This window comes from Euprymna scolopes, chromosome 6, assembly GCF_053919585.1.
Source record: "Euprymna scolopes isolate OS-2025 chromosome 6, ASM5391958v1, whole genome shotgun sequence".
NCBI lineage: Eukaryota > Metazoa > Mollusca > Cephalopoda > Sepiida > Sepiolidae > Euprymna > Euprymna scolopes.
The window spans coordinates 69,845,314-69,917,402 of NC_136487.1; the positions used below are offsets into that span (position 1 = coordinate 69,845,314).

At 34.5% G+C, this 72,089-nt stretch overlaps 1 protein-coding gene and 1 pseudogene across 1 annotated transcript; one reads left to right on the forward strand and one right to left on the reverse strand.

The window, feature by feature from the left end:
• The first annotated feature begins 5,169 nt into the window (after positions 1-5,169).
• LOC145278188 (uncharacterized) lies at positions 5,170-41,458 on the forward strand. Its single transcript, XM_080130473.1, has 4 exons — positions 5,170-5,262; positions 20,950-21,073; positions 33,699-33,811; positions 41,306-41,458. The coding sequence occupies exons 1-4, from the start codon at positions 5,170-5,172 to the stop codon at positions 41,456-41,458; spliced, it is 483 nt and encodes a 160-aa protein (XP_079986599.1).
• LOC145278370 (5S ribosomal RNA) lies at positions 6,564-6,678 on the reverse strand (annotated as a pseudogene).
• Positions 41,459-72,089: the final 30,631 nt, after the last annotated feature.

Below are 72,089 nucleotides of genomic sequence, written 5' to 3' on the forward strand. Positions count from 1 at the left end.
AATTTAATTATTTTTTATGTCCCTGCTTAAAATTTTTTTTTTTTTAATTATTGTTCGAGATTATATGAAAATTATGTTACGCCGAAAGTTTCACATTCTTGCGAGCAAGGAAATTATTAAAATCTTGCATATAAAAATTATGCAAAATCTGTAATTTTAAAAAGAAAAAGTAAAAATATTTTTGCTATTATAATTTTCTGTGTGTGTGTGTGTGTGTGTGTGTGTGTGTGTGTGTGTGTGTGTGTGTGTGTGTGTGTGTGTGTGTGTGTGTGTGTGTGTGTGTGTGTGTGTGTGTGTGTGTGTGTGTGAAAATACTAAATAAACAATGCTTAATTCAATGGTAATATCGGTAGTTATATCGAATTCATTAATACGGATTTTAGGCGCTTTTTCGTAATGTTCCTGTAAAAATTATTTTATTGTTACAAATTACGATGCTTTATTTAGATTTTAAAAAAAAGGAAAAATTAAATTCTTGCGTTTTTTATATTTACTACTGAAAACCATAACTTTAGTAAAGGTATTTTTGTTTAAACAAAATAATACATTTGCACTAAGATTTAAATAAAAATAATTACATTACGCAATCATTATTTGATAAATACTGAAAATTTCATTTAAATTGGTTAATTTTCTGATTTTTGGTAAATTTTTAAGTAAAGAGAGGGGTCAAAATGTTTATACATTTTGAGCATCGGCTTTCATTTTGCACGTACCTAATCAACACTGAAATTTTTCTAAAGACTTAGTTACGATTAAGACCCATAAAAACATACAGTAAAAAAAAAACTATATAGTGTGTGTGTGTGTGTGTGTGTGTGTGTGTGTGTGTGTGTGTGTGTGTGTGTGTGTGTGTGTGTGTGTGTGATATTAAAGTATCTCATGCGTGTTTCTTTCAATTCTGAAGCGCGTTTATTTTTTATTCTTGCAAGCGATACCTATCAAGGGAGGTAATAAATTGGCTTAAAATAGAGTTATGTCCCTCTAATCTTTGAACCTCCGTTTTCCACTGTAGCTGTGTTTTTAAGTCTATCTTGCAAGCTCGAACGAAATCGTTGGGAAGAAAAACGAAAGATCAAATTTAGCATTCAATATTTATCATTGTTGTGTGGCGTGCAATGCACAAACAAAAACACAAAGACAACATATGTGTGTACTAGAATAGTTCCCTAAACGCGATGTTAACAAATATAGCTACATTTGAACTAGTGTATATACGTGCAAGAATGGCCGATCGTCAAACTGACCCACCTTTCCATGTAAAAATTCACAAATTTCAGTAAATTAACCAATTGTAATGAAATTTTCAGGATTTATTAATTAACGATCACGGAATATAATGAACCCATTAATAATTTTAAAATCCTAGTGAAGATGTATTATTTTATTTAAAGAAAAACACCTTTACTATAAACAAGCGCATGAATTTATTTTTGTTTTCATGAAAAGCCAGCGTAGGGAGTTAATGATTTTTTTTAAAATAACATTTCGTGTATATAACTCGAAGAAAAATTAATTTCTCAGGCGAACAATATTATCATTGAATCAAGTATTGTTTATTCCATATTTTCACCCAAAAAAAAATAATATAATTGAAAAAAAAAAAAAAAGTATATTTCTTGTGAATTTAATTTTAACAGTTTTCGGGAAATGTTTATATGTAATGTTTTCCTTGTATGCATGAATGTGTAAAAATTAGGATAAGAATTTTTTTTATGATTGTGAAAATTTGTAAAAAAAAAATGAAAAAACGGAGGAAAAATAATAATTTAAAAAGGGAATGATTTCTACTAACGATTAATTTGGGAAAATACTGTTATGTAACTTGCATCGGTAGGAGTTACCCTCCTTTGTTCAATGTTTAAAATGTAAACTCTTGGATATGAACGGGAATAAACGAGACTCGGTCGGTCGGCCATTTTGGGTCTCAAGGATGATTTGTCTTGTCCTGTTGTTAAGGATAGAAACGTAACAAAACATGGTGTCAGAACAAGGGATTTACTAACGAATGTGAGCAAAATACGGGGAAGGACTTATACTAAATACCGAGCATAAGAGCCGTCAAAAAAAATTTTTTGAAGTGAAATTCCATAAGAACCTCTCGTATGAAAAGCCACATGAGCCGTGAGCCGACCAGAACCCTTTCCGTTCGACCAACCCGAGTTGTGGGGAAAATGGATACGACGGTTCAACCGTTACCTTGATGAAAAACCAAGTCCTTGTCAGGTGGACACTGGACACCTTAATATATTGTATGGGTGATAAAGCCAAAGACATTTTTGCCACATTCAAACTTGCACCCGAGGAAGCCCAAAACTTCAATATAGTGGTAGCAAAGTTCAATGACCATTTTAAAGGCGACACGAACATAATTTACGAACAGGCCAAATTCAACCGAAGGTGTCAAGATGAACGTGAATCTATTGATTCATTCATCACAAATATCCACACACTTAGCTAAAAACTGCAATTTTTGAGACCTGCACAAGGAATTCATTTGTGACAGAATTGTAGTTCGGTGCACATATCCTAAGCTATCACTAAGTTTGCAAATGATTGCAGACCTCACCTTGAACAGAGCCATCAGACGCGCATGACAGAGTGAGACAATAAAATGACAACAGCATCTCCTGCGGTCTCCAGAGCATATCATTGGTGAAGATCCAGCTGACAGTAATATTGCAGTCCACTACGTTAGTGACAACAGAATTTGCAGACAAGGTCAGGGTAAACACATGACAAGACCCAGACAAGAATTTCATTATGAGAATCGACAAAAAAATGAGCGCACGCAGCAGCATGGACCAGAGGCTGAATGCCACTGCTGTGGTAACAAACCCCAACATCAGAGACGTGTGTGCCCCACCATTTCAGTCACCTGCCACAATTGTGGTAGGATTGGCCACTATGCTCAGTGTTGCCGCATGAGAAGGCTAAATGAAATTAAACCTAGCTCGGATGACTGTGAAACTGATCAGAGTGTGTACCTTGGCATCCTGACTATATCAAAGATCAACATGAGTAAACCTTGGCAAACCGATATCGTCATCAATGGAGTGCCACTGAAATTCAAGCTGGACTCTGGGGCAGACGTGATTGCGATTCCAGAACACATCTTAATATACACATAACACATAGTCAACACAGAGAATGAACGATATTAAGGAGAGACTTACCAGATCTCTTGGATACCCACAAAATTCTTCATCGTCCAAGACATATTCCACTCAAAGTGACTGGAATGGTCACTGCAACTGTCTCACAAGAAGAGCTTCCAACAGAACAGCGGATATTTATTATCCCCAATCTCGGGGAGCCGCTGTTAAGAAGGCCAGCCATCGAAGCACTCAAGTTCATAACTGTCCACCCAAACTTGCATACCATCAGCAGCCAAAAACGACCATTCGACCCAAAAAAAGAAATGCCAGACCTATTCACAGGCCTAGGTACATTTTGGGAGGAATATACCATATTGTTACATCCAGATGCGAGTCCATACCCAGTACCCACACCACAACGTGTACCACTACCTTTGATGAAGAAAACACAGGCAGAGCTCTAGAAAATGGATTGGTTGGTTGGTTGGTTAGTTATTTTTGTTTTACGGCATATCAACCCTTTCCGGGTTATTTAATGCCGAATCCAAAGATTTTGAAGAAAAATTTTTTAATAAAATATATTTGTTGTTTTCAAGTCGGTTTCTATTTGACCCATAGTTGGGACCCTAACAGGTACTACCACTCCGGATCAGAGTCGACCTGGGAGCAATAGCAATTAAAGGGTGGCTCCACACTCCCCAAAACCCACAAGCTGGGGCCTCACCACTGGATATAGTTTAAGGTCATATCCAGGACCCTAGAAAATGGAAAAGCTGGGGGTCATAAGTAAGATTGACACACGCACCGACTGGTGTTTCCCTATGGTGGTAGTACCAAAAGCAAATGTGTAGATTTCACAAATCTCAATAAGTACATGAACTCAATAAGTACGTGAACTCCACATGCTCCTCACGGTTGACCACCTTTTGGCCCAGTTAGGGGAAATAAAAATTATGAGCAAATTGGACGCCAACAGCGGATATTGTCAGATTTCACTTTCATCAGAATCCTGTTCGCTGATGACTTTCATAACTCCATTTGGACGATACCAATTCAACTGCCTCCTGTTTGGTATTTCATCAGCGAGTGAGATCTACCAGATGCATATATCACAAGTACTAGGCACCAAAATCGGAGCCATATGCATGAAAGATGACATGTTAGTATATGGAAAAAATCAACAAGAAAATGATGTCCGGCTGAAAAGCACACTACAAAAAATTCAGGCTGCTGGCATTACACTCAATTCTGAAAAATGTGAAATGTCCAAGTCATCAGTAAAATGTTTTGGACATATACTCAGTGCTGACGGCCTGCGACCAAATCTGGAAAGGCTTACTGGTGTCTTCAAATTCCAAACACCAACGAACATGACGGAAACCCTCCAATTCCTAAGGATGGTGAATCAATTAGGAAAATTCATTCCAAACCTAGCAGACACGACTGAACCATTAAGGGATTTATTGAGTCAGAAATATGCATTTGTTTGAGATAATGCATAACAGGATGCATTTAGCTCCATCAAGAAAGCATTAAGTTCAGCTCCTGATGCCTGTACAATCCATCAAATGAGACTGAGGTTTCCAGCGACACTTTTTCTAACGAGCTGAGAGCAGTATTATTATGACAGGATGACACAAAATTTCACCCCATTGCCTACGTTTCACGAGCCATGTCAGAAACTGAAACTCTTATGCCCAAATAGAAAAGGAGGCCCTAGCAATAACCTGGGCTTGTGAACACTTTTCAGACTATCTTGATGGACTACACTTCACAATGGGGACAGATCACAAACACTTTTCAGACTATCTTGATGGACTACACTTCACAATGGGGACAGATCACAAACCACTGGTGCCACTACTAGGTAACAAGGACCTCAGTGAATTTCCAGCAAGGATACAAAGGTTTCAAATCCATCTAATGAGGTATGAATACACAATTTGCTATGTTCTTGGTAAGGAACTATATACATGCTATACATGATGCTCTGTCAAGAGCGGTATCCGGCAATGGACCCACCAAACAAGGTAAGGACCTAGAAGAGTTAGCAACAGCGTTCGTCCACACCATGATGGAATCTTTACCTGCCACAGAAAAACGTCTGAAAGAGTTGGAGGAAGCGACTAAAGCTGATGAAATCAGCAACTACATATTACAATATGTAAGAAACGGCTGACCATCAAAGGATCATGTTCCAGCATTAAACCCTATTGGGCCTACCACAGCAGAATCACATGGGAGAATGGACTATCAATGTATGGCACATGGATCATGATCCCATCACTGCTGAGACCAACCATCATCGCCAAAATCCACTCCAGTCATCAGGGAATTATCAGGTGCAGACAAAGGGCTTGCCAACCCACATGGTGGCCAGGACTGTCTGATCAAATCAAAAAGACTGTAGAAAACAAGATGCGTCGAGCTAAGACACCAACCACCTGAATCTCTCATGACAATTGAGCTACCAACAAAACCACATTCTAGCCTCTGATATGTTTGAGTTGAAAGGCAGCAGCTGTCATAGTTGTTGACTACTTCTCTCGATTTGTAGAGATCGCCATGCTTACATCAATGACTTCTAGTGCAATAATAAAACGCTTCAAAGCTATTTTTGCTAGACATGGAGTACCTGTCATCATAAGAACAGACCCAGAAAACCAATACACTTCAAAAGACTTTGCCAAGTTTGCAAACGACTGGGGATTTCAGCATGTTACAAACAGCCCTCGCTACTCCCAAAGCAATGGAGCTGCAGAGGCCTGTCTAAAAACAATGAAAAGAATGCTAAAAAAAGCAAAAGACCCATATCTTTCTTTTCTTACACACAGACAGAGGGTTAAGCCCCAGTGAACTGTTAATGGGCTGACGCCTGAGGACAAATGTCTCAACTCACCCGGATCTATTAAACCCCAGATGGTCCGATCTTGAGAGTTTTAGACAGAGGGAAAAGAGCCAGAAGGCCCAACAATGACTCATACACTGCCTATTACATAAAGCTAAAGAGCTATAACCACTTGAAAATGGCACACCAGTATGGGTCAGAAACTCCAACCTTGCAAACCTAGAAGGCATCGTTCCTATATTCTACAGAAAGAAAGGGCAATAATCTGATGCAATCGACGACACATCATACCCAAACCACCAGAAATAGTCAAGACAGTCATCCACCAAGGGAAGAAACCATCAGAACAGCATGCCCCACCCTCACTTCTCAAGAGTACACAACAATCAGGTCTGACCACCTATCAAGCTAGACCTATAATATATATATATATATAAAAGCAGGCTCCTTCAGTCTTGGACAGACTATGGATACCCACGAAGAGTTGGTTGCACGTGACATTTTTGTGGCAAAAGGTGTGTAATCTCCAACCACACCTCTCCTGAGACGACATTGTTAAATACCAGTGGCAAGTGAAGTACAGGACGACTGGAAACAATGCCGAGATAAGCGGAGAGCACATACAGCACCTAGAATTCCCAAATGGTCACCCATCTGGTACTAACCAGGCTCAACGTTGCTTAATTTCAGTGATCTGACGAGAACCGGTGTCAACGTGATTATGCCGTGTATATATATGTATACTACTTCAATTACTTGCCGACGATATATATATATATATATATATATATATATATATATATATATATATATATATATAATTTTTTTAAATAGATATTATATCAAAAAAAAAAAAAATAGAGAGATCATATAGCTTGAATCCTGAAGGACATCAAACATTATTAAATGGAAAAAAAAAAGGGAGCTGTAATGTAACTTGCATCGGTGGGAGTTACCCCCTTTTGTTCAATGTTTAAAATGTAAACTCTCGGACATAAACGGGAATAAACGAGACTCGGTCGGTCGGCCATTTTGGGTCTCAAGGATGATTTGTCTTGTCCTGTTGTTAAGGATAGAAACGTAACAAAACAATACAGATGGGGAGCATTGTAATAAAAAAAAAACAGAATTTACACCCGCTGTATTCTATTTAATTACTAGCAGACCATCCAGCATTGCTCGGTCGTAAAATATGCTTAAATATATTTTAATTTATGAAGATTTCATATTTTTTATTACAAAGCAAACACTGTATCAATTATTGCATTGTATCCAATATATAGAAGTGATTTTAAAAGTTTTAAAAAATATGTGATTTGGGTGCCATCCGCTAGAATCGAAACCAAAACATTCAGTGCTTCAACCTGAGTCGTTACTGTTTGAGCTATTGCCAGACGAACAAGAAATACCTAAGACTTTTTTAACCGATTTTAACATATATATATATATATATATATATATATATATATATGGGCATGTGTAGAAGAGTGCTTTAAGTCGACATGCCTGCCAAGTTACAATATTTTTCAATTTTGACCGCTTAGCAGCTATTTTTACCAGCTAAAACACCATAAAAGAACGGTCCACATCGACAATTAGACTCGCCTCACATCGCTTTATGGTTTTGCCTCTTTGGTGAAGATGCATTTTGAAAAAATAGAGAAAGACAGACAGACATAGTAAGTTTTATGAATTCGATTAATAAATAATTGTTTTATCTGATCGAGTTAAACAAAATTCCCACCGTGCCGTCGTCTCCAGTATTTGTTTGTCTTTTTCGTATAAATAAAGTGAAACTATTCGAACGCAAATGCCTGCCTGGCCTTTGGGTGAAGATCACAACAAAAACGCTGGTGAATTCATTTATTAAGTAGGTTTAACTCCACAGAGTGAATGCGGTATTGTGGTAAATGGTGCCAGTCAAGAATATTTTCACAAGTTGTATAGACAATAGAAAGACCCTGCACCCATCCCCCTCCTCCAATTCCTTGTAGGGTTTCATGCCTAAGTTTCTTATTTGTGATTTTTTTCTTTTTATTATTTTTCAGCATTAAATTGTAAATTTTTACCGGCAATAAACTATATATATACAGGATGACAGTGTAGTATCTGTTCTGATGCTTCACTTAAATTAAGTCCTCGATCAATGTAGGGGAGATCCTTCATACTGAGATAATTGCTATTTTTTTTTTTTTTTTTGAATACTGCCAGAGTGCACCCTTTTTGCGGGGAGTTGGTTTTCCTCCACATTAAAAACGCTTTGTGTCTAATTTGCTTTCATGGGAGGTTTAAAAATAATGCCATTTCTGCAATGACTACGTTAAATTTGAACGCTTTAGACTTCTGGTCGCGTCATGGAGTAGCTGTAAGATGTCAGATTTTCTTTCACTTTCTTTTCTGCTTTCGTGTCACGGATTCGAGCCTGCCTGCCTGCTACCACTTGTTTTTTTTGGGGGGGGGGGCTTAACACACACCTCCAAATACCCGAGCAACGCTGGGCAATGGCGGGCTAGTTGCTAAATAAGTGTCATTAATAGTTTTAAATATTACTGAATTGGGATATTTTTAACAAAACTGCTGGCTATTGTTAAAATGCACCTGAATTTTAAACTAATATCGAGTTAAATATGAATCTTTTTAGATGAAAATAAATTCTTAATTGTGAGCATTTAAAAATGTTCTAATTGAATACACACTTCCTTTTTAATACAACAAAATAATTAACTTTTTTATAATCTTAAAAATGCAGTAATTAACTTTTTTTATAATCTTAAAAATACAGTAATTAATTTTTTTATAATCTTAAAAATACAGTAATTAACTTTTTTATAATCTTAAAAATACAGTAATTAACTTTTTTATTGATTGAGATTGTCGGACTGACTTCCTCATCTTGGTTGTTATTGTCACAACGTTTCGGCCGTTTTGCCCTCCGGCCTTCGTCAGGTGAACGGTTTGTTAGGAGTCTCGAACCCAACCCTTTATTATTATTACGGGGATACCATGTTCGGACTCCAGCTAGGCTTTGGGACATAGTTGCTGATTCTCTGTTTTTCAATGTTACTTTTTCACTGCCTTCGTTCAGGATTGAACTCAGCACCTTTGGGTAACTGTAAACTTTGATACAACGTCTAGGACCACTCGGCCATATGTCACTAGAACAATTCTTAGTTGGTTTTTGTTAATGTTAAACCTATGTTGTTATTCAAGGTTTTCTCTCTCTATCAGAGGTGTCCAAATTGCATCTAGCTCTATACTTGGTTTGCTCAGTAGGTTGTTATGTCCGAGCATGTGAGCTGTTTCTTTAAGTTTTCTCACTTTCCAGTGGGTCTCTCTGTTTATTAGTTTTACTTCATCCCATAGGGGGCGATGATCCCCCCTCTCCATCCAGACATGGTTGGCTATACCCGATTTTTCCGTCTCCCCTTTAGTTACCGCTTTTCGGTGTTCTTCCACCCTTACTTTAAGGGGGCGGCATGTTTCACCCTTGTAAACCTTTCTGCAACTGCATGGGATGGAGTATATGCAGTTTTTGGTCATGTTCTCATCCATGCGGGGCTTCACTCGTACCAGGTGTCGTCTGAGTGTTTACTCGCTTTTGAATACCGTCCTGATGTTGTAGGGGGCACATATTCTCTGAATCTTTTCGGAGATGCCTCGTACATATGGTAGGCAGACCGTTGGAGGTTTCTGGGTTTCATTCTCCTCTCTTATACTATTAACACGTCTGGTGGATAGTATGCTATCGGGGTAGTTGTTACGACGGAGGGTATTCTTCAACCTGACCATTTCTTGGTGGTATGTAATGGTGTCACTACTTATTGTCTCTGCTCGATGTTGTAAGCAGCATGCGATTCCATGTTTGATACTGTATGGGTGATGGGAGTTGAAGTTTAGGTATTGTCCGGTGAAGGTAGGCTTGCGATATACGGATGTCTTAAACCCATGCTCTGTGCGTGATATGAGTATATCAAGGAAGGCCAGTTGGTTATCTTTTTCTTTCTTCATTGTGAACTGTATCGATGGTCTTATTGAGTTCACATGGTCTAGGAGAGCCTGGATGTCTTCTTGATGGGGCCAGAGTATGAAGGTGTCATCAACGTATCTTAGCCACATGGTGGGCTTTAAGGGAGCTGAACCTAAGGCCATGTCTTCGAAGTATTCCATGTATATGTTCGCCATCACTGGTGATAATGGCGAGCCCATAGCTAGTCCCTCCTCTTGTCAATATAGGTCAGTACCCATTCTGAAGTAGGTTGTTTTTATGCAGAATGTCAGCATTTTCATTACGTTTGGCAATGGTACACATGTGCGCTCTTCTATGGAGAGGTCCGCAGCTAGTTTGTCTTGAATTATTGCTAGTGCCTCACTAGTTGGGACTTTAGTGAACAGGCTAACCACATCTAGGCTTACCATTTGGTTTGTACTGATGGGTGCTCCCTTGATCAGTTCCGTGAAGTGGGCAGAATTCTTTACATGTGTTGCTGACTTGCCTGCTAATGGGTTTATTATATCCACAAGGTACCTGCTCAGTGGGTGGCATGCTGAGCCTCGGCAGCTCACTATGGGTCTGAGTGGAATACCATCTTTGTGTATCTTGGGGAGACCGTACATATGTGGTAGCTTACTGTAATGCTGGACCAGCTGTCTATATCTCATCGGAGCGATGTGTTCCTTGTTTTTCGTAAGGATTTGTAACAGCTTTCTTTCGGTTTTCAAAGTTGGGTCCTTCTTTATTTTACCGTAGCTACCATCTGCGATTAGGCCTGCCATTTTTTCAGAGTATTCCGACATGTCCATCACCACAGTAGCATTGCCTTTGTCTGCTGGCAGAATTATTATACTGCTGTCACTCCGTAGGGTTCTTATAGCTAGCCTATCTTCCCGAGAGATGTTTGATTTAGGAGGCTTGGCTTTCTCGAGTACTTGTCTCACTTTCCATCTTATTTCATCACCTTGGGTTGATGGGATTCTCAAGGCTATATCTTCCATGTGTGTTATGATATCTAAGAATGGAACGCGTTTGGTTGTTGTTGCGAAGTTGAGACCTTTATTTAGTACTGCTTCCTCTGAGTGACTCAGTTGGCGACTGCTGAGGTTGATGACCGCTTTCACAGATGAGCGGTGTTTTGATGTTACATTCCTCTGGTGTTTGAGCTTTGTGAGCTTCTTGATTTGGCGTCCTTTGACCTTCTCATATTCTTGTCTGTACGATTTATCCAGATCTGATTGGATTCTCACCCTGTCTTCCTCTTGGGTCACTTTGACAAGGAACGATGTTAAGGTGTTGGAGATTTCGTTCCTTAGTTTTTGTTTATTCCAGCGGGTGTGTTGGATCCTTTCTCGAACGAGGGCATGCCCTGCCCTTTCCGCGATTCTACGTGCCTTCCTGGAATCCACTGCTGTTTGTAATGTCAACCCTGCTGTACCCTGTAATGTCAACCCTGCTAAGTAGCGACACCATTACATACCACCAAGAAATGGTCAGGTTGAAGAATACCCTCCGTCATAACAACTACCCCGATAGCATACTATCCACCAGACGTGTTAATAGTATAAGAGAGGAGAATGAAACCCAGAAACCTCCAACGGTTGCCTACCATACGTACGAGGCATCTCCGAAAAGATTCAGAGAATATGTGCCCCCTACAACATCAGGACGGTATTCAAAAGCGAGTCAACACTCAGACGACACCTGGTACGAGTGAAGCCCCGCATGGATGAGAACATGACCAAAAACTGCATATACTCCATCCCATGCAGTTGCAGAAAGGTTTACAAGGGTGAAACATGCCGCCCCCTTAAAGTAAGGGTGGAAGAACACCGAAAAGCGGTAACTAAAGGGGAGACGGAAAAATCGGGTATAGCCAACCATGTCTGGATGGAGAGGGGGGATCATCGCCCCCTATGGGATGAAGTAAAACTAATAAACAGAGAGACCCACTGGAAAGTGAGAAAACTTAAAGAAACAGCTCACATGCTCGGACATAACAACCTACTGAGCAAACCAAGTATAGAGCTGAATGCAATTTGGACACCTCTGATAGAGAGAGAAAACCTTGAATAACAACATAGGTTTAACATTAACAAAAACCAACTAAGAATTGTCCTAGTGACATATGGCCGAGTGGTCCTAGACGTTGTATCAAAGTTTACAGTTTGCTGAGTTCAATCCTGAACGAAGGCAGTGAAAAAGTAACATTGAAAAAAAGAGAGTCAGCAACTATGTCCCAAAGCCTAGCTGGAGTCCGAACACGGTACCCCCGTAATAATAATAAAGGGTTGGGTTCGAGACTCCTAACAAACCGTTCACCTGACGAAGGCCGGAGGGCAAAACGGCCGAAACGTTGTGACAATAACAACCAAGATGAGGAAGTCAGTCCGACAATCTCAATCAATGAAAACAACTCATCTCAAAAATACAGACAATTACTAACTTTTTTATAATCTTAAAAATGCAGTAATTAACTTTTTTATAATCTTAAAAATACAGTAATCAACATTTTTATAATCTTAAAAATACAATAATGAACTTTTTTATAATCTTAAAAATACAGTAATTAACTTTTTATAATCTTAAAAATACAGTAATTAACTTTTTTATAATCTTAAAAATACAATAATTAACTTTTTTATAATCTTAAAAATACAGTAATCTACTTTTTTTATAGTCATAAAAAATACAGTAATCAACTTTTTTATAATCTTAAAAATACAGTAATCAACTTTTTTATAGTCATAAAAAAATACAATAATCAACCTTTTTATAATCTTAAAAATACAGCAATCAACTTTTTTATAATCTTAAAAATACAGTAATCAACTTTTTTATAATCATAAAAATACAGTAATCAACTTTTTTATAATCTTAAAAATACAGTAATCAACGTTTTTATAATAATAAAAAATACAATAATCAACTTTTTTATAATCTTAAAAATACAGTAATCAACTTTTTTATAATCTTAAAAATACAGTAATTAACTTTTTTATAATCTTAAAAATACAATAATTAACTTTTTTATAATCTTAAAAATACAGTAATTAACTTTTTTATAATCTTAAAAATACAATAATCAACTTTTTTATAATCTTAAAAATACAGTAATCTACTTTTTTTATAGTCATAAAAAATACAGTAATCAACTTTTTTATAATCTTAAAAATACAGTAATCAACTTTTTTATAGTCATAAAAAAATACAATAATCAACCTTTTTATAATCTTAAAAATACAGCAATCAACTTTTTTATAATCTTAAAAATACAGTAATCAACTTTTTTATAATCATAAAAATACAGTAATCAACTTTTTTATAATCTTAAAAATACAGTAATCAACTTTTTTATAATAATAAAAAATACAATAATCAACTTTTTTATAATCTTAAAAATACAGTAATCAACTTTTTTATAATCTTAAAAATACAGTAATCAAGGTATCATAAAAACAATTGTCAATTTCTCTATAAATTCCAAAATAACATTGAGTTCTTGACATTTTAAGTCTCCCATGGAAATTCTGTATGTTAATAATCATTTGTCGTGATTGACCGAAGGCAGGTTTCTGTTATTAAACTCTGGTTTTTATGAGATAATTATGCAAATTTAAGTCTATGTCTGACTTGTCCACCAAGTTACAGTCATGAATATCCAACAGTCTTTTTTTATTGTCGTTTAATTTATGCTGAGTAATTTTCGTGATAATCACATCAGTAAGAGGTGTGATATCGAATGAGCTTCACACTCACCGGACCCTACCTCCTCGTGGTATCCAGGTGTGCTTATTATTGAATGTGATAAAACAATGTTGCATCTGGTCAGTACTAAAATAAGTGACTATTAGTAACTTCCAGGTGCTGTCTGTGCTCTCCGCTTATCTCTGCATTGTTTCCAGTCATCCTGAACTTCTTGCCACTGGACTCAAGCAATGCTGATTCAGGAGAGGTGTGGCTGGAGATTGCGCAACCTTTGCCTCACAATTACACATGCTGCAACCATTACAGGGGTATCCATTGTCTTTCGAGACTGAACGGAGGCGATGATGATAAAACAAAGACTGTGGGATATTGGCGATTAAAACATAGAGGATAGGTCCGACATAGGCTAAAGTTTATTTGATTTTTTATGGAAGTCGCTCAAGACAAGGGAGTTGTAAAGATCTAAAAAAAACATTTCAAGGTTAAAAAAAATAACCAACAATAAATGTTATATGGATAGATCTCAACCTAGAAAACAGCACATTTTCCCCCTTTATCAGAAACATCACTAATGGAATACGAGGAGTACATGACAAAATAAAGGAAGTGAGAGTTATGAGGCTGACGAAAGTAAACCCAAATTCAACTTTCTACTCTGCATCAGTGCCAAATATGATTAGATTGTAAAAACGAATGATGAATTTCAGTAAAGATTTCTTGATTAGCTGAGGTATTTTTTTTTTTTTTTTTTTAGTTTGTTTGTTTATCTGGGTGGGGGTTACACTCTATTTAAAAATAATTTAAAAAAAAAAACGAATTGTATGATCTTGCTGCAGAGCTTCTGTACATGATTTAGAACAGAACTTTCGCCTGAGAGTGTCGTTATGTAAAAAAATGTATGGATTTTTTTTATTCTTTTTCCCAAATCCCAGCAATCATACTACTTACTGATTCATTCCATCATTAAATCTCATTGCAAATTGACCTCCATTTTTTTTTTACCACTGAAAAATTTGCAAAAAAGTTGAAATGTAACATGTTTCTATTAACTTTTATTACTTACATGTCAAATTATCAGATTATGTAGAAAAGATAGTGACATAATCATTACTGATTTACAAGTCACTTTAATTAAATTAACATATTTGGATGTTTCGCTGTAGTTCTATTTCTTGTAATAATCTTAAGTAGTTCTCCATGTTTGTCTACAAAAAAAAAGGTTGTTTTAATTTACGGTTTGATCCGAACTAATATTCCACTGATTATTCTTTTGAAGGATAACTTCGTTTTAATTGTTTGCTTATGTGATGAGAAGGTGTTTGCTGATGTGAGAGTTGATGCGCGGCTACCGAGAGAGAATGAGGCCAGTGAACATGACAGCGTGACGTCATTGCCAAATCGACATGTAGGTAAAGGGTACCCAAAGTTTCCTGTGTTCAACCACGCGTTCACGCTAATAGGCATATAAAATATGGCTGTGGTAATTTTATGAAGGTAGTCCAAAACGTGCATGTATTTTCTTCTTCTAAAGAGAAAACAATTCTCCATTTGGATAATTATTATAATTTGAACATTTATTTCTATCGAAGAAAGTCGAATATTTCATTTTATTTATTTTTTTTTAAACTGCAAAACAAACAATTGTTATATAAAAATATTTTTCATCCGCTCTTTTAATGATAAATCAAAACTTTTAATTGAGTATTTCCAAATATTTTAAAGTTAGAAGCATTTTTCACGCCAGTTTTTTTTTTGTTTGTTTTTTTTTTTTGTTTGTTTTTTTTTTATGAATTCAATATTTTAGCACCGAAATATATTTAAGTTTTTTTTTTGTTTTGTTTTTTGTTTTTTTGCTTGTTGACCATCGTATTTATTTTTTATACTGCAAAACAAGCAATTTTCATATGATAATATTTTCCAGTCCGTTCTTTTAATAATAAATAAATCTTTTCATTAAGTATTTCTAAATATTTTAAAGTTAGAATCATTTTCACGACAGTTTTTTTTTTTAATTAAAACGATCGATTAATTCAATATTGTAGCAACGGGCGTAATTTATTGCTTTGAAATATATTTAAAACTTAAAGTTTTTGTTTGTTTTATAACATTTTATCTGTAAATAATTTGCATCACTGAAATGAGAAATGAAATAGGAAATTCTCTATTCTCTCCCAAGATATATGAACAACACAAATTTATCTTAAAAATTCATTAACTAATCAGCTTTAATTAAAGTTTTGATATGAACTAAAAATAAAGAGTGCATTAAATTTATTTAACATATTTTCTTATGTTTTATCTTATAAATAAATGTTGCTTGCGCCATGCTGAAATATTGTTTAGAAGGCCATTTTTAACAGGGAGGGGGCTTTCTAACTATTCTGCACTTTCACCTAACAATTTAATGAAAAAAAAGGGGAGGTTGTTCTACTATACAGATAGATTCCAAAAAAGCAAATATATAACAAATAAATGCTATCAACGGCAAGATAAATAACTTTTCTATCTAACTGGAGAAGATTTTAGTGTTTTTATTTAATATAAAAAGTTTATTCGGTTCGAAAAGCATAGTGCTTATCGATATATTTGTAAAAGACAAATGGCGGCGAACCCGTTGTTTAATACGGTAAGTTTGGGAAAATAAGTGCAAACTAAAAAACTATACAAAATACTGTTAGAAACTCACTCGATATATGTTACCGTGACATAGGCTGACATATATTAAGTGCGTTTCTAACATTATTTTGTATAGATTTTTAGTTTGAACTTATTGTTCCAAAATTAACGTATTCAGCAGCGAGCTCGCCACCATTTGTCTTTTTCAGATATATCGATAAACACTGTATAATTTTCGAACTGAATAAACATTTTACATTAAATAAAAACACGAAAAACTTTTTCAGTTAGGTAGAAAAGTAACGTATCTTGCCTTTGATAACATTTATTTGTTATATATTTATTTTTGACAACTTTTTCGAATCTGTGTATAGTAAAACAAACCCCCCAAAAAGATACCATAAAAATTTAATTTATCTTGGAAACACTATTTAAAAAAAAAACTGGTGTAGATGACATCGACTGGTGCCACACCAACTAGTTTTGAAGGGTCAGGGAGGATGGAAAGACCGAGATGGAAGAGTACTAACCAGATCTTCACTGAGGAGGCATTTTGTCACCCAAACCCCAGGAAACACTAATGGCCGATGCCAACGAGAAATCAATGACAACAGCTGTTGCGATAATATGCAATCATCTGCACAAGTGGTCAAGAGGTGGAGAATACTCGAAATCTGGGGAGACTTGTTGTCACTCGGTCTCCAGGTAACACCACAGGTTACTGCCAGTGTGCAATCACTGATGACGGCCTGTGAGACAACTCCTAACAATAATAATAATAATAATAATAATAATAATGCCCCTTCCCAAATTCACCACCCTGATTTAATATCGTAGATGTTTATTATATTTTCTTAGTTTTTAACCAATGTTCACATTATGATATGATTGTCCTTTAGTAGTTATGTGAACTTCATTTTCGTATTCATGTATTCTGCACTGATATGAAAATGAAGATTATAGCAGAGTATAGGATTCTTAACCATGTAGCTGAAGAAAATATGCTACACATTTTGATGAAAATAGAAGAACAGAAAACCAAAACTTTAAATATAATTTCTGTATTTAAAGTAATAGTTATTTAAATATTTCAACATATAATCTTGTGGTGAAAATCCAGCTTCCCAAGAAGGGGCACTCTGGATTGAAACAAAAATTAACTTAGTCATGACAGATTTCTTCTCGACCGACCGAGGACAAAAAAAGTGAAGTGTAGCATCAGAACAGATACTACACTGTGATCTTGTCCAGAAGGTCAAGAAATGTTTGTGTTTAATATGTTTCTTTAATTGTTTATTCCCTAAATTCATAATTCAGTTTTATCAGTATTAGATTGTACCTATTTACTATGCCTCCCCACGGGACAGAGTTAGACACCAGGGTCGTTTTTTAACGTGGAGAAAAGGTACAAAAATAAAAATTGTCTCAATCGTGAAGGATTTCTCCTCCAACGAAAGAGAACAAGAAATAGAAGTGCAACAGAAGAACAGATGGTATTTATTTGCTCCCCCACCGAGCAAATTAGGCACAAGGCCAATTTTTAATGTGAGGAGTGAAGGGAGGGGGAAGGGAAAGGGGGGACCAGCTCCCGAGAGGTGGGAAATGGGAGCTGGTTAAAGGTCAGGCATGTGGGGTTGCCCCCACATCTGGTCTTTGCTAGTCATAGCTAGTCCTAGCTTGCAGCATCTGCCGGAACAGATGGTATTTATTTGCTCCCCCACCGAGCAAATTAGGCACAAGGCCGATTTTTAATGTGAGGAGTGAAGGGAGGGGGAAGGGGAAAAGGGGACCAGCTCCCGAGAGGTGGGAAATGGGAGCTGGTTATAGGTCAGACATGTGGGGTTGCCCCCACATCTGGTCTTTGCTAGTCATAGCTAGTCATAGCTTGAAGTATCTGCCGGAACAGATGGTATTTATTTGCTCCCCCACCGAGCAAATTAGGCACAAGGCCAATTTTTAATGTGAGGAGTGAAGGGAGGGGGAAGGGAAAAAGGGGACCAGCTCCCGAGAGGTGGGAAATGGGAGCTGGTTAAAGGTCAGGCATGTGGGGTTGCCCCCACATCTGGTCTTTGCTAGTCATAGCTAGTCATAGCTTGCAGTATCTGCCGGAACAGATGGTATTTATTTGCTCCCCCACTGAGCAAATTAGGCACAAGGCCGTTTTTAATGTGAGGTAAAAACCAGCTCCCCTAAAAGTAGGCAAAAAGGGGGCACTCTGGTTACCAAAAATAATAATTGCCCCAGTATAGAGGGCTTCCCCTCCATTGACCGGCACAAACCATCCCAAGTGCAGCATCTGCCGGAACAGATACTACACTTTGATCTTGGACCGAAGGCCAATTCGACATTATTATCAACAGAATTAGATTGTATATTACTAAATAATATTTATATTTTATATTGAATAAAGTTCAGTTTAATTATTAATCGAATTGGGTCCCTCTTTTCCTTTTTTAACATGTTTTAAATCTGTTTTTTTTATGCCCTCATATAGTATCGACAGTAATAGTTTGAAAAATCTTACCTACATTGCTGCCTGCCAGCATTTTTCAGTTAACAGGTCTTCCATATCTCGATTCTTTCAATCACCGTGGAATTTCCACCGATATTGCAACTTTATATAATTATAAGAGCAGTTGGACTCATGAAAAGAAATTAAAAACTATCTGGCAAATATACCCGGTGAACCAAGTGCAAGAGAGATTCAAGCAATTGCACTAAAAAGGACGGGCAGGTTCTTTCAAAGATATCACAGTTGGAATATATAAGTTAGCAGGTAAATGTTTGGCATCCGGTAGGATGCATTATCCACAGCTTGAACAAACTGATAAGATACTTGAAAAAAAGTCATCTTTTTTTTAGACTGTATGATTTTATTGTTTGTTTTTTTGTTTTGTTTTTGTTTTTTGTTTTTTGTTTGTTTGTTTGTTTTTTGTTTTTGTTTTTTGAGGATTACAACCTGCAGAAATGAGACGCACTCTTATGTTTTTAGTAGTAATTAAGCACGAAAAGAAAAACAAAATCTTTTTTTTTTATAACAACAACGAAAAGAATTTATTCAATTAGCTGCGACATTTTGACATAAGCAGAGGAAAGTTGGACAATGTTCAAATGAAGAACGGAAACATAAAAAGTTCTTCGAACTATCAGTTGTCTGTCAGCAATTATATTCGTATGAAGACAGATGACACTGAACGTCCAGTGGAGAGGGACAGGAGAGAGAGAGAGAGAGAGAGAGAGAGAGAGAGAGAGAGAGAGAGAGAGAGAGAGAGAGAAAGGGGGCGTCTTTCCTCGTAACTTATCCAGATAGCGCGCACGCGCGCGCGCGCGCTCGCGCGTGTGTGTGTGTGTGTGTGTGTGTGTGTGTGTGTGTGTGTGTGTGTGTGTGTGTGTGTGTGTGTGTGTGTGTGCTTTGTAGGGTTCAGTCACTTGACAAAAAACAAAACAAACAAACAAACAAAAAAATAGAAAAGAAGTAATGGCGACTCGTATTTGCTTTTATACTTAACTCGCTTGGATGCCCGGCGTTGCCCGGGTGTTTGGAGGTGTGTGTTGAGCAAAAGCAAAAAAAAAAAAAAAAAAAAATGGTAGTAGGCAGGCAGGCAGGCAGGCAGGTTCGAACCTGTATCGCAAAAGAAGAAAAGAACGTGAAACAAAACGTGACATCTTTCCTATTGCGCCCATCGCCAAACCAGAAGTGACGTAGGTTTGAATTAAGGTTAGACAATCGAAAAGAGGGGATGACTTTCGAAAATATCAGCGAAAAAGTGACACCTCCCTGTAGAAAAGTGCCCAGTTGAGGGTGAAGGAATTAATGTTTTTGGCCAATTTTTCGATATTTGTCGTCCGAAGAGTCGAGCTTCAAAACGATACCGATCTCGTGAAAATCCGTCGCTTCTGGTGAAAGTTTTTGCGAGACATACATACATACATATTAGAATATGGCGTGTTGCGAAGACGGATACGTACGATAGACTGTCGAAGGTCATTAGAAAAACCGTGGAATGATCAAAAAATTATTGAAACTGATTTTCAAACTAGATATTCGTATGAAAATAGAGCTGAAGTAGATTTTATCCATTTTAATATATATATATATATATATATATATATATATATATATATATATATATATATAGAGAGAGAGAGAGAGAGAGAGAGAGAGAGAGAGAGGGGGGGGGCAATTAAGTAAGCACCTTCTTACGTCCTTTGGGTGGATATTGAACCTTGGCCTCTGTGCTTATAGTGTCCCTATTTTAAACATTCATCCACGCACCTAACCATTATTTGGAGGGACCTACATTCAAAAAGTTGTGTGCGTATGTATGTGTGTGTGTGTGTGTGTGTGTGTTGTATTTTTATTTATTTAATTTTATTTTTTATTTTGATTTGTCCTTGTTTAACCTCGAAAATATAAATAAACACCGAATAACACTTTTTTTTTAAAATAACACGAGTTTAAAGTACTCAAATTCATTCATTCAAAGTAAATCAATCACGACTTTTGAACCGACATTTTTGTTGACCGGAATTCACTTTATATCGCATAAGATTTCATGTCATTGGTAAGTTCGATTTGTAACACGAAGAAAAATGTAGAAGCTGTTTTTTGTGTGTTTCGTTTGTTTGAGTGATTTATTTTGTTTTTTTTATTGTATGCTAAATTTAAAAAAACAAAATATTTGCAGTTTCATCGACAGGTGGTTATCATGTCTGGGGAAAATGTACTCAAATTCCTTGTATCCGAGGAAGTATTTGAAAGTCACGGAACAGAAGCACAACTCAAAGAAATAACAGAAACTGGACAAACAGGTTAGTTGAAGTTCTCTCTTTCAAAAAGACCTGGTACTTCTATATATGAAGATCCATATCGACCTGAATGTTTTCCGACTGCGATTTATAAAACAGAAAAATCAGTACCGACATTAAATCAAATAACATTTTTTTTATTATTTGTATTGGCTTTAGATTAGGGTCAATCTCCCCCTCAGTCCTCGAGTTAAGAATGGCTTTTATATGTTTCGTCAAATTAATTGCAATTAAGTGTAACAACTATATTTCTGTCCATTTTTTTAAGAAGCTTTCTCTTTTTCTATTTTGTTTATTTTTGAGAGTCTAAAAAATAAAATTATCCCCTTACCTAACCAACACTCAATCCTAATCAAAAGATTGCATCTCATTTTGTATTTGTTGCGATTTGGGATTGATTCTTTTAATGTTGGTACGTATTTTTAGGCCGATATGGGCCCCCCACCTCCCGATACAAGCACCAATTACACTTTAACACTAATTATGTGATTTAAACACAAGAAATAAATATTCTAAACTGGCATTAGAATATTCATAACTAATTATTTATATATTCGTTTTTACCGAAATCTAATATATAAAATGCTATCCGTCTGTCTGTCTGTCTCCATATTCTTCAAACTCTATTTCTTCCGATAGTCGCAGAGCGGCAGCGGCACTAAGGGCCTCAAATGATTGGATGTTTTATGGACCGTTTTTTTTTATCGGTCTTTAGCCGATTAAAAGTTTTTAAGGGGTTAAAATTGAAAAAAAACAAACATTATACATGTTGTACATTCATCTTAGTTTATTTTTAATCAGTTCATATGCGTGTCACGTTGGTACAGTGGTAACGTCACAAGCTTTGAATGCTACAGTTTTGCTTTCAGTTTAGATTCTAGCTAATAATACTGAAGTAGGGTTTTTCTTTTTACTCTCGAAATCACGACACTAAAAATATATATTCCTATAAATTTTTCTGGGTTTTTCTGTGTGAATTGATATTCATATTAAGAACTCTTTTTTCTATTTATTTAAAAAGAAAATACAACTTTGTTATATATGGGTCGTGGAATTGCATTCATCTGCAATAGATCTAGCTAATTTGCATATTCTTTTAAACATTCATTTTTTATTAGTTTTTTTCGGTTTTCTTATGGGATGATCAGCTTTAGTTAACTATTACACGTAATTATATTCATGCAGATATTCTACATGATTTATACTTGCGTAATATTTGCGTAAAAGTTTATAGTAAACACAAAACTCTTTATATATATATATATATATATATATATATATATATATATATATATATATATATATATATATATATATATATTTGTTAAAAACTTTTCCTTACTAAACTCCTCTGTCAAGTTTTGGTCTATAGACATGAAACTTAATATATAGGATATTTGAATCAATGCAAAACTTTATATTTGTGTTTTAGCCGGGGAAAATCGGTGCAAAAGTGTGAAAACTAAAGAAATGAAGTTTGACTAGTGAAGGTCGAACGACGACATTACGAATATGCATGCGTAACGTAATAGCTATTGGTTTATGTTTTAATTTTTAGCCTTGCAGCAAACACATCTTCATAACTCAGGCATTAACGTTAAAGGAAAAAGTAAATCGTAAGCTAAACGCTTTGGTTTCGATTCTCAGTGGTGGCGCACGAGTCATTATTTTTAACTTTTTAAATCATTACTATATATTCAGTCCAATATAATATAATAATAAATACGAAATCTGCATTAATGAAAATATCATATTTAAGCGTATTTTACGACCGGGCAATGCCGGGCGACCTGCTAGTATATACGAAATATGAACAAATGAAAATATCATATTAAAGTGTATTTTACGACTGGGCAAAACTGGGCGCCCCCACCCCTGAATGTGTTATATTTCCTTTTTAATACAAAAAAAAATGTTTCATATACTAGAAAAGGAAGGTATTAGTCTCTTGGTGAAAAAACCCCACAAGAGGGTAGTACAACAGGTGCACTGAACTAGGGTCCATAAACGTCTAGAGGACCCATGAATATCAAAGTTCAAAACTGCAATGGGCAATTATACATGATTTTTTTTTTTTTTTTTTTTTTTTTTTTACTTTCAAGTTGGAAGGTAATTCCGATTGCACTAGCACAACCATGAACACTATACATTGTGAAATACTAGACACACTTATTAGATTCCTTATGTAAATCATTAGCCTAAGTGACATCCGCCATTTCGCCATGAAGTAAAGAAGTACGTTCCATGTTATCCAACATACAGAAACTCCAGAAAAATCTACAAAATAATAATCCGTGATCTTTAATTAATCTACATGCTCACGATCTGTCCAAATCGCCTCCTTTCAGAATTCCAAAAAAATTCTTCATTACTCAGAGCATATAATAGAGTGCAGCTGAATCATCTTGATATAACACTTTGTTTTTCCTCTCAAAAGCCCAGCATCCATCCATCTTCGCTGTCGTTAAATACGCAAACCATAATCTCGTGTTCGAGCCACATTACAACACTTATTTTGACTTGACCATTTATTTACAAAATTGTATCTAGTTTCTAATTTATATCCACTTGAAGAAAGTTAATTTAAATATTATACATATGTTCATTACATGAAAAAATGCGAGCATGAAAAGTAATATGGTTAAGATTAAACTTAGAAAAGTAAAATAACTAGTTGTTAAAACTGGAAAAGAAAAAGAACAAGATATTCTAATAAAAATATAATAAATTTATAACTTAAAATATTGCAGCATTAAGATTTTTTTAATTCAAGTTAGCATTATATATAAATTCTCAATGTTGCAATATTTTAAGTTATAAATGCATTATATTTTTTGCTAGAATATCTTTTCTTTTTCTTTTCCAGTTTTGACAACTAGTCCTTTTACTTTTCTAAGCTTAATCTTAACATATTACTTTTCATGCTTGCATTTTTCTATGTAATCCATGATTTTTCCAGGCTTTGCTCTGAAATAATATTTTCTTTTTGTGTTCAATATTATCCGCATTGTAAACAATCTATAAAACATATTACCAACTTCTTAAATTGACTAAATAAAGAGTAAAATAAAAGGCGTAATTAAGTAAATAAACAGAAAGAAGGGACAAAAACGAGAGAAACAAAATAAACAGGCGACGTCGTAAACGAAATATTATTAGCCCTGCCACAGCAAAGAGAATAACTTTTGTTAACTCTCTCTATATATAACCCAAATAAGATGGCATGTGAGCGACATTCTTGCTGTGATTTATGAAGGTGTCGACAACGAAAAAGTTGCTATAGTAACCAACAGCCAATCAGAAGAAATCGTCTCTTACGTTCCTTACTAATTCTGAGGACTTTTGAACACCAGTATTTTTATTATAACTTTTGTTTTAATTAACAAAAATGGAAAAATTTTATTGAAAAATATAGCTGAGAAGGTTATCTATGAACTGTAAAAATTGTTTGAAATTTGGTCTCAAAATGAGTGAGCGTTGTAACTTTAAAGCAGTTTTAAATGGGTAAAACTAACAACCATATATTCAAACACTACCGTGTTTGAATGGTATAGAATGTATTCCAGCGTTAACTGGCTCCAACACAAGGTCCACAAGGGGGAGGGCAGCTGGTGCACGGCACCAGGATTCATAAAATTGTAGGAGGCCCATGAATATTAAACTTCAAAATTGAAATAGGCAATTATGCATGATTTCTTTGTTGTTGCTTTGAAGTTGAAGGATAATTCCGATTGCACTTTCACAACCATAAACACTACATGTTATCAGATACTAGGCACATGAATTAGATCTATTAGGTAAACAATCAGCCTTTGAAGTATTTACAATTAATAATATTAAGCAGAATAGTAAAAATGCAGGAATTTGATGAAGTATTGTCCTTCTATTATTGGTATTAAGGTTATAGATTTATTTAATCTGTTTTGCCAGTGAGAATTGCTATACTGAATTAATCATGAAAAACAAATAATAAATCTAATCTATAAATGTCTGTCTGTCTGTCTCCATATTTTCAAACTTTATCTCCACCGAAACTAAAAATTGCAGAGCGGTGCTAGGGGCCTCAAATGATTGGATTGTTAAAATTGTTTTTAAGGGGTCAAAACTGAAACCATCGCAATACATTTTGTACATTCATTTTAGTTTATTTTTAATTTTTAATCAGTTTATTTGCCTGTCACGTTGGTACAGTGGTAACGTCACCTGCTTTGAATGCTACAGTTTCTGTTTCGATTCTAGCTGATGGCACTAAATACATTTTTTTAATCATGACTCCATAATAATATATACGAAATCTGAACAAATTAAAATATCATATTTAAGCATATTTTACGCCCGGGCAAAGCCGGGTGCCCACTCACCCTGCTAGTAAAACATATGAATGTTCTTCTTATACTATTGAAAAACTGTTGAAGTTATTAATCATTTATTATTACAACAGAAAAATGCGAGCATGAAAAGTAATATGACTAGTTGTAAAAACTGGGAAAGAAAAGGACAAGATATTCTAGTAAAAAATATAATAAATTTATAACTTAAAATATTGCAGCATTAAGAATTGATTATATAATGTTATAAATTGATTTTTTTTAATTCTTAATGCTGCAATATTTTAAGATATAAATTTATTATATTTTTTGCTAGAATGTCCTGTCCTTTACTTTTCCAGTTTTAATAACTAGTCCTTTACTATTCCATGTTTAAGCTTAACCATATTACTTTTTATGCTCACATTTTTCTATTGTAATCCATGATTTTTCCAGGCTTCCAATAAATTCACTTGTTCTTTGTTTAATTTAAGTCTTATTTTTGACCCCATAAATACATATATAATAACAATGTACGGCACTCGTCTGCTTTCAATAAAATCACCCCAATTATCGCCCTTTTCATGCTTTCATTCTATGTTTCAATTGTTACTTCTCGTTTCCAATTAGTAGCAACAGTAGTTGCTGAAGCGACGTAGTTGCTATGGATACGAGTCATAAAAAGCATCGCTAGCAGTATCAGAATTTTTGTAGGAATTTTTGACACCCCTAACACGAAACTGCGAATACAATATAAAAATCTCGTAATTTCTCTGTTAAAAGTGGGTTATTTATTTTCTTTATGGATTATACTTCCAAAATAAACTATTACAGTTGTTTTAAAAGTAATAAAAATATTTTTTCTTTTTTAAAAACAGTAATGAATTTTCCGAACTCAATATTTTTCAATTTTTAAACTCAATATTTTAAAATTTTTAAATTTTAAAAATCTATCAAAATTTTTCTATTGATTCTATTTTTACGATATTTTCAGGGTCAATGTGAAATTTTATGTTCTTTCCAATAAACTGAATATAATATTTTAGACAAACGTTTTTTTTTTAATTCACGCCCCCCCCCAAGTGTCACCCATTTTCAACTTTCTCTTAAAAAGTAAATAATTAATTTATGTCGTGGAGTTTTATATATCACAAATTGAAGAGAAAAGGTCAATAAATAATATATTCAAATTTAAAACAAAACAAAAAATCGCTTTTTTAGAAATTTACCTGTAAAGTCCGAAGTTTAAAACCTTATTTTATAAGAACACATTGTTTCTTTTTGTCTTTTTTTTTTTTTTAATGAAACCTTGGTCCTTGCTCCTTTAATTGAAAAAAAAATTAGGGCTTGAATTACATTTTTCGAGGAGTTATAAGCTTAGAAAGATAGGGGGTCGAATAATTCACGCCTCTCATTTTGAAATGTTTATTAAAAAGTAAATAATTAATTTATGTCGTGGAGTTTTATATATCACAAATTGAAGAGAAAAGGTCAATAAATAATATATTCAAATTTAAAACAAAAAAACAAATCGCTTTTTTAGAAATTTATCTGTAAAGTCCGAAGTTTAAAACCTTTTTAAAAAAAAACACACACACATTGTTTTGTTTTGTTTTGTTTTTTTTTAATAAAACCTTGGTCCTTGCTCCTTTAATTGAAAAAAAAAATTAGGGCTTGAATTACATTTTTCGAGGAGTTATAAGCTTGGAAAGATGGGGTGGAATTATTCACTATTTTCACGAAATTTCTGACACTGCTAAAGCATCGCTCATCTCCTTACATATTTTTCTAATTTTGAACACCAGAAAATTCCTCATAACTTTTGTTTTACTGAACGAAAATTGAAAAAATAATTTTTCACAATATAGCTGAGAAGGTGATCTATAAACTGTAATAATTGTTTAAAATTTGGTCGAAAAATGAGTAAGCGGTGAAGCTTTAAAGCAGTGCTTAATGACTAAAACTGCCACTGAACCAAACATTCAAACACTAGCGTGTTTGAATTATTTATAATGTTAATAACTTTTAAATCATCTTTGAGTCTTTTATTTAAGTTTATAAAAACCACAGACCTTTTAAAAAGAATCTTTATTATTCAGAACATACAATAGAGTGCAACTTAATTATCTAGATATGATAAGTCTTGGAAAGGCGAGGGGGTGGAAAAGATTCTGCACCAGTATTTTTTTGACTCTCAAGAGTCTTGCTCGGTGCATGGAGGTTGGTTTATTCTCTCCAACAGTTTTTTCTAACTTCTGGTTATTTTTTTTCTTTTATGATTTTACTTGTCAAAGTGAGCGATGTTAGGTTACTTATTTGGATGGGTATACATATTGGCTTGAATGGCAAAACCCCAAAATTACAACAAAAAGAAGCAGAAATGCATTCTTCATTAGGTTAGTGATAGTTCGAGATCTCCAAGGGAAAGGAGAGAGATATAGGAAGATGTTCAGGAGGGCACAAGAAAAAGTACAAGAAGTTCTCCCTTCCGTTATAGGGAGATGTAGTGATATGCAAGTTATAATTTACATACGAGCAAATAGCTCATATTTATAAACTGGTACCAACTAGAACAGGCTGGTTGTTGAAGACTTGCTTGGCGTTATACACGACATATCAGTTAGGGTTAGGTTTAGGGTTAAAGGTAAAATAAATAGTTCTTCAAAACAAAAGCAGAAAGAAATAAAGTTGATTTACTTGTTGATTTTAAGATAATTATAAGATCCTGTTATGGAATACACCACAAATCAGTTTAAGACTTAAAAGCTGAAAAAAAAAGTAAAAAGGCAGATGGCACTTGAGTATACGATTGCCAAACAAAAATGAATTTAATCGTTGTGACAGCAGCTGTTCGAGCTTTTGAAGAATTAATCGCATTCTGTTTAAAAAAAAAAATAAACAGCTTCATGGCAAAAACACCAAAATTGCAACAAATTCAAACGGAAACGCACTTTTCGTTAGATTAGGCTAGACATTAGGCTAAATGTTAAAAAAAAGCCCCTCAAAACATAAATAAATAACAAAAAAGAAAAAAATAAAGTTGACTCGCTTATTAATTTAAAGAAAATTATTCGTACTTCAGCAGAATACGGATTATGGTGAAAAAATAACGTTATTATTTAGAAAACTATTCTTACAATGAAGAGGGGCTTATTTTTTTAACTATTTTATACTTTCATCTAACAAATTGATAAACAATTTATACTGTAAAACTTAACTTGAAAATCATGTATTAAAAAAACTTATGGTCCATATTCTGTATGAGAACCATATTGTTAAACCCATTCTTGACACGCAGGGGGGGGGGTGATGTAATTGACCTGAACATTAAATAAGGGGGAAAAAATGAAAAAAAAATGTCCTTTAATGTCAGTACTAAATGACTGTTTTGTAACAGCCTGGCCATTTCTGGTCTATTCTGTAAATCACAGTTGGAAACAGTCGGACCAATATGAACCCAACCCTATAAAATACCAATTTTAGTCATGTGTGAGGATCTTTAGACTTCATTTGAGCATTGCAATTAATATTCTTAATTACATTGCAAATGTTATCACAAGAGCTCTTGGACACTATTTGACACAGTTATATTCAATAGTTCCAAGACCTTACTGAAGTCTTCACAGATTTACAACACTTTCCGCTTCTTTCAATCACTGCTGCAAATCGGTTCACATTCTTACAACAGCCGTTTACCATCGTATGTGTCAATGGCTTTTACTGACTTACTCGGTTTGTCTCGAGTATTGATGGAGAATTTCGAATTAGTCCTGGAAATAACTGAATCAATTTACGAGTTGAAAGTCGCGGAAAAACATGTCAAAAGACTAGCGACACCAAGCATGTAAGGGGGTAATTTAGGGTATGGGTAAGTTTAGGGTTAGGGTAAAAAAAAAAAAATTAGCCCCTCAAAAAAAAGTTCAAATAACTTTAAAGAGATAGAAAAAAACAAAGTGGTTTTCAAATCGTAAACTGCTTCAGCAATTTCTGTCACTCTCTGTTGAAATCTGCAACTGACTTGGTAAGTACTGAAATCGTCTGAAATTTTTTTCATGGAACCAAAGCTTAATTGTATCCTTTTTTTTTTTATGTATTTTTGTTCTCAGTGTGCTTTTGAAAAGAAATGTTGTTGTTCGATTTTGTTCACCAGTTGATTTTCGGGTTTGTCTTTTGATCATTTGAAAAATATTTATTTTTTATTTTTTATTTTGATTTTCGCGAAACTTTGAACAAATCATTTTGACAATAACTGCCAAAAATCATCCAGTTGAATTCAATTAGAAAAGAATCATTTTTATCCTGCGTTAGGCTAAAATACACAAAATGGCACCATTTTTAATTTTTAAAAGTATCTATTAAAAAAGGGTCTAAAGTACATGAGAGTATTAATCCAAATAATACAAATTTTCAACCTTCGTCTAAAAAATACTAAACATAGCACTCGCTAGTGTGTGTGTGTGTGTGTGTGTGTGTGTGTGTGTGTGTGTGTGTGTGTGTGTGTGTGTGTGTGTGTGTGTGTGTGTGTGTGTGTGTGTTTGTTTTTGTTTTTTTTTTTACTAAAATTCAACACAAATTGTAATCAAAGGTTGTTTACACGATTTAAGTAACATTAACCTTAGGAAAACAGTGGTTTACTGCCTCCCATAGATTTCTAAAAATGCACACCTCTTTTCTCAACTTGGCAAACATTCCAATTTTCTGTAATTATTTTTGCAAACTGTACTAAAATGTGCGATCCATGGTTGTTTACAGCGTTCCTATATTGGTGACCTTCAATGAAATTTGGTTGACCTCCTCTCAAGATGGTGGAAATTCGTACCAATGAATAAACATTGTTTTGTAAATAGATTTAAAATTTTCATTGAAAATTCACAAACGATAAAAATCAATGCAATTTTTTCCCTGAATAAAATTTTAGCAAAATCGATTTATTTTATATTTCTAAAGAAAATCAGTCAAAATTCGTGATCGACATTAGTTTGTTTATATAATTGATGACTGTTGGTCTTCTTCAAAACAATGCTTATCTCAAGATAGCGAGTCATGGTGTGTATCTCTATCTCTACTTATAATTCTTTGTCTTTCTGTGTGTGTGTGTGTGTGTGTGTGTGTGTGTGTGTGTGTGTGTGTGTGTGTGTGTGTGTGTGTGTGTGTGTGTGTGTGTGTGTGTGCGTGCGTGTGCGCATGTGTGTGTATGTGTGTGTGTGTTCGTGTACATTCCCTACGGACTCCAGAATGGCTGGGCCGATTTCTTTGAAATTTCACACAACTGCACTTCATGTCTCTGGGAGTGTTCTTCAATAGATTTTGTATCGAAATGCCTCCGATAAGTATTGAAAATCGATGATAAAAAAGTTCGATTTAAGAAGGAACAATCTGATTTGGAGCAAAGTTTACACCCTTATACAACCTAACATTACAATTGCATTTTAGAAGTTTTACCACTGCACACACAGGACCCGGTATATAAAATCAACAGCAGGTTTTTTTGATAAAACAGGGGCGTGTTCGAAATTAATGTTTCTGTTTAGAGCACAATTGAACCGTGATACCTGACTATTGCATTATAAATTTCAGTTCAATTCTTTATATTTAAAAATAATTTTATAAAATCAACAGTAGGTTCTCTACAGTACAATGTAGGCTACAATGTATTGTGGGCTAAGTTATTGCAGGAAAGCTTCTAAAGCTTCCTCCCAGTGTTCTGCTGTAGGTCCTTGACTAAAGCAGGCAATCAATCGATTTGATTGAAAAATGAGTTTCATAGATTTCGATGAAAATAAAAGTCTTGGAGGTGTGGAACATCTATTGATCTCCATTCAATCCCTGGAAACGTTGAGTTTCTCCGCTAGTTAGAGTTAATAAGGAGATATACAGTGGGTACAATAAGTATCCGATACAAAGCAAAAAGTTCATTAATTTTTATTACACGAAAACAAAAGCGATAACAAAGTGCTATTCTAATGTATTTTTGTATGATAAATACAAATCTCGTATCAAAAATCATATAATTACGCATTCACAAGATAATTACATAAATGTCATTTCTAGGCTTCAAAAAGTATCCAACACACACAAAAAAATAGTATTAGTTTTTACTTTACTCGCCATAACAGCTTCCAAACGTTTGGAATACTTCCTTACAAGATTCTTACAGATGTTAACTGGAATTTTATCCTACTCTTCGTGGCAAATTCGTTTAAGTTAGTTAGATTCCTCGGATCTCTCTTTTGTACAGTCAAGTACAACTTTTGGCACAGATTTTGAATTAAGTTGAGGTCAGGTGATTGACTTGGCCATCCTAATACCTCTATTTCCTTCTCCCGAAATCTTATTGCACCCACTGTATAAGCTTTCATAAGCTTTCATCTATAATTAACAAAGAAAATGTTGGTATGTATAGGGATGACGATCTCGTAATATTTCAGCAGAAGTTTACATGAAAAAACAAAAGAAATGAAACATTACAAGCGAGTGGGGAGGAGGCTTTGCCTCGCCGTAAAATATGCTTAAGCATAATATTTTAATTTGTCCAGATTTCGTATATATTATTATAAAGTCGTGATTTCAAAACTAAAAATGTATTTGGGTGCCATCAGCTAGAATCGAAACTGAAACTGTAGCATTCAAAACTGGTAACGTTACCACTCTACCAACGTGACACGCATACGAACTGATTAAAAGTTAAAAAATAAAAAGAAACTAAGATGAATGTACAAAATGTATAACGATTTTTTTCAATTTTGACCCATTTTTGACCAATTAAAAACTATTCTAACTGGTTAAAGACCCATAAAAAAACGGTCCATAAAAAATCCAATCATTTGAGGCCCCTGGCGCCACTCAGTGACTTTTAGTTTCCGAGGAGATAGAGTTTGAAAATATAAAGACAGACAGACAGTTTTTTTTATATATTAGACTTTCAAACTTAGATTTAATTAATTATTTAATTATTGTATTTATGAATAATCGGGAGGGCAAAACGAACAAAGATTTTATGTGCTATTTCACTCTTGATGATAATAGTTTTTTTTTTGCTTTGTTCGTTTTTTTTTTCCAATAATTACAACAGTGTTGGCGATCTAGCCCGCCTGATTTCCATAGATGGACTCATTTTAAACTTCCGTTTTTTCTTAAGTGATACGAAGTTTTCACAATAAATAAATACCCACGAAGATGAAAAAAAGATGCCGTGTAAAGTTAGATAAGGTTTAACAGGTAAACGAAGATTTAACACAAGGAGACGTCAGCCGACTGTTTTACTTCTGGGGTGATATATGGAGAAACCCTTAAGGTCATGAGAGAAATGCCAAATGGCTGAAAACCATGAAAAAAACTTCAGGAACCCCTAGTTTCTTTGGAGTATAGGGCAGAACGATAAAATTGTCACCTTAAAAAAGCCGACACGATTCCATTTCCGTTTAATGAAAACCCGTTTTCTGTTTTTGTTGCAGTTGGTTAGTTGTATACAAATTCAAAGAGCGATAGGAACGTCCTATCATGTCTAAAAGTGACACAATGTTCAACTTGCAAGATCAGAGATACACCACTGCATAACTCATATTATCTACCAATCCAAGTTATGACAACAGGACCATTAACAGCACACTGGATTGCCAAAATTAACAGAAACGTGTCCAGGGTGATGAAAACAAAGTTTCCAGTTACGGTTATGGTCTTTGGTGTGGTTTCAAGTGAGGGTCACATCATGTCACCTCACATCTTTGAAATTGGCTTGAAAGTCAGCACCAGAGTATACTTGGATGTGCTGTAGAGTGTGATGATTCCCTGGTGCAGTCAGGTGGCCACTAGCAGAAGGAGTGCTACAACTTTGTACTCTACTCTCACTGCCGCCCCTCCTCCCGTTACCTGAACCCACTGGACTACTTCATTTGGTTATATGTCGAGAAAATCACCAACATGACCTCCCACAACACCAAAGCCAGCCTGATCGCCACCATCCAAAAACCCCCGCCAGCTTGTGGAAAAGGTATGCTCCCAGTTCCAGACCCGTATCGAGGCGGTGATTGAGGCTAAATGCAGCTAGATTGAATAATAAAAGTTTTAAAATAAAGTTGTAGTGTTGTTTTCTTTAGGGCGACAACTTTATCGTTCTACCTTGTATTTCAAAGATTATTTGTTAGACGCATAATATTATCACAGCCATTTGAAAATAAAAATGTTTTTGATTTGCATGAAATTTGATTCATAATTATTAGACATCAATTAATTAGTTTGGAATTTCTTCTTAAGACGCTTTAAGCTAACCACCAGCCATCTATGCGACATTGATGATTTGTAATATGTTTTTAATATTTCAGAAACTGAAATGGTGGCCTACATGGGTCAGTTTCTTTTGATGAAGTGTATGAATCAAAATGAGGAAATCCGATCTCTTCGTTCGATTCTATCCGAACAGGATCAGGAAATGAAGGTATGATTGTATGGTTAAATAAACGACTTATATATTTATATCACAATATGCTGTATGTATGTATGTATGTATGTATGTATGTATGTATGTATCATTATTATTATTATTATTATTATTATTATTGTTGTTGTTGTTGTTGTTATTATTATTGTTGTTGTTATTATTATTATTATTATTATTATTATTATTGTTGTTGTTGTTGTTGTTGTTGTTGTTGTTATTATTATTATTGTTGTTAGTATTATTATTATTATTATTATTATTATTATTATTATTATTATTATTAAACTTAAAGTCACGTGTTTTATTTCGAACATAGGGAAGTTTTAGTTTATTATTATTATTATTATTATTATTATTATTATTATTATTATTATTATTATTACAATAATAATAATAATAATAAACTAAAACTGTATGAATGTAAGTTAAACCCCTCAAAAAAATAGTCAGCATCAGCTGGCACCACACCAAATAGTCATCGAGGGTCAAGTATAATGGAAATACCAAGGAGAGAAGGCATGAACCGGACCTACATTGGATGAGTGCAAAAAGGACTGAAACCTTGAGGAGACTTATTGCCACCCAAATTCCAGTGAAGACCAATAGTCGCTGCCCATGAGAAATCAATGGTAACCAGCTATTGCCATAACGAAAATTCATTTACAAAAGTTATCGGAAGAGGTGGAGATTAATGGAAATATGGGGAAATTTGTTGTCACTCAGACTCCATGGAAAACCATAAGATGTTATCAAAGATAAATCTTTGATGATTGCCTGTGTAAAAACTCCTATTAAATAATAATAATAATAATAATAATAATAATAATAATAATAATAATAATAATAATAACTATTATTATTACTATTATTATTATTATTATGATTATTATTATTATTATTATTATTGGCTCACAAGGAGCTTTGACACAGGTCATAAAGGATTTCTCCTTGAGAACAACCTGTGGTGTTCCCTGGAAGCTGAGTGACAACAAGTCTCCCCAGATTTCCAGTACTCTCCACCTCTTTCGATGACATTTGCAAATAAATTTGCACTATCGCAACAACCGCTTACCATTGATTTCTCGTTAACAGTGGTCATTGGTCTCCACTGGAGTTTGAGTGGCAATAAGCCTCCCCTAGGTACCAGTTCTCTTGGCATTTCTCCAGCAGAGGTCTGGTCAGCACTCTCTTCTCAGTCTTTCTATCCTCCTTGAGCCTTCTCGACTATTTGGCATCATTCTGGGGGGGGGGTATTGGGTAATGGGAATAGGGATGAAGAACTTATAGATATGCAGTTTCAATGTTCTTGGTTTCATGTAACGTTTCGTGTTTTGTCTCTGCAGTAGCTCGTTTGGCCCGCACATGTGCTCATGTATTAGTCTTCGCATTGAAGGGTTTTCCTTAATATTTCAGCTGTTTCCATTATTGTTATTCATTGTATTTTTCCAGCCATTCCTCTCATTCCAATTTTCCCCATTCTCTGCTTAAATTATTTTGGAATTATTCCTAGTGCTCCCACTATTATAGGTCCTATTTTGATTTTTTTCATCATCCATATCCCTTTCAGCTCTCTGGCTATTATTATTATTATGTTTTTATTATGTTATTGTTATTATTATTATTATTATTATTATTATTATTATTATTATTATTATTATTATTAAAATGTACTAAAATTGTATCATTGGAAGTTAAACCTCTCCAAAAACAAAAGGTTCAGCATCAACTGGCACTACACCAAATAGTCATAGAGGGTCAAGGATGATGGGAAAACCGAGGAGGGAAGGTACTCATCAGACCTACATTGGATGAGTGCAAAAAGACTGGAACCATGGGGGAGGCTTATTGCCCCCCAAATCTCAGTGAAGACCAAGAGATAATGGTTGCTACCAATGAGGAATCAATAGTAAATGGATGTTGTGATAATGCAAATTCATTTGCAAAGGTTATTGAAAGACGTGACGAGTACTAAAAATCTGGAGAGATTTGTTCTCACTCAGACTTTAGGGAACACCACAAGTTGTTACCAAAGATAATTTTGTTTTATAACCTGTGTAAAAACTCCTCGTGAATAATAATAATAATTCTGATTTCGTTTACCAATATCTCCCTGAAAAAAGATGGGATTCATTCTCAGAGGACATTCCCTCAATCCCGGCTTCCAACCAGGAGCTTCAAAAATCAAGGGTTTTCCTAAGGATATTAGTGATACCAAAATAGTAGAGGTCTGAAGGCCATCCAAAACATCTGGGATTTATAGTTTTTTCAAATGTCCTTCCAAGCGATGTAATACTATTCCTAGCGTACCAACTACAATCAGGATTAATTGTGTTTTAACCCCATCTATATGCCTTATCTCCAAGACCAATGGAGCATAGTTTCTCCACTTCTCGTTCTCCTCTCTCACATTCCTGTCCCAGGGTACTGAAAAGTCTAAAATTTGCCAGTTTTTTGAGACCTCATCAATGACAACCAAATCCAGATGCTTATGTCGTCATGACATTTTTATCCCACTATATCTCTATATTGCCATTCTCAGTTGTTCTCTCTTCATCAGCCACATCCTCGAACCATTTTCCAGCATACTTCACCCCAACTTTCTTACAAATCTCCCAGTATGTCCAGAGCCCCATGCGATCATATCTTTTGCAGTACTCTCTCTGAGCCAATCTGCTACACCCTGCTGCAAGGTTAACTTGGAAAACTTTCCACAAATTCAGCATTCTGCAATAAAATCCTCTCTTAGAACCACTTTTTTGAACAGTCGCATTCCTAATGCCTACTCGTGTTTCACAAACAAAAACTTTAGTACTCTTAGCCAGATACTCTAAGCCATTGTCATGACCTTTCATCAGCTACATCTGCTACATCCTGGAAGAACTTTTCATGCATTTTCTTCCCAGGTAGTTCCTCTCCCCTTTCTCTGTCTATACGTTTCACATACTCAGCCTTGGTCTCACATACTTCCACTTCATTGGCCACAACCTTGAGCATCCACTCCTCACTTCTAACCGCATGCTCCTTCAACGACATCTCGTCAGCTCTAACACAATCTTTTACACTTATCAATCCTCTTCCACTATCTTTCCTCTTCTGATACAACCTAGTTATGCTAGTTCGAATGTGGAATGTACCAAACATTGCTAAAACTTTTCTTGTTTTGATATTCATGTCATGCGACTCCTTGTCAGACCATTCTAAAATTCACGCACTGTACCTCAAAACACTGATTGCCCATGCATTCACCACTTTCATCAGGTTTCCTCCATACAGTTTTGACTTTGCAATTAGCTTCACTCTTCAAAGATACTCCTTTCTGACTTTCTCTTTTATCTCTCTGTCCATGATGCCTACACTCTCCAGCACTCCTAAATACTTATACCCTGTTTCTTCTACTTCTTTCATAATTTCTCCATTTGGCAACACTATTCCATTTGGATGCACCTTTACTCCCCTTTTTATCACCAACATCGGACACTTACTAATAACAAATTCCATCCTGATGTCTTCTGAGTATGTTCCGGCGATCTCTCCCAGTCTCTCCATTTCCTTCTCATTTCTACCAAATAGCTTCAAATCATTCATAAACAGTATCCAAAGCTATACCAAAGCTTCTCTCTCTTCAAAAGAATGCTCAGTGGCATCATCACCATTGCAAATAGAAGCAGAGATAACGAATCTCCTTGGAATATTCCACGTCTAATACCAACCTCCCCAAGCACCTCTCTGTTTGCTGTCAAAACTGTTTTCCCTTAAGCCATACTTGTCTCTAAAAGCTCTATAACATTCCCAGCAATCTTCATCATCGATAGTGTTTCACAGATCCATGAGTGAGGAACCATGTCGTAAGCTTTCCTGTAATCGATCCATGCTATACTCAGATTCCTCTTTTTTGTCTTTGCATCCTGCATTACTGCCTTATCAATCATTACTTGATCCTTGGTACCCCTTTAGCCACACCGGCATCCTTTTCTGTTCATCAGGGAGAACACCATCACTCAAAAGATGTCCATAAACTTTGCCTGCAAAAATTCTGATTAACAGTTTCCACATTAGTGGTAGACATGCTATCTAACTGTTGGCAGCTGTTCCTTTTGCAGGATCCTTCCAAATCAGTGTCATCCTTCCCATAACAAGCCAATCAGGGATATCCTCTGACTCAACGACCCTGGCAGCAGCTATAGGTGAATGAAGGCATTGAAACTGCTTGAACCAGAAGCACCTCACACCATCTGGATCAAGTTTGTCATTCTTCGAATGCCAGCCTTCACGTATTCAAGAATTATCACAATGTTCTCCATCTGCTGCATTCCTGAGAACCTTGCTCTGACCTCTCCCAACCAAATAGCCTTCTTATTGTGTCGCTCTTCAATAGACCAAATCCACTTCAGAACTTCCTAGCATCACCTGCATTTGGAGTGTTGTTACTTTCCGCCTGTTTACTACCATTTAATTTTTTATACAGCTGAAACTGATTATTCCAGAAAAGGTTGTTTTGCCAAAACACAACACTTTCTCCAAAAACGTTCCTAATTTTCACACCACCAGCATGGACCTTCTCTTTCAACATTGCTAGGACTGTCATCGCCTCCTTTTCCAGCAATCTATACCTCCTTTCAAGCTCATCCATGGCTTTCTGTCCTAGTTTAACTCCTTTTCTTATTTCTTCGATTCTACCAATGTCTTTCTGCCACCATTTAATACTTTCGTCAAGCCGCCTCTGCCAGTATGGCCTTTTGTCCTTCATTTCTCTCTTTTTTTCTGTATCAAGCCAAGACGATCTGCAACAACATATGATACTGTGTACAGAAGTTAAGTTCTAAAATAGATATGTTCTTTCTCACGATGTTGTGAATTATGCCTTGAACTATTTTCACCTTGCCTTTCGCCTTCCACCTATCACTACTCATGTTTGAGAAATCTATGATCTTGCCACCAAGAAAAACCTCTCTTAACTTCTGAAGTACTTCTTTCTCTACGAAAGTCAAAGCCCAAACTTCATCACCACTTCTCCATACAGTTGCTTCTTCTACTGGTCCAGTTGTCTCAGTCATTGATCTCGTCTGCTTTAAATCCTTGAAACGTCTTATCGTTACTTCCCCTAACGAGAGCATTTCATTCCTTCTCAGTCATATGCCTCACATCATCACCTACATTTCCCTTCTGCACTTCTGCACCCTCAGTGCTTTCATCAGAGCTAGTTTCATCAATTTTACTTTCGTTATTCATTTCATCCCTAACCATCCATTCAATCTCTTCCCTTTAAGTAGGTTGTTATTTTTAATTTGTTTTAACTGAGATAACAATCTTGCCACACTCCTAGCAACTCTTCCTATAGATTCCCACTTTTTCTTCACTTTCCAGATACATCCACCAGATTTGATACTTCCGCTTCTTACAAAGCAATCCCACAGGACTCTCCTTTCCCCATCTGTCCACGTTTTTTTTTTAATTCCCTGTTCCAACTCCCTTCGTGTCTTGGGACCCTCCCTGCTAATTCTCACTACCCCTACATCCACCAACATCCTCAGAATGTCGAACAGTTTTATGATGAGAACTGGACCCACACTGCTGAACGGTGGGACACTTGCTGGACGTAAGACCTTCATAAGATGTTCCAGCCTCATTAACATCGTTATCTTCAATATTTTTATGAGACATTCTCCCATAAATGGGGTTGATAAATTTAAGGTTATACCACCACCGATAGTTCTTTTTTTTTTTATTACATTTTTACCCCAAACAAGGCACATTGCCACTTTGATGTAGGGGGCTACTATCAGGGACATAAGCTACAGAGGTACTATGAGGGGAGTTGGGCAGCAAGATGTCGGTTCACATTACACTTGAACTTCTGCATGTCAGTACAGTTGGGGAAGCAGGAACCCGGAAGGGAATTCCAAAGTCTAGCGGTTCTGAGGAAGAAACTAATGGAGTAGAAGACTCTCTTACATCTAGGGATCTCTACTGTGAAGGGGTAGGATTTTGCTGCTTGTCAGGTTTGTCGGGGGTATTTACGTCGAGGGGTTACAAGTGCTTGCAGTTCGTTGGAGCATTCACCACTAAAGTACTTGTAGAACAGGCAGAGGGATGCTACATTCCGTAGATGGGACAGAGGCTGTAGCTTAGATGACAGTTCAGGACCTATCAGGTTGGCGACTCTCTTTCGAACCTTGTCTAGGAGTTAGAGACTAGTAGCAGATGCACCAGCCCAAATATGACAACGATACTCCATACATGGGCGAATGGTGGCCTTATAGATGTACAAGATAATTTCAGGCATTAGTAGTTTTCTAGCACAGTAGAGAGAACATACCTTTTTTGCAGCGGTCCTGGCAATGCTCTCAATGTAATTTTTCCAACTCATGTTTCCTGTGAACGTTAGGCCGAGGAGTTTAAAAGATGTGCTTTCAGATAAAGAGTTCTATCGTAACAACAACAATAATAATCGTAATAATAATAATAATAATAATAATAATAATAATAATAATAATCTGCATACCTGTATGTTCTGTAACCCCATCCCCATCTACCCATTACAACATTACTGCCCCCCCCCCAACAAAGAGTGAGACCAAATAGCCAAGTAGTCAAGGAGGAAGAAAAAACTGAGGAGTGAGCACTGACCAGGCCTCCACTGTATAAGTCCGAAGAGAACTGGGAACTTGGGGAGGCTTATTGCCACTCAAATTCCAGTAAAAAACAATGGCCGCTGCCAACGAGTATATATATATATATATATATATATATATATATATATATCTTAAAAATTTGAATAAATTTTCAACATCAATATTTTTACACCCTTCACATTACTTCAAATATTTATATATGTCTCTTTATGGGACAACACTGAAAAAATAATTTTTTGACACAATGAATAGTAGTCTGTCTGCAGCATATATAGCAGAGTTAATCTATTTTCTCCTCAAAATAACTCAAAATATAGCCATTAAAAGCTAAATCCCTAGCAACAAAAGTGAGTACACCCCTTACGAAAAGTTGTCAATATTAACATGCAACATGTCAACTCTCAATACCAGAGTTTCACATGTAGCCACTGGAATACTCTTCCACTCTTCAATTACGATGTCATGGAACTGGCGGATATTTGAGACTTTGCATACCTCCACCTTCTGCTTGAGGATGCCCCAAAGATGTTCAATTGGGTTCAAGTCTGGAGACATGCTTGACGAGTATTTGACAGTACATGTTGGAATTCATGTTTGCCTCAATGAAATTTAACTCCCCAATACCTGCAGAACGCATGCATCCCCAGTAGTAGTAGTAGTAGTAGTAGTAGTAGTTGTAGTATAATAATGTACTACATCTCATTTTCAAAAGTTTATCCCTCCAAATTAAAAGAAACAGTTGGCTTTCTTATTTATTTTATTTTGTTTTTTAATTTTGTTTTCGGGATGAAGTGATTTTTTTTCTTTCAATTTATTCATTCATTTATTTATTTATTTTATTTATTTATTTTCTTTTTAGTATGTCAAGAAAAAACGGGAATACATGGACAGGGTTGATGCAAACTATAAAGCAGCACTTCAGGATATGGAAATTGAAAAGGATCAATTGGAAAAGATGAATTATGCTTGCAAACAAGAATTAAGACGATTACAACAGAAGCTTTCCAGGTAAAATATTATAGGGTGACCCACTCCCCTCCAAAATGTCATCCGTTAATTAAAAAAAAAAAACTTATTTGGTACAAAAAAGAATTCACTCTATGCCTGACTTGTACACCAAGTTTATACCATGAATGCCCAATTATCTTAGTGCTATAAGATGTGTGGGTACACTTTGATGATCGGCTCATCAGTAAGTGTAGTCAAGACTCGGCTTTATACTCATCATACCATGGGCGCTTAGTTCATTATCAGTGCTGTTATCTGAAAGTTAATGCCTATAAGAACAATCCCAAGACTATTCCTGAACTGAGGAGAATCAGCACAGTCAAATTCATTGTAGTGGCAAGAGAAGAGTGTGTCAGGGTTATTGACAATTGTCTACGCCGTATCCAAGTGTTCTTATCATTGGTGACAAAACAAAGACTTCTTTTTTAGTCGTTGTTTCACGACATTTCAACCAACTATTCCTCTGGCCTCCTAACTCCATCCTTAGCAAGGAGGTAACCGCAACGGGATAGGAACTTCAAACCTCCTAACTCCATCCTCAGCAATTACTGCCTTCCATGGTTATTGTCATCTCATCACGTTTTGGCTAAGTAAGCCTCTGGCTGGCTTTGGGTAGGATTTAAACTGTTATCTTCAGACAGTACTCACCTGGAATCGTAGAGATTCAACGTATCTATCCACTGTGCCATGGGCCTCGAATGACGATCAAGGTTGGAATTTTTGGTCTTATAAATTCATGTTTATTTATTATCTGATCTTACATGGTCGGGTCTGTATTGTATGGTATATATATTATTTTAATTGGAATTCATTATTAAGATGAATATTATTTATATTAATTTATTTATTGCAAACTATTATCCTCATCTTTCTTAGTTGTTGTTTCATGACATTTCGGCCAACTATTCCTCTGGCCTTCGTCAATCCTATCCAAAGCCGGCCAGAGGCTTACTTAACCAAAACGTGGTGACACAACAACTATGGATGGCAGTAATTGCTGAGAATGCAGTTAGGAGATTCAGAGTTCCTATGCCATCACGGTTACCACCTGACAAAGGCCAGAGGAATAGTTGGCCTAAATGTTGCAAAACAACAAATAAGAAAATATGATGATAACAGTCTGCAATAAATAAATTAATAAATAATACTCATCTCAATAATGAATTCTAATTAAATAATATAGAAAACAAAGACGATTGGAAATTAATGATTGAAACATGGTGGGTAAGACAGATATAGAGTGAAGTTGATGTGTAACATGAGTGGATATTATTTGTGATAATCATAAAAGTTATTTTTAATCGAGAATATTTTATGCACATGTGCTATGGTTATGGTCAAGGTTAGGGTTATGGTTAAGGTTAAGGTTAGGGTTAGGGTTAAGGTTAATGTTAGGCTTATTGTTATTGTTATGGTTATGGTTAGGGTTATGGTTATGGTTAAGGTTAGGGTCATGGTTAAGGTTAAAGTTAGGGTCATGGTTAAGGTTAATGTTAGGCTTATTGTTATGGTTATGGTTAGGGTTATGGTTATGGTTAAGGTTAGGGTCATGGTTAAGGTTAAAGTTAGGGTCATGGTTAAGGTTAATGTTAGGCTTATTGTTATGGTTATGGTTAAGGTTAGGGTCATGGTTAAGGTTAAAGTTAGGGTCATGGTTAAGGTTAATGTTAGGCTTATTGTTATGGTTATGGTTAGGGTTAAGGTTAGGGTTATGGTTATGGTTATGGTTAAGGTTGTTTAATGACGAAATGTCTTATACCATTAAATAAACATCTTTTTCTATTTTACCCATTGCTGAGAAGTATTAATTGGGTTCATACCTTTCCCAATAATATTAAACAACTACTACTAAAATGCTATAGGATTTAACTCGGTAGAGCTGACACTATAGGTCATAGCAGTATATAAATTTTAACCAATTCTTTACTTTTTCTTTATAATTCGATTTTTTTTATTTTATGTGTACTTCTTTCTTTATTTTAGGTTAAATGATATGAACACTTTACTGAGGAAATCAATATTTGAACTGGCAGAATCACATAGCGTTCAGGCAATTCAACCAGATACTCTCAAAAACATTCCAATCCGCAATTACTGCTTACTTTGCTTGAACCCCAAAGATCACAGCGACGTCCATAATAAATTGAACGATGACCTACTTCATCAGATATGTTCGGCACGAAAGCATCTTGCCAAACTCGAGCTGAGCCTCGAGGCTGAAAACCGAAAAAAAAAAATACTCGACGAAAAACTGATCGCCCTCCGCAAAGAGGTCAAGGCCATAACGCTATACCTTAAGTGGTTTGGTAGGACGGGTGAAAATAATACATCATGTGGCGCTGAGAAAATTGTTGCAGTGCCAGACATTGAAACGCCAGAATATGAGACCCGGGAGCTCGAATTTAGTGTTGTGACCTGTGATGATACTGTTAAGAAAACGGAACATAAAATGACCGTATGTAAGGCGGAAGTAAAGGGTGAAACATTGAATCCAATTCAATCGTATCGAATATCTGACCCAACTATCCTTCCGGTTGCTGCTAGGATTACTTCTGATCTCGTGAGCAGAGCCGTGCAAAGAGCACAAAAATGTCGGATGGCCAAATCGGACGAAGAACTAAAATACGATAAATGTATTGAAACATCCGAAGTTGTTCAGCCTGGCTGTTATGATTCTGATAACAATGATGATGTAATCGGACTGAATATGCAAGATGAGAAAGAAAACCATCCACAAAACGAAGCGGAAATACAAAAAGTGGAAGCGGAAGTACATCCGGGCTATGGGGGAAGGACGCAAGTATCGGAAATGTTGACAGGCGCAAATACTTTGCAGAACTGTGATGATCTTGATGTGCATTGTACTTTTTGTGTCGTCGACGGCCAATGCCAAGCATGCAAGGGGATGCAAGAACAAAATATCGGTTGTTTCGGTGAACTATTTAAAAGAATTATTGACATCATTCGTGCGATCTTGCATGACAGATAAACAAAAACATTGTTTTTTTTGTTTCATATTTATTGTTTCAAAGAGGGAGACTTTCTTATCTGATGGCAATTTTTACTTTATAGCTGCCGTTTTATAAAAATATGTTGTTTTTTTTTTGTTTTTTGTTGTTGCTGTTGTTGTTGTTTTTTGTTGTTGTTGGTTTTTGTTGTTGTTGTTGGTTTCATACAATTTATATTTAAATAAAAAAAACTTATTTTACGGTTTTCACCTAACAATTTTTGTAAGTCACAGCGTCTAAAAACAGACTTATTTGTGAATTCCAAAATACAATTGAGAACTGCATTCTAACCCTTGTGTCTGTGTATGCGTGTGTGTGTGTGCGCGCAGAGTAAGGTAATAAGGTATGAAAATATATTTAAAGCAATTAAGCTACACTGAGGCATCTGCATTTCATCCCCATAGGAATTTGTCAAACTCTACACTTACGGAGACAAAATGCAGATGCGTCTGTGTAACTTAATTGCAATAAATATATTTCATACCTTACTATATATGCATGGATCTTCCCACCAATTTCAAGGTATGAGGTTCTGCCACAACAACTAAGTTGTTCCAAAATCCACATAGATGATTTATTTGAAGTGGTGAAGGCTTTGTGTAGAACCAACCACCCATTTTGATATTACTGCTAATCATTGTTGGTGCAGATGACTCACAAAACAGAGTATATAGTAGGCCACAGGTTTTTAGATCAGAGTTTTTCTTCTCCTAGATGCATGTCTTAACGAAGACTATATATATATATATATATATATATATATATATATATATATATATATAGAGAGAGAGAGAGAGAGAGAGAGAGAGAGAGAGAGAGATAGATAGATAAATTTATCCCCAGTTACCTATACAATTAACTAATCACTTCTGACTGTGATATTAGCCTCTTGCTGCGGTCCTGGTCTTTTTCACCACCTTGGATAATACTCTTTTTTCTTTTTGAAAAGAGGAGGTACTTTCTCACTAAATTAATCAAAGTTCCATACCATGAATGGACTTTATGTACTCCGGACGTGCCAGCAACTTGGTTTGCTGACTATTATATAGTGAGTAGAGGAGTGATGAATGAATAAATAATTAGATACTTGTCTCAAACAATCTCGTCTTGTTGCATAGGGGTGTTATTTTTAGAAGTACCAAATACGGCACCAAATATTCATATATGTTATGTAATTCTTATTAGAAGAGGACTGATGTTATTTGTTGTGGTTCATATTTGTGAGAGTCTTAGAGTGATAGAGAGAGTCTTAGGAGTGTTCATGTGTTGAGTGTCCATATGTTGTAAGAGATAGCATATTGGAGACATAAACAGGTATATATAAAGAGAGAGACCGTTCTGTATGAACGGGAGTGTTTCTATAAATATTGATACATATATTTCTTACCTATTTTTGAGATGATGATTTTCACAAAGTTCTTATAATATAAATGGACAAAACCTTTTCTGTTGAATCACAACACGAAGACGCAGATACGCAAAGATGATGACGTCCTTTATTTCATGACCTGTCCATGATTTCGCTTGAGGAATTCAAGTTTCTTTACATGGCTTTTTCTTCTCTAACCTTTCGCTTCCAAGGTTTGACGTCAGCAGCCGTATCTGACCTCTCTCTCTCTCGGCTTTTTCTCCCCGACTCTTCTCCTCTTCTCTCAGACTGCATCTAAAAACTCTACCTATATTGAGAACTCGTCATGTCATCGCATGATTAAACATGTGCTCATAAAGCATGTTGGTAGACATACATCACGTTGCCAAACTTGACATGACCCCGAGTTCAGTAACCTATTTTTCAAATAACCTCTTTACAAAATATGTTTACAATTCCAATTGACGATTAAATTCCTTATTTTAATTTTCACAGAAACAAATTTCATTATTACATTCCTTTTCCATATACAGATATGTAAGCTAAACAATTGCAATTCCACATTCTTTATTTCAATAACATTCTGTATTTATTTTAACTTATGATTGGAATTTTCAATTCCAAATCTAGCTTCGCAAGTTCGAATCCTTGACTATCCTATTTCATATTTACATTTAACTAATTCCCTATTTTTTTTTACTTACATAAAAAGGGGACATCCCTTTATCATGTAACATCCCTTCCTCTCATTTTTCAAAAAAAAATGCACGCATTTTTAAATTTTAGTACATTTTTTTGTATATATATATATATGTGTGTATATATATATATATGTATATATATATGTATATATATATATGTATATATATATGTATATATATATATATGTATATATATATATATATGTATATATATATATATGTATATATATATATATGTATATATATATATGTATGTATATATATATGTATATATATATATATGTATATATATATATATGTATATATATATATATATATATATATATATATATATATATGTATATATATATATATGTATGTATATATATATATATATATATATATATATATATATATATATATATATATAAAACCACTTGGCTAAGAAAGATTAGACACCATAAAACAAAACTGAAACTTTTTTTTTCCAAGTCAGCCCTTTTTCAACTGACTTCATAATATTATTTTTTAGACCAGACTCTCTATCTGATCTCCCTGGCATTTTCCTTTGGGGTGTAGGGTAGTACCTCCTATAACTCACATCAGCTGCTTCATCCAGCCACCCTTATGCCGTAAACTCGTCTATTTGTTTGTTTATTTTTCCTCCCCTTTCTTTCCTTTGCTGTTCTGGTTTTTCCACATTGCTCTCGGCTTTTCAAACTTCCACATATTCCTTTACCAGCAATGCTTCAAGCAAACTACCATTTACTTTTGTATATATACTAGCAGTTCCACCCAGCTTTGCTCAGGCTCTCTGTACTGTTCGTAAGGTTATGTGCATATGTATATATTAAAAAGTGTGAATATGTAAAGTAATGCCTTTCTGTATAATAGTCTTCCTTAACTACTATAGAGAAAAGACAGACAGACATTTTCACTTTTATAGATATATAAACAGATAGATAGATAGATTGAATGCAATATATAGAAATGATTTAAAAAGTACAAAAAAAGACTCATGCACCACCACCGAGAATCGAAACCAAAACGTTCAGCTCACTATTTATTTTGTCTCTGCCGTCAATGACTGGGCTATGAAAACTTGTTTAGTACAAGGCTAAAAATTAAAACATGAACCAATAGCTACTACGTTATGTATTCATAATGCTGGCGTTCAACCTTCACCTGACAAATTTAATTTTTTTTTAATTTTCACACCTTTGCACCGATTTTTTTCGGGCTAAAACCTAAATATAAAGTTTTGTATGGATTCAAATACCTTATATATGAAGTTTCATGTCTGTAGACCAAAAACTCTATGAGGAGTTTGGTAGGCAAAATTTGTTAAACAAAAATATATACGTATACATAAATATATATGGAAACAATTTTGTGTTTACTATAAACTTTTTGCGCAAATATTATGCAAGTATAAATCATGTAGAATATCTGCATGAATATAATTACACGTAATAGTTAACTAAAGATGATTATCCTATTAGAAAACCGAAGCAACTAATAGGGAATTAATTAAAATGAATGTTTAAAAGAATATGCAAATTAGCTAGATCTTTTGCTAGTGAATACAATTCCACAAGCCATATATAAGAAAATTGTATTTTCTTTTTAAATAAATAGAAACGAGGGTTTTTAATATGAATATCAATACACACAAAAGAAACGAATTTATAGGAGTATACATATATATATATATATATATATATATATGTGTGTGTGTGTGTATATATATAAATTATTTCGATAGCCAGACAACGTTGCAGCTCACAAGAGCCATAGAAGCCAACACACCAAAAGTCCAAGACTCGAGTTTTACCCTCATTTGGGCTCATCAGTTAGACACATTCGTACTCCAGATCCAAAGATAATTATATATTCTCTCTCACATTCTAAAAATTATATTGCTTATATTGCTCGTTAGGTAAGCTTGTCGTGATGACATCCTTAGCAAGCATAAATTCCTACTAGTGAAACATCGAATGGGTTATAGCTGGTTATGATGATCACATCCTTTGTTTGAGACGAAAGTAGGTTTATTCGGATTTCATTGCAATTTACTTGATCTGTGATAGTTAATAAGACTTTCTTGTGTGCAGTGCGTTTGCTCAGTTGGTAGAGTGCTTGTCTCGCATGCAAGAGATTCGGGTTTCAAATCCTGAGTTCGGATGTGTCTAACTGATGAGCCCAAATGAAGGCGAATCTCAAGTCTGGGACTTCCAGTTTGTTGACTTTCATGGCTCTTGTGAGCTGCGACGTTGTCTGACTGTGGAAATAATTATATATTCTCTCTCTCACATTCTAAATACACCCTGTGCCAGAATTATATGCAAATCGATATTTTTGTTATAACTCCGATAGTTTTCAATGAAAATTCGTGAAACTTTGCACGTTATATGGCAACACTTATTCATGAGCAGATATAAAATTTTAAGCTGATCTGTGCAATAGCGAGCAAACGGCAGCCATTTTGGTGACTTGCAGTTTTTTCAGCGTGCCAACTTTACATGCAAGATGGGATGTAAAAGTACTTTAAGTCAAGCTGAAAAGTCTAAAATTGTTCAAAGGCTCCATAAGATTTCCACCTTAGAAATTGCCAAAGAATTACACCGTGATCATCGTACAATCAAAAAATATTGTACTAATCTTCAACTTTGCAACGGACGTTCTGACAAAGAGAAAATTCATAAGAAATCATATCTGTCACGTCAGACAATGAGCAAGGTTAAGGGAGAAGTTCGCCGTAACCCACTTGAAACTAGCAAACAAGTTTTTGAAAAAGCTGGCATTCCTGGTGTGCCCAAATCAACTCGTTGTCGTATCCTGAGGACGATTGTAAAATTTGGAAAGCCAGAGGTCTGCCCTCAATTGAGGGATATCCACAATAAAAAGAGGATGGAGTGGGCAAGAGATCACATGAATGATCACATTTTCAGACTGTTTTGTTCACCGATGAGTGTCGAGTGACCCTTGATGGACCTGATGGGTGGAGGGGATAATGGTACCATAATGAGGGTCTATGTTCCCAAAGGATCAGGCGTCAACAAGGAGATGGTGGTGTGATGTTGTGGGCTGCAATTATTGGCAATTAGCTGGTAGGACTATTCAGAGTCGCAGATGGAGTGAAAATTACCGCCAAACTCTACATTGACTTCATTAAGGAACACTTGGAACCTTGGCACAAAAAGAATTTGGCATTCCGGAAAAAGATGGTGTTCATGCATGATAATGCACCGTCTCATTCTGCAGGGATAGCCATTGAATATTTAGAGAGAGTTTTTGCCAGACATGGGAAAATAATGCGATGGCCAGCCTGTTCTCCAGATTTAAATCCCATCGAAAATCTGTGGAGCATCTTGAAACAAAATATTTACTCCGGAGGAAGACAGTACAACTCCAAGGATGACCTCTGGAATGCTATTCTGACTGATGCCAAAGAAATTTCATCAGATGAAATCGAAAGTTTGACATCTTCAATGGACCAAAGGCTTTTTGCTCTTGTCAATAAAAATGGCAATTATATAAGATATTGATTGTACTATGAAACCATATTAAAGTTGTTTGTTCTTTATTATTGCTGTTTTTAATTTACAAATTCCTAGAGTAATAAATGTTTTGATGATCTTTTAGCACTTTACCATATTTTAGAATTGGTTTGCATATAAAGTTGGCACGCTGAAAAAAAAATGCAAATCACCAAAATGGCTGCCAATTGTTTATTACTGTGCAGATTAGCTTAAAATTTTAAATCTACGCTTGTGTTATTGTTGCCATATATTGTGCTAAATTTCACAAATTTTCATTGAAAACCATCAGAGTTAGAACAAAAATATCGATTTGCATATTATTCTGGCACGGGGTATATATATATATATGATGAAAATAATGGAAATAGTATTCCGACAAAATAGAGAAATAAAAAGGAACAAACCGTATTATGCGTTCATCAACGTTTCGTCTTTATTTCATCCAGAGGAAGTCTCCAAATAAAGACAAAACGTTGATGAACACATAATACGGTTTGTTCCTTTTTATTTCTCTCTCTCTCTCTCTCTCTCTCTCTATATATATATATATATATATATATATATATATATATATATATATATATATATATATATATATAATTTGAAGTGGCTATTTTTCAAGGGTAACCAGTGAAATATAATGAGGTTAATACAAGAGTGCTCAATACCGGGGTAGAGCAAGTTACACTTTCAATTTGTCTTTATATAAGCATTAATGTATTGCTACACAGTCATGAGCATGTTTCGGTTTTCTAGTATTTAGTAACTAGAGACCTCTTCAGGCAACAATGCTTATATTAAAAAGCGTAATTCTTAATCTAATTAAGAAAGAAATTAATAAATTGAAAGTATATATATATATATATATATATATATATATATATATATATATATGGTAATGTCACTAAATAGGGTTTGAGGGTGATATGAGAAAAATAAGCATTAAAAATGTTTCTTATCTTAAGCATTATTACATAATAATATTATTACATAAGGAGTCATTTCGATTAAAATGTTATTTATTTTATCCATTGAAACTTGAGAAAAGCATGATTAAAATGTGTAAACATTGATTAAGTAAAAAATCAAGATGGCTGCTGCTAGCAAATTTGTAGACCAAATAGCAGCCTTAATCTTACGATCAAAAACCAAAATCGAGTGAAACAGAATGAACCGACTAGACTACGGTTAATCTATTTAGTTTTTATCTTTATGAGATCTTTATAAGAGCGAGTGGGCGGCACAAATAGATTCGGTAAAATCCTTTGCTGTGTCGCGTGCATTTATTCTGCATAAATCATTTTCCATAAAAAAATTTATACTCATGAATATAAGTTGTTTAAATATTTGTCATTTTAAAGTATAAAAAAAAAAAAAAATTTTTCAATTTAAAATAAAAATTGCTTATAAGTTGTACAGTTTAATCAAGACATTAAAAAAATGAAAATATCAAAAAAAGATTATATTGTACGCATCCGTTTTGGACTGATGATCTCCGAAAAAAAATTTCATTTAATTTGATCAAGTAATTTTTTTTTTTTTACTGCGGAAAAACATGTTCTTATGAGAGCGTGTTGAAGTCAGCCATTATGGAATTTGTTAAACACGCCATGGGGAGATAACTCCAGTTAACACGCTGACACTCTCCATCTTTAATACTAGCTTTTCTTGCTAAAAATCGAACATTTTGCTCGGTATCATAACAAATTGTTTTTTCGCTGTAAAAAAAAAACTACTTGATGAAATTAAGTGAAATGTTTTTTTCGGAGAAATTCGTTCCATAACGGATACGTGGAATATAACCTTTTTTCGATATTTTCATTTTTTAATGTCTTGACTAAACTACAAATACCGTTATTTAAATTATTTTTCATGTTTTTTTTTTCTTGCACATATTTTACATATGTAAAAATAAAAGTTGTTTTAATTATTTTCCTTTTAATTTCTTTTTGCTTACGTCAGTCTTGTCTCGGTTCGTTCCGTTTCACTCGATCTTAGTTTTTGATTGTAAAGTCAAGGCTGCTATCTGGTCTACGAATTTGCTAGTAACAGCCATCTTGCTTATTTAGACATTCGGAGACAAGATATAGCAGCATGCCCAAAGATATACTGACTGAATCTAAAAAAGGTTTTCTAATGAAACTTAATAAGGAATATCTGCCTTACTTACTACAAAAATGCTAGTTTTATTTTTATGCATTAAACTTTTCCCCCGCCCCCTCAACTATTTTTTTTTTTTGCTGATGTGGAAATTATATTCGAAGACAAAATCTTTGTCAATTAGTGTCAATAATTACTGTCAATTTTAATAAAATGAATATGGTTTCCGAAACGATCGTACACTCAAGTTGATTTTGTTCTCTTTCGTTTTGAAACTGATTCATGCTTTACAATTATTAATCTTTTACTCAATATCAATATAGCTCTAGGATACATATACCTATTGAGCTTATTATATATCTACAGTACAATGGGAACTGTTCTTATAAAAGTATTAATACATTTATTAATAAGCGAGATAAGACTGATAGAAATCAGATGAAAAATCCTGATAGATATTACTTGAAGTAATACTTTCAAGGTGATCCTAGCAAAAAAAGAAAAGCTCAATATTTAAGAATAGAGCAATATATAAGTTTTGTGGTTAAATTTTAAATTCTGAAAAAACAACATATAGAGACATATATTCGATTAAAGAATTTATTGTTTGACAAAAGGAGTATATAGAAAGGGGTTATTTTAATTTCCTTAATCCATGGATTTTCAACTATGGCTCATATCATCAGAGGAAATGAAATGCAGTTAGCAAAATGTTCAGCTGCGAATGGATGCTAATTTTGCTTTTCAGCACAATTATTGAAAATAGTTTTTTGAGTGATAATTAAATGGAGAAAAATTATACGAAAAGAGAAGTTGATACAACCTGGCTAATCCATTATCGGAAGGAGTCCAATGTCGTTCAGGGTTATAAATTCAGGTGGGCAGAAAATAGGCCCAGGGGACAAAGTAATATTCCCATATAGCGAAAGCGTATTGCTCCTTATTGATTTTTCGAAAAGTATACGGGACAGCATTATTCGTTGTTGCGTTGAGTGTGTGTTGGTTGATGTAGTCCAAATGCTTTCTTGGTGTTGACAAAGTGTATCCGATATTGGGTGGATATACCATTCCATTGTAATTATCCCCGTGAGTAATAGAATTTGAGCATTGAGTTAAGTATGCAATGGACCTCGAAATCAATAGTATAGGTAGCAAAATAGCAAAATAATCCTGGAGATGATATTCAGAATGGTGCGTTGGACGGCTTGCTTCTGGTGTGAGTCCCGGTAGAAAAATAGTCCGCTTTCTTGTTGATAGAGGGTGAGGGAAGCTTTTTAGATGAGGGAAAGAGGAGAGTGGGGTGAAATAGAGAGGATAAAGAGAGAGGGGGAAGGGTAAAAATTGGGCGAGCATACAGGTTCTTAATGGAATTTTTTTGGCGGGAACCACAAAACTTTCATTTATTAATACATTAAAATAAACTCTACTCTTTAGAGTCTAGGTCTAATTCCGTATATATATATATATATATATAAGCGAGATAAGACACAGATTAAAAATCAGACGAAAAATCCTGATAGATATTACTAGAGGTAATACTTTCAGGGTGATCCTTGCCAAAAAGGAAAAGCTAACTGCATTTCATTTCCTCTGATGATATGAGCCATTATTGAAAATCCATGGATTAAGGAAATTAATATAACCCCTTCTATATATTCCTTTTCTCAAACAATAAATTCTTAACTCGAATATGTATCTATATTTTGATTTTCAGAATTTAAAGTTAACCACTAAACTTTATATATATATATATATATATATATATATATATATATATATATATATATATATATATATATATATATACTAGCAAAAGTACCCGTCGTTGACTGGGTTCCAAAACAGCTTACAGAAAATGGACTCTGATTAATGAAAGTATGATAGGTTATGAAAAGGAAGGCTTATAAAGAGATAGCTTCGAATTTGGGGGTATCAAAACCAAAGCAAAATATGATGAAAGTAAAAATAAAATAGATAAACCCCATAATTTATTATACCATACATGTTCACACTGAAACACTTATCACAATATTCTGTGGATCTATATTAAAAAACCTTGTTAAACTTTGTGACATATTTTCATTCTATGGAGGTCAGGTGTGAACGAACACCCCATAATTTCTTCAAACTGAAACATAATTATAAAAATATACTTACGCAGATAGATATGAAAAGTCTTTATTACAGTTTGTGTCTATTTCCATTCTCTGGAGGCCAGGCGCGAATGCAGACCCCACAATTTTTATTATATCATCCCTATTTAAGTTAAAACATACTTATCAAAGTATTATTATGTACATCTATATCAAAAACACTTGTAAAGATTTTCTTTTTAATTTTTTAATTTTTTATTTCCCTACTTTGTGGACCAGGCACGTACGCAGATCCCACAATTTTAATGAATCATCATTATGCCAGATCAAACATACCCATTCCTGTGTCTCGATACATCTATCATTATATGTGATCAGTTCTCTATAATAGTCAACCATATAGGAGCCTATTCGTGACCAGACACTCACACAGACGTTCAGCTTTATATTATATACATACTAGCACGGGTGTTTGAAGGTGTATGCTGAGCAAAAAAAAAAAAAAAAAGGTCAATTTTTTTTAACTTTGACCCCTATTATGACCCTTTAACATTTATTGTTTTGGGCTCAAATTGAGTTATTAAGTTAGATCCATGTCCAAGGAACCTATATATAAAATTTCAAGTGTTTAGACTCCAAATTGTCGGAGGAGTTTGGTAGAGTTCTCAAAGGTCACATTGTTGAACTTTGACCCCTTACCAGCCAAATTTCTGGGCGAAAACCGATCGCATAGATTTTCCCAAATCTCAGCACCCTGTATATCAAATTTCGAGTCTATAGACTGAAAATTAACAGAGTTATTGCGAAGGAAAATGTACACAGACACACACAGACACACGTTCACTTTTATATATATACTAGCAGGGGTGCCCGGCGTTGCTCGGGTGTTTGGAGGTGTATGCTTTGCAAAAAAAAAGCAAAAAAACAAAAAAAAAAGGGTAATTTTTTAAAACTTTGACCCCTATTATGACCCCTTAAAATTTATTGTTTCGGGCTCAAATCACTTTATTAAGTTAGATCCAGGTTCAAGGAACCTATATCTAAAATTTCAAGTGTCTAGACCCAAGATTGTCGGAGAAGTTTGGTAGAGTTCTTAAAGGTCAAATCGTTGAAATTTGACCCCTTAACAGCCAAATCTTTGGCTGACACCCGTTACATCGATTTTCCCAAATCTCAGTACCCGGTATTTCAAATTTCGAGTCTATAGACTAAAAATTGACAGAGTTATTGCGTAGGGAAATGTACACAGACAGACAGACACACAGACACACAGACAGACAGACAAACACGTTCACTTTTATATATATATATATATATATATATATATATATATATATATATATATATATATATATATATAGTCCTTTACTGACAAGAGTAAATTCATTAGTGTAGCTAAGCGGCAACGAACACTGGATGTTAATTTCAAATACCTATTCATAATATAATTTCAAGTTTATCTTATGTTGCAAAGTGTTGAACCCTGGCCCACAAGCGGCCCCTGATTCTTGTTAAAGGGAGATAATTTATATATTGGTGTATTGCCTCCCTTGCCAATATATAAGTTACTTCCCTTTAGCATAATGCTTATCGACCTGTAGATAGATAGATAGATAGATAGATAGATAGATAGATAGATAGATAGATAGATAGATAGATATTTTCCCTAGTTCGTGAATGTAAATACATCGAACATCTCAACAGAATTGAGGGAAAGAAATCAGAAATTAAATGAATATTTAAACAGTACATGCGCGTTCGCGTTGGTGAAACTAATTTTTTTTTTTAAGGACACGAATGAAAATGAAAAAGAAAACTACTGTATGTTTCACACATACAGCACAGCGATTCGAAAAGGTGGTAAAAAATCAAATATATAACAAATAAATGTTACCAAATGCAAAATAAATTACTCTTCTACCTAGTCATATAGATATATTTTTTTTATTTTTGAATTCGCAACTTTATAACATATAAAAATCGATAGAACATTAACTCTATAATAATATATACGAAATCTGCAAGAATTAATTTGTTTTTTTGTTTTTTTTCACAAAGAAATCACCACTTATCAAGGCCCGGAGGCCACTCAAGGATAAGGGTTAATGGATATACATTAGTCAATGTGATTATAACGTTTTTAACATAGGTGTTGGGATTTTTTTTTACTTTATGACCAGGCTATGCCGGGCGTCCCTGCTAGCTAAGATAAATACTTTTGCAGTTTTAACAAAAAAGCCACAATAATATCAGGGTCCGGCTATCTCCATTTACGCTGAACATCCACAGGATGCTAACATCAATTTATTGCATGTGAAAGAGTCCTCTGTGGAATTTCCGCAGGTCCCGCTTGTTATTAATATTATTATTTTTTTTTATTATTATTATTTTATTATTATTATTATTATTATTATTATTATTTCATTATTATTATTTTTATTATTTTTATTATTATTATTATTTTTATTATTATTTTATTATTATTATTACTATTTTATTTTTATTATTATTTTTATTATTATTATTTTATTATTATCATATTATTATTATTTTTATTATTATTATAATATTATTATTATTATTATTATTATTATTATTATTATCTCTCTCTCTCTCTCTCTCTTTCTCTCTCTCTCTCTTTCTCTCTCTCTCTCTCTCTTTAAATCAGAATATTAACAACCTCCATCGCACATAGAATGTGAGTACAAAACGAGAAAATAGGGTTAAATCAAGAATTACGAGGCTGTTTTGCTTTTTTTCTGCTCTTTCGTCCTCACATGAGTGGTGTTTGTGACAAAAGGTTAAAAATTGCTGTAGGTAACATATGGAGATTTTCAATCCTCTCATAATATTCATTATCAACAGCAAGTTTATCCATTATTAATCTTTACACTCGAGTGTTTTAGCATTGCAAAATAAAGATCCTCAAATTATTTTTCCAGTCCGTACAAATATGCAACAACAGAAAGATCTAAACAATAAGACACTAAGGTTTACACATCATGTACGTTATCAACTTTCGAATACATTTTTGAAAACTGAGATCGTTCGCTTGTAATTGGTGATTAATTTGATGTCGCTAAGATAAAAAAAAAAAAATCCGACTTTACATATTTAAAAAAATTAATTGTTCCAAAATCATTTTTTATGGAAATTACTCCAGACAATACGTGAAGCTACTTGATGTAAGGAGCTAACAAGAACGAAAGATAATTATTGCAAAGACAGAAGATGCCTATTGCACATAGTCTTGAAAAGACCAAGGCCGTAGGTAGAAGGAAAACAGTGAGCAGGAAATGATGTCCACAACCTTGCAGTCCTTGGAAAGAAGCTACTGGAATAGGATGCTGTATTACAATCAGGTATTAAAACTGATTGATGACGACTTGAAGACCAGCAGATCAAACGAGCTGAAACAAAAGAAGCATGGAATAGATCAGACAATTTTGAAGAACACATGACATAATAGTACTTATAGAAAAGGCCGAGAATAAGATTATAGGTACAGTCAACAGGAAAAGAGTTTGCCCACTCTGTGGTTCTTGGAAAGAAGAAGCTACTGGAATATGTAGCTGTATTATATGCGAACTGAGGAAGACTACTAGACCAACGAGTCAAACGAGCTGGAATAAAAGAAGCAGGGAATAAGTGAGAGAGTTCTGAAGAACACATGCCATAATGATATATACAGAAAAGACTGAGACTAGCAGCACCACGCCTGTAACATAGAGATTGCACGTAAGAAAGAAACGTGAGGCCAATTAAATTACGCATACATTTCTGCATCTTATCAGGAAGCTTCAAATGTCGTCCGGTGTATTAAAACCGTAACATTCTTAATAAATACTTTTCGAAACGTGGCATTCATTTGATTAATTTGAAAAATATTTTATTAATAATAATTTTTATGGTGAAAAGATACAGAATAGTTATTGATTTGAAAATAATTAAATCACTACAAGTATTATTTGGATTCTCAGGACTACTGTTCTCATCTTGAGTGTCATTTTTACAACGTTTCGGTCAATGTAACCACTGCCCTTCTTCTGGTGTATCTTGTCTAACTCGAAAATGGTTCTGTCGAACTCAGAAAATCTTCACAGACTTTCGAACAGAACTCTTTATTATGCTCTCGTTTTGTCAGCCATGATAAAAACATTCTCGTGTTCGATAAGATAAACCTAGAGAAGGTCGAAGGTTATATCGACTGAAACGTTGTGAAAATGATACTCGAGATGAGAACAGTAGAATCCAAATAATACAAATAACCATTCCTCATCTAAAAAAAAAAAAAATCAGAAACGTAAATTGCTATACTTTTAAATAAATAGAGAAAAAGAGAACAAGTTGTTTTGCTAATTTGAGAACTGTTTAGCTGACAAGAAAAATGAAGTTTGCAGAAGAAGAAAGGGCTATGTTTATAATCGTGAAATGATTTGGAAAGAGGGCGGTTCCGGTTCAGTCCTTTGCTTGTCGGAAAAATAATAAAACAAAGAGTACAGAACTACTCCACACACACACACACACACACACACACACACACATGTACATGGAATATAAAATATAAATATGGACAAATTCTTAAAAATGACGAATGGAAGCACCCATTGATTATTATTTTCTTATAGGTAAGTGATTTTTTGGAATTTATATATATTTTTATATCGGGAGTAAGTTAAAATTTGTGGAATTTCTTGAAATCTTTTTTTAAAGAAAACCGATTAAAAAAATATATGGCATATTTTTCTATTAAACGTTTTATTATTTTAAAATTTGGTCTTTGCTCCTTTTATTGAAAAAAAATTCTGGTTTAAATTACATTTTTCAAGTAAAACACAGAGATTAAAAAAAAAAAAAAGAGTATGTATTAATATTGTTAAATTAAACAATAACACAGAAATGTCTTAAGTAATTATATTTGCAACTATGAATAAAATAGTTCTTTTTAACGTCGTTTTATAGACGGACTCTTGATTTGTTCACATTCAAGTACGTGGCATTCAAATTAAAGTGAAAATCCTTTACGTGTTGACCGGACGAGGGTTAAATTCAAATGAGGAAGAAGAGAGGATTTTTATATCCAGCCCATCAAAGAAAAATGCCTTGATCAATTCAATCGGAATATTTTCGAGACAAAGGGAGCTTATTCAGTGTCATGGTCAACAAACGGGATAACTCTTTAGTATAGAAGATAAGATAATTCTTTTCGCTATTACTTGGCCTTCGGGATTTGACAGAAGATGGATACATGTGGCAAGTCTGTGTGTACGAAGAGGAGCCAAATTTGAATACGTGTTCCCCGCCTAGGTGTGGAACGCGCAGTTCTGTAAAGTAAAATTAAACAAGTAGTCTCTCAGCTAGCTGAGTGTGTGTTCCATCCCTCCCCGATTAGGAAGCCTCCAAGATCCCCATCCCCTCTTACCTGCAATTTTTGTTCTCACCCCTTCCTCTAAATTTTACCCATCTTGGAGAAAAAGAAATACAAACTAACCTCCATCCCTTACCCACAAAAAATTTTCTTTTCTCCATTCACCCCCATCTAGAGGGCATCCCCACCTAGAGACTGACCCGCAGAAGCGAGGTTCCTTTTACAAACCTAGTGGAACGGGCAATCTATCAATTAGACGGGGTTGGGAGGGTCCTACTAATCACCTTTTGTTTTTTCTTCCCCCGCCCTCGACACAAATGAATTATTGTTACCATTTTATTGTTATCGTTTTTGTATTTACACGTCAATAAAAAATGTTTTAAAAATTGGGAGTTACTAGGACGTCCCCCAATATGAAATGGTGAATGCGGTATTATGGTGAAAGAAGATACTAGCTGGGAGAAACTTTTGACTTTGTTTAGTTCTGGAGTGACAAGGATGACCAACGACCCCCAAAATCCCCCCTTTTGAGTTGGCCATGTGCCTAAGTTTTTTGTTCTTCGTTAATTTTGACTGTATTTTTTAACATGAATAAAAGATTTAATATCTCAAAGTGTAGTATCTGTTCCGGCAGATACTGCAAGCTATGACTAGCTATGACTAGCTATGACTAGCAAAGACCAGATGTGGGGGCAACCCCACATGTCTGACCTTTAACCAGCTCCCATTTCCCACCTCTCGGGAGCTGGTCCCCTTTTCCCCTTCCCCCTCCCTTCACTCCTCACATTAAAAATCGGCCTTGTGCCTAATTTGCTCGGTGGGGGAGCAAATAAATACCATCAAAGTGTAGTATCTGTTCTTCAGATGCTGCACTTCTATTTCTTGTTCTCTTTCGGTGGAGGAGAAATCCTTCACGACTGAGACAATTTTTATTTTTGTACCTTTTCTCCACGTTAAAAAACGACCCTGGTGTCTAACTCTGTCCCGTGGGGAGGCATAGTAAATAGGTACATCTTCATATTGTATGAATTCGAAGATTCTATTATTGGCATCGGTTTACCTGATCCCGATATGTTTTTTAGTCAGAATATTTTCTACAAAGATATTGGGAGGGACCGTAAGAATGTTGTGAACATTTTAAGTGAAAGCGATTCGAAATTGGAACTCCAAGGTCGTCAGTCCGTGTTGTTAACCATTTGACCACTAGCTGTGTCAGAATTTGGGGGGAATTTTTGACACCAACATAAAACTGCGAATAAAATATACAAATTTCGTAATTTTTTTCTTTTCTTTTTTTTCAGTGAGTTGTTTAATTTCTTCATGGAATATACTTCCATAATAAACTATTAAAGTTTTTTTTTTGAATAAAAGAAATATTAGTTTTTTTATTTTTTAAGTGTTTACAAAGTGCATGCGCGTGCCCATGCAGCCATTTTTTCTACGTAATGAAATGAATTGAATTTTACGGCTCCAATCTTTTCAATTTTTTTAATTAAAAAATCTATAAAAATTTTTCTATTGGTTCAATTTTTAAGATATTTTCAGGTTTAATGTGAAATTTATGCTCTTTCCAATAAATCGAATATAATATTCTAGACAAACTTTTTTTATTATTATTCACCCCCCACCAATTTTGAAATGTCTATTAAAATGAAAATAATTAATTTTCTTACCTAAGATTTATATATCATAAATTGAAAATAAAAGATCAATAAATAAAATAATCTAATTTAAAACAAAAACAAAAGAATAGTTATGTGCAAATTTACCTGTAAAATCAAAAATTTTAAACCTTTTTTTTTAAAACCACGTTGATTTTTTTTTAAGTGGGAGCTCATATTTTGAAAATATTGTCCAGTAAAAATTGGACACCTACATCATTTTTTTTTTTCTATTTCATTCAATGTTGCTTTTTAGATTTTTGAAAAAAAATTCATTGCATAATGAAAAAATAAAATATTTTAAATCAAAATCTCATGTAATTCTTTAAGAGAATTTAAACAAAAATGGAAAAATTGTCGGCTAGTTTATGGCAACTTACTTATTCAAGTGATGAGTGAAGTGTGATCATTTTTCAAATATGGTGGTCCATATTGACTAACTTTATTATTGACAACAAACACATGTCAGAAATTCAAAGGAGAGATAAGACGCATATCAGAAATTCAAAGGGAAAACAACCAAAAATAATTTAGCTTTTTTCATGCACCATTATTGTGGTTTTGGGCTTCCATATTTTTCAACCGCAAGAAAGGTAAACAACTCCGTTCTGAACATCGAACATTACAATTTAAATCGTGATCTTTTTGAATCCTCACTTAAAAAATCTTTTATTTAAAAAGTACATGGAATATAAAATATAAATATGGACAAATTCTTAAAAATGACGAATGGAAGCACCCATTGATTATTATTTTCTTATAGGTAAGTGATTTTTTGGAATTTATATATATTTTTATATTAGGAGTAAGTTAAATTCGTGGAATTTCTTGAGATCTTTTTTTAAAGAAAACCGATTTAAAAAAAAAATATTGCATATTTTTCTATTAAACGTTTTATTATTTTAAAATTTGGTCTTTGCTCATTTTATTGAAAAAAAATCTGGTTTAAATTATATTTTTCAAGTAGTTATAAGCATCGAAAGATAGTGAGTCTAATTATTCAAATTTTTATCATTAATTTTTAATGGCGACTTCTGTCACTGCTATATGACCACCTTAACTTCTCAGATACTGGCAGACACTATTTGCAAAAGAATATTATTATTAATGGCAAATTATATGGATTGTTGTAGGAAACACTGGAATTTTGAAAGAGTTTTGCTATTATTTATTTCAGCTTTAATATCAATTGTTAAAAAAAAAGAATAGACGTATAAAATACTTTTTCTTATAATTTGTTAAGATTCGGAATCTTCGGTGTTGGAGGTGAATTTCTTTTTCTTGTAACAAATGCATGGAACATGTACGCCATGCACTACAACTCCATGTTTTCTTATATCGGAGAATATAAACATCACATATAGGATATGATCTCTTGGAAGGTCACCAGCTGAAATCCGATCTGGATGACGGTTGGTTTTGGGGGAAGATGTCGACGTCTTCCACATACAGCACCTGGTATTCCAAAATGGTCACCAATTTGGTATTAACCAGACTTAAAGTCGCTTAACTTCAGTTATCTGACGAGAACCTGTGTGTCAGTATGAAAGCAAGTGTATTGAAGTGATATTTTAAGAGATTTACGATAAGGTTGTATAAACAAAATAATTTAACTTTCTTTCCCTCCCTCTCTCTCTCTCCCATATATATATATATATATATATATATATATATATATATATATATATATATATATATATGAGAGAGAGAGAGTTTTCGAGGGTAATTCTTGGTCTGAAGACGTAATTTCCCCAGCACGGGTGATTACAGAAACATGTATGCACATATGTAGCCATCAATGTTTGTATAAGTAAATTTAGTGTGTGTGTGTGTGTGTGTGTGTGTGTGTGTGTGTGTGTGTGTGTGTGTGTGTGTGTGATTAAGGACATAGTTAATATTGCTCTTTTGGATTTAACCCCCACACACACTCATGGAAAGAGGCGTATTTCATTATAGGAACGGTGTGTGCGTGTGTGTGTGTGTGTGTGTGTGTGTGTGTGTGTGTGTGTGCTTCCCATGTTTAAGAGTGGTGGGCTTTATTTTGTTTTATTTTTTGTTTTTTTGTTTTTTATTTTAAATTCCACATTTGCATACTTCTATTGTATCTATTTTAATAAAATCATTTTTTTTATTTTAATATTTTTTATTGTAAAATGATAATAATCATTCATAGACGTTACGAATAATATTTAAAGGGAGGTAACTAAGTATAACTTAGCAAAATGTATTTCTTCCCTTGAAAAAGATTTTTACAAAAGGGAGATAATTATTATTGTTATTTTTTCGATATGAAAATATAAATATATTTTGCATCGTTTTTTGCGTTTGTAAGTGGATTGGAATTTTATAAACGAATAAAATAATGTATAAAATAGTTATAGATTTTCAATTTGCACTCTTTTAAAGTTTCCTCACAGAAATATGTGCATGAAAACGTAAATTTATATGAATCGAATGGCGGTTGTTTGTAAGGTAATTTTGATGCAGTCTCTCTAAAAATCTAATCTGTGTGTATATATATAGAGAGAGATAGATAGATAGATAGATAGATAGATATATTGAGAGAGAGAGAGAGAGGGAGAGAGAGAGACGAACAGATAGATATGTATTATGTTTAGGAACTTCTAATTTAAAGTTAACTTTTTCTAGGTCTTGTTACATGTAAACTATGGATCCTTTAAGTATAAAATTAGGCCTCTACATGTGAGAACCAAAGAGTAAGATCGTCTACCTACAAAGGCAGGAGCTTTACTATCGCCAGAGTAGTCAAATTTGATGACAACATATCGTTCTCCATTGTGTACTGCATGGATGCTCTAGTCTGCAACTCTCGTCTGATAATTTCTCAATCACTGTCTGTATACTGCAGGAGTTATGATTTATTAAATTAACTATTAAGTGTTTTCCATCGCTATTTTATTGGTAATATTATCAGAAATGCGCGACCTGTATTCTTCATCAGCACTCATCAGATCCTGAATTCAAGGCAGGGTCATGTAGAGGACTAGGATATATAAATCCTAATCTCGTTACAAAAGAAAAATAATGAAATGGATGGAATTGAAGGAAACAAAAACTCAATTGATGGATAAGATAAATGTGTCGTTTATTTACTGTTGAAAGAATGAATGTTTTAGATATAACATGTGTTCATGTCCGCACGGGTGTAACTATCGCTTGTTGCGGGACTTGTGGTGTAGAAAGAAAAGGAAATGTGTGTTCATCTCACTATCGTTTGTTCGCGCGTGGGAAGAGAAGTGAGTAATATAGTCGAAATGAGAATGATAGTCCAGCGTGTAGACAAAGACAAAGGATAGAGGGTTGACATCAGTTAGCAGTCAGCTACGCGAAGGTTATTCTCAGGGACAAATTGTATATATAGAGAGAGAAAGAGTGAGAATGTCAATCCAGGTTATGGAGAGAGAAAGCATATAAAGTGTACATACTGTCTGTTAGCTCGTGCCCCTACATAGTAGCAGGGGACATGACGTTCGTGAGCGCCCTGAAAGGGGGAGGGGCGAATGGTCCAACGACCGCTCAGTTTGAGAGCTAAGTCAAAAAAGGCTGGAAACAGCTTGTCTCTTGCTTTTATATCTGTTTCCGGTGGTCTTTTACGCATGTGTGGATTTCCTTTGAAAGGGGAAGTGACGTTGTCCATGTGTGTGTACATGTGCGTACGTTAGCGTGTGTGTATGCACGTGAAATTGAGTGTATGTATGCGAACATGAATATATGTACGTGTGTGGACGTGGGCGTGTATGTTTGTGTGCGCGTATGTATATGACAAGTAATTTAGCTTGAAATGTGAACGCATGTTTTTGTGTGAGACTAGAAAAGGCTCGCACAGTCACCAATCTATAGAATGCATTTTCGGGACCCTTAATAATAAATTAAACTGTCTCGCCAATTCATAGGATGGTTATCAATTTACATCCTTAAATAAAGAAATAAACTCAGGAAAAGATGGCACTCAATAAAGAACACGGAATATCTGAGGGAAAATCTACAACAGTGTAGTAAATAATGGGCAGTCAACGATTCCCCCACTATCAAACAATCATGAGGTTGCTTACACGACAACTGAGAAGACTAACGTGTTTGCCAGTCGGTTTGCCTCAAATTCCACATTGGATCCGGCACACCACTCTCTCCCTGACTTTCCTTTGCGGACAGACGCCACACGAGATGATTTAAAGATCACCCCTTCTACATGGTATCATAAAAAACCTAGACACCACAAAAGCATGTGGACTCGATCTCATCCTGCCTGTACTATTAAAAAAATGCTCTGCTGATGTTGCTCCAGTTCTCTCCAAACTCTGCAACAAATGCCTTCACGAATCTTGTTTTACCGACTGCTGGAAAGCCACCTCTGTGGAACCACTTTTCAAGAATTTTGACAAAAGAAATAACCCATTAAATTATCGCCCCATTAGCCTTTTTCACCAAAATATTCGAGTCCTTAATTAATCAATCTCTTGTCCATCATCTTACAGCTGCTAAACTCCTGACCGACAATCAATATGGATTTAGGCAAGCCCATTCCACAGCAGATATCCTAACTGTAATCTCTGAATATATATACCGTTCACTGGACAAAACAGAGGAGGGTAGAGCGGTAGCCCTCGATATAGCTAAGGCTTTTGACAGGGCATGGCACGATGGTCTTCTATAAGGAAAATCAGATCATATGGTATTACTGGAAGAATACATAATGTAATTAAATCCTTCTTAAGTAAGAGAAAAATCTAGGTTGTCGTCGACAGTTGTACATCTAAACAATATGACATAAATGCGGGAGTACCTCAGGAGTGTATCCTTGGACCTTTATTATTCCTGATATTCATAAATGATCTCCCTGATAAAATTGTTTCTGACATGGGTATATTTGCTGATGACACCACTCTCTATAACAGGCACGAGAGAAAATAAATGAACACATATCTAAGGAAATGGCAGAAACACTAGAGGATGACCTCCAATCCGTAGTGGAATGGGGACAAAAATTGATGGTCACATTCAATGCTGCCAAGACTGAGCTTGTTTCCTTCAATAATTACAAGAAACCTTCTCTACCACCAATAGCAATGGCCAAGAACACATTACCCGAAAGTACTTCCTTTAAACTCCTTGGCCTAACGTTTACAGGGAACATGAACTGAAATCGATACATTGAGAGCATTGCCAAGGCTGCTGCGAAGAAGGTAGGCTTTATCTACCATGCTAGAAAACTATTTATGCTTGAAAGTATCCTGTACCTCTATAAGGCCATCATTCGTCCATGTATGGAGTACTGTTGTCACATTTGGGCTGGTGCATAGTTCAAAAGAGAATCGTCAATCCTGAACTGTCATCTAGGCTTCAGCCTATGTCCCATCGACGAAATGTTGCATCCCTCTGCCTGTTCTACAAGTACTTTAATGGTGAATGCTCTGATGAGCTACAAGCACTTGTACCCCCTCGATGTAAATATATAAATAAGACAAACCCGACAAGCAGCTAAATCCCACCCCTACACAGTAGAGATCCCTAGATGTAAGAAAGCTTTTTACTACAATAGTTTCTTCCCCAGAAATGCTAGACTTTGGAACTCCCTTCCGGAATTCTGCTTTCCCAACTGTACTGACATGCAGAAGTCCAAGTGTAATGTGAATAGACATCTTGCTGCTCAACTCCCTTCATAATATCCCTGCAACTTATGTCCCCGATAGTAGTCCCCTACTTCAAAGTGGTACTGTGCTTTGTTTGGGGTGAAAATTAAATAAAAATAAATAAATAACATTTATTTACATGAAAAAAGTATTAAAAAAAAATAAAGTGTTTCAACGTAAGTGTTTTCTTGTGTTTGAACGTTTTAAATGAATTATTATTGGTGTGCGGATTTTGTGTGTATGGCACAAGGCTTGAAAGTACTGCTTTTTAAGATAGATGTTCTGCAAAAGGGCTCAGAGTCAACATAGCTAATTTCCTAGTGGAAACGGTCCGTAATTCATATAAGTGAATGCATGTGTGTGTGTGTGTGTGTGTGTGTGTGTGTGTGTGTGTGTGTGTGTGTGTGTGTGTGTGTGTGTGTGTATGTGTGTGTGTGTTGGCTTTGTCAGAACAATGGTTTGGGATATGAATGCTTAAAAGGAGATTTGAGTTCTCGCTGAATGTGGTGAATTTCCACAATGAGTATTGTAGTTTATCTGTGGCCTGTGTAAAACCATGACAGATGTTTTAACGTCTCACGAAAATGGAGTCTCCTCTAACACGTGCTGAATTTGAGTATTTGGAAAGACAACTGCTTTGATTTTGGCAGGTAAATGCTTTTATAGTGCCCGCCTGCTGCTTCTGGACTGAACACTGGGGCTAGGACAACAGTATATTCTTTTCATTGTTTTGACTCTCGAGTGTGTATCCATTGATATCTTATATGCTTTTATATAGAGTGATGTAGTTCTCAGTTGATTAACTGTGTCAGATATATACTCGAGAGTTAAAACCGTGAAAAGAATATGCTGTTGTCACAGCTCTACTGATCACATTATTCAAGGGAGCATAAACAGTTCCTTTGCTTTTATGTATGTGTGTGATTGCATTACAACATCATGTTCCTATGCGTTTTTAATAACGTAGACGTTTCAAAGCGGTCATCGCTGTGGAAATTTTCCTGCTTGTCATTTATTCAGACTGGATGTAGTGGGTCGCTGCAAATCAAACCCCCATCCCTGCCGTCCCTAGTCCTCTCCCCTTTCTAGATAACTCTCCTACAAAAAGAGGAAGATTACTTAATGTAAGATGGCCACTCAATAAAAGCACTGTTTCACTTAACTCTGTGTCATCCTTATTTCGATACTAACCTATGAATGTAACATGGTGGCAGCACGTTTACAGAATTCATACTATACAAGAAGAATGACAGATCGTCAAATAATGTATAACTAGTATTCCTTTCAGTTTTAACTTCTGCTATGTTTTTCTCCTTCTACTCAGTCGTTACAAATACACCAATAAAATAACTTACATTGCATCATTTTTCATAATTCTTAGATATGTTACTTATTTCGTTAATCATTTTTCATGAGTAAACCCACATTACCGCCCCGCCCCCTCTTACTAAAATAATTACTTTTAGACTTTGTTTGGGCTGGTTATTTCACTACAAACACACAAATCAAATAACTCGAATTTCATTATTTTTCATAAATCTTGGATATGTTACTAATTTCGACGATTTTTTTTCATGATTTAACCCAAATAATCGCCCCCTGTTACTAAAATAATAACTTTGATACATTGTCGCGGCTGGTTATTTAAAAACACACCAATCAAATAAATTTCATCAATTTGGACATATTAATGGCATGTCCTCGCTTCATGACCTCTGCTGATCTCTACAATCTGTTATTATTGTTATTATTATTGTTGTTATTATTGTTGTTATTATTTTCGTATTTATTGTTGTTATTATTGTCATTATTATTGTTGTTATTATTGTTGTTATTATTTTCGCAATTATTGTTGTTATTATTGTTATTATTGTCGTTATTATTGTTATTATTATTGTCGTTATTATTGTTGTAATTATTGTCGTTATTATTGTCATTATTATTGTTGTTATTATTGTCGTTATTATTGCTGTTATTATTGTTGTTATTATTGTTATTATTATTTTTTTTATTATTGTTGTTATTATTGTCATTATTATTGTTGTTATTATTGTCGTTATTATTGCTGTTATTATTGCTGTTATTATTGTTGTTATTATTATTGTTATTATTGTTGTTATTATTGTTGTTGTTATTATTGTTATTGTTGTTGTTATTATTGTTATTATTATTTTTTATTATTGTTCTTATTATTGTCATTATTATTGTTGTTATTATTGTCGTTATTATTGCTGTTATTATTGTTGTTATTATTATTGTTATTATTGTTGCTATTATTGTTATTATTGTTATTATTATTTTTTTATTATTGTTGTTATTATTGTCATTATTATTGTTGTTATTATTGTCGTTATTATTGCTGTTATTATTGTTGTTATTATTATTGTTATTATTGTTGTTATTATTGTTGTTGTTATTATTGTTATTATTGTTATTATTGTTGTTGTTAGTATTGTCGTTATTGTTGTTATTATTGTCGTTATTATTGCTGTTATTTTTGTTGTTGTTATTATTATTGTTAATGTTGTTGTTATTATTATTGTTGTTAATATTGTTGTCATTATTGTTGTTGTTATTATTGTTATTGTTGTTGTTATTATTGTCGTTATTATTGTTGTTATTATTGTCGTTATTAATGTTGGTATTATTGTTCTTATTATTGTTGTTATTATTGTTGTTGTTGTTGTTGTTGTTATTATTGTCGTTATTATTGCTGGTATTATTGTTATTATTATTGTTATTATTGTTGTTATTATTGTCGTTATTATTGTTGTTATTATTCTCGTTATTATTTTCGTTATTATTGTTGTTATTATTGTCGTTATTATTTTTGTTATTATTTTTTATTATTATTGTTATTATTATTGTTGTTTTTATTATTGTTATTATTGTTATTATTATTATTGTTATTGTTGTTGTTATTATTGTCGTTATTGTTGTTATTATTATTATTGTTATTATTGTTATTATTGTTGTTATTATTGTTGTTATTAATGTTGTTATTATTGTCATTATTATTGTTATTATTGTTGTTATTATTATTATTGTTATTATTGTTGTTATTATTGTTGTTATTATTATTGTTATTATTGTTGTTATTATTTTATTTTTTTTTTACATGGGTGTCACCACTTATCAAGGCCCAGAGGCCACTCGAGGATAAGGGTTAATAGGTATACATTAGTCATTGTGATTTTAGCATAGTAAACAGTGGGAATTTTGTAACTTGGATTACTTAGGGGGACGATTCAATTAGAACTTGTTCACATTGGACTTTTTCTTTTTCTTTTTTTTCATAGATATCAACACATTATCAAGGCAAAGAGGCCACTCAAGGATAAGGGTTAAAGAGTGTACAGTAGAAATTGGACAATATAATAATCATTAGTAATGAAAATTTGTTAAATTTGATAACTTATATGGAACGGCTCATCAAGAACTTATTTACGTTAGACTTGAAGACAACCATATTGTAGTCAGCCGGAAAGCAGGAAAACGGAAGACAATTCAACAGGCATGCAGTTCTAAGAAAAAAGCTATGTTCATGGAATCTACGTTTAGGTTTAGGCACAGATAAAGTGGGGGGAATTATTGATAGTGTTTACAGCTAGACGAGTGTTTCTTGTGAAAGTTTTGCGAGGGGACCATAGATTGAAGCTCAGTCGAACACTTTCCATGAAAATAACGATACATCAGAGACAAACTGGCAACATCTCTTTCTAGCAGCTCCTGCCCAGATGTGGCAACAGTATTCCATCCTTGGACGTACCTGGCTCTTATATAGATAGAGAATTGCATCAGCAGTGAGATATCTACTGGATCGATAGAAAGATCCCACCATTTTTCCAGCGGCCTTGGCAACAGATTTGATGTACGTGTTCCATTTAAGATCAGGAGTAATAGTCAAGCCCAGAAGCTTGTCAAAACTTGAGGCCTCCTGAAGACGAGGGCCATTCATTTCAATTGATGCCAGATGAGGATCAGAATTATTGTTATTATTGTTGTTACAACAACAATAACAATATTGATTGAGATTGTCGGACTGACTTCCTCATCTTGGTTGTTATTGTCACAACGTTTCGGCCGTTTTGCCCTCCGGCCTTCGTCAGGTGAATGGTTTGTTAGGAGTCTCGAACCCAACCCTTTATTATTATTACAGGGGTACCGTGTTCGGACTCCAGCTAGGCTTTGGGACATAGTTGCTGATTCTCTGTTTTTTCGATGTTACTTTTTCACTGCCTTCGTTCAGGATTGAACTCAGCAAACTTTGATACAACGTCTAGGACCACTCGGCCATATGTCAGTAGGACAATTCTTAGTTGGTTTTTGTTAATGTTAAACCTATGTTGTTATTCAAGGTTTTCTCTCTCTATCAGAGGTGTCCAAATTGCATTCAGCTCTATGCTTGGTTTGCTCAGTAGGTTGTTATGTCCGAGCATGTGAGCTGTTTCTTTAAGTTTTCTCACTTTCCAGTGGGTCTCTCTGTTTATTATTTTTACTTCATCCCATAGGGGGCGATGATCCCCCCTCTCCATCCAGACATGGTTGGTTATACCCGATTTTTCCGTCTCCCCTTTAATTACCGCTTTTCGGTGTTCTTCCACCCTTACTTTAAGGGGGCGGCATGTTTCAACCTTGTAAACCTTGCATGGGCACCATTTACGTTTAGTGTATAACATAAATGGATTCCGTGTGCGTATGATTGAAACAAAAGATGCGTGCTGGAAACCTAGGCATAAATACATGTCTACGAAGAGTGAAGGAGCTCATATTTTTTGCCAGGAATTTCTAAAGAGATTAGACAATACATTGAAGCCTGTGGCACCTGCGCAACATGTGCAAACCGCCAGCCAGCAGAAGTTTTGACTGTCCACAAGCCCCTCGTGTCAATCAGCAAAAAGCCCCTATCAAAGGCACCAAAACGGCTACAGAACCTTCTGTGTATATATATATATATATATATATATATATATATATATATATATATATATATATATATATATATATCATAGTACCAGTCCCGTAACAAGTAGCAGTGGACCTTCTATCATTGAGAGGGAATAGCTGTCTGATCACAGTGGACAGACATAGCAATTTCTTTGAAATTGACAAACTGGATACACCCACATCAGAAGTTATGAGGGAATGCATGACAGTTAGACC

What these genes read in the sequence shown, in the direction of transcription:
- LOC145278188 (XM_080130473.1), top strand. Translation starts at nt 5,170, where the DNA reads ATGATGGAATCTTTACCTGCCACAGAAAAACGTCTGAAAGAGTTGGAG. An exon ending in GCAACTACATATTACAATAT is followed by an intron (nt 5,263 to 20,949) that starts GTAAGAAACGGC and finishes AAATATTTGCAG; the next exon opens with TTTCATCGACAGGTGGTTAT. An exon ending in AACAGAAACTGGACAAACAG is followed by an intron (nt 21,074 to 33,698) that starts GTTAGTTGAAGT and finishes TTAATATTTCAG; the next exon opens with AAACTGAAATGGTGGCCTAC.